This window comes from Anolis sagrei, chromosome 3 (genome assembly GCF_037176765.1).
Source record: "Anolis sagrei isolate rAnoSag1 chromosome 3, rAnoSag1.mat, whole genome shotgun sequence".
Classification (NCBI taxonomy): Eukaryota; Metazoa; Chordata; class Lepidosauria; order Squamata; family Dactyloidae; genus Anolis; species Anolis sagrei.
In genome coordinates, this window is record NC_090023.1 from 83,336,175 (window position 1) to 83,408,263 (window position 72,089).

Here is a 72,089-nt window from a genome sequence, read left to right on the forward strand (position 1 = left end):
TCTGGCAAAAATGGAAACAAAATGAATTATGTATATTCTTTCAGCCTAACGTTATTTCTGAAAACTATATAGCAGGTAGGCTTTTATGGTTTGTACAGTATCTCACATCATTATAATTCCTGGTGCTGGTTTCTTTTTCTGTGTTATTTTAATGCAAATGAATTGTTTATTTTCTTTGTTTAATCCAATATTGCTTCTTCTATTTTTTAAAAGTTTCTTGCTTCATTCCAAATTGGAAAAAGCAAACAAGATTCCTTGTAAGTCAAGTCTTCCTCACACTCCATTTGTAGCAATGATACTTTAAAAAGTAAATTCGTTTTTCCGAATAAAGTGTACTTTTAATCTATCAAGCACAATGTTTTTATGCCCAGCAAAGTGGTATAAAAGACAATCTATGTTCCTATAGTAACAAAGTGTAAAGAGTTGTAATGATGATTTTCCCCCATTTTAACTAGAAATTTCAGTTTCCTTTTCCTGGAAAAAAGTGTAAAATACATGGTTTTGAAATTTCTGGAAATATTACATTTCTATTTCATTTACAATGAAATCTACAGCAGATTCCCTGTAGACCCTATTTTTTCAAGTTCTAAGGTCAAGGTGGAAACTATTGAAAACAACAACAACAACATTTTTTATTTGTAACTTGCCTCTCCTCATGGTTTAATGAATGGTACAATACAGCCCAAACATATATACCAAATTACATAATACAAACGTGATACAAATAGAATGCAATTTGTAAATTAACAGTTCAAAATTCACTGGGCAGACCTGCTGAAAGAAATAGATTTTTGCTTGTGTCATTTTGACAGGTCATTCCATAGTCTCAGGGTGGCTGATGAAAAGGTCCCTTGGGTGATGGTTCCCAGGTTCTGGGTGGTTGTAGTCGGCTTGAAAATGTTTTTGAAGTATATTTTTATTATGACTATAACAATAAAAATGGACTAGTAATCATCATGCGAATTGAACAATAGAAATCACCTTTAGTAGTTTCTTCCCTCCCCTTTATTTTAGATACTAGGACTTGGAACATTGGGAAAAAAGCAATAACTTGCTAGTCCATTATATCAGTTTACCTGAGAAGCGGTGATTCATTTTGTTGCATCATTGTTTCTAGACTGAGTATCAATGTGAGAATGTCGCTGTAGAATTTTTTTTTGAGATAGCTTAGAGAACATTTATCTTATGAAGCTTTTTTGAAATAAATTTGGTTATTTAATTTCATAAATATACTAAGTGAGCTGATTTGCACTTATTCTTGCCTCTCTCAGATGGAAGAATACATTTTCTGAAATAGAGAAAATTATTCTTGTCCTTTATAAGCATTGCATGGACACAGCCCAATTTTATCATCAGTTGAAAAAAAATTGTTGCTGGCACAAGAAGTGTTCACAGTTGCTTTCTACAAGTAGCAGCTAGTATGGGTGGTAGTGGGAACAGAGAGAGAATGAGATAACCAGTCAGCAAGTGCCCCGTTGTAAACTTAAGAGGATTCTTGAGCGACCTTTCTCATACTCTATATATTCATATATAACTCTAGAAAATTTAGTCAAAAAATCTACCCCCAAAACTGGGCCAATGTAAGTACTGTATCATAATTCCTATAAGAAAAGGAGCCACCTTCCTCTCAAAATACAGTGACAAAAGGCTAGACCTTATTCTCTCCCAGAACATAAAAAACACTGACTCCTCTATTCTCACTGTTGCCACTTCTGACCTTTTTGAATGCCTAGACAGGGAAATGGCAGTGGCAGCCAGAATTAGCTAACCCCACTGAAACTTTTCCGTCTCCATGGTATGACCTCTGGTTTATCCACAGGCAGGCCCGTAGCCAGGATTTTGTTTCGGGGGGGGGGGGGGGGGCTGAGTCTGAGTGAAAGAGGGTCTACCCTAGTAAACCTTTTGTATCGTTACCCCAAAACCCCCATGCATATGGGATATATTGAGTATAGTGATCAGATCATGATATGAATAAACATAGTAGTTTAAATAATGCACCAGTAAGGCCTTCTCGCGGACCACCATCAGAATTTCGGGGGGGGGGGGGCTGAAGCCCCCAAGCCCCTCCCCCGGCTACATACCTGTCCACAGGTGACATCAAAATCCATTATTTCCCCCCCCCCCCAAAAAAATTCCCCAATTTACACATGAATACATACAGTAATTCTTTGTCTTCAAGAACTTGTCTGAAATCCAGCACCGAGGTATTTGGAAGCTCTTGGCAGAAACATGTTTCAGGTGATCCTTATGCCTATGGAGTCTTATACATCCTTCACCTTTTAATCCCTTTTAGATAGTTATAATTATATATTTATATAGTTAGCTACATATAAATGTAGTAAATAAATAAATAAATAATAGTTCTTCAGTGTATTGTTTCCCTTGACTTTTTATGTGTATTTTATCATGTAATGTACTCCCTTGCCAGTTGTAGAGCATCCTCCCTCTTATTTTAAATTTGATTTCTCAGGTCTTGAAGAAGAGGTTTCTTGTTCTTTTTTTCTTGTCATCTTCAACTTTTCATTGATTATACAGTAGTTCTTGTTGTCTCTGCACACAGGACTCTGAAAAGTTGTATTCTGGGTTCTGACAAAATTCCTGTCACTTTTAACTTTTGCTTCTAGTCTGTCCTTAACTGCTAGAAAATGCTCTTTCATCATGTCTTGAGACTTCTCTTTCTTTTTGGCTGCAGATTGTGTTTTTTTAGATTCCTCCCTGACAGTGTCCCTGGCTTCAGTCCAGAGGTTTTCTGGCTCCCAGACAATTAGGCTTAATAATGAACATCTATTGTTAACTTTATTGTCAAATTCTATAAGATGTTCTTTGGGAATCTATTCTGGCACATGGTTGGTTTAGTGCTCTGTCACGGTGCTTCTCATAATGTCCTCTGATGTACCCCAGTATCCTTTTTGTCCTGGGAGCAGCATCATAGAGTTGGAAGACATCACGTGGGCCATCCAGTCCAACCCCCTGCCAAGAAGAAGGAAAATTGCATTCAAAGCATCTCCGACAGATCACCTGCCACTTATTTCATTTTAGATTGCTTCATAATGGGTTTTGTGCTAAAAGTAATTAAATATGGATTTACTGTGTCTCCTTCTGTGCAATACTAACAAATGTTATCAAGAGCGCCATTGCCATCTTTTAGAGATCCTTCACCAGTATCACCCCTTACTACTACTGCTGCCTAACAATTATTTGGCACGGTTAGACTGGTTCTGCAGCACAACTCTGACACAGAAAACTCTGTCACCAATACTGTGACTGTCAGTGTAGCATCTTGTCTCACAATAACAAGGAACCTCACCACTATGGGAAAATGGTGATGTGGTTGGCCACCAGAATTGTAAACATGTTCATCCTGAAAGTGTGGTGGCTTCAATGTTGTGAAATCTTGGAGGTAGAAAATCTGAAACTTTACTTTCAACACACATATGAAACAGATTAATTTTCCATAATTTGTGGAATCTTCATATTCTTTGCAATTTCCTTTCTCATCAAAATAACCTGTTTATTTCAGGTGCACTCAGCATTATTGTGTGGGAAGTGTGTACCTAGCCTTGGGTTACATTCACAGTAGCTGAGCAGTCCTATCAGAGATTCTACACACACAAACGCACACACACACAATGGAAACTACAATGTAAAGGTGCACAATTAATGGGGGTTATGTAGCACTGTAACATGACCTATAACAGATCCTTATAATGTACACATCCTTCTTTGTTATGTAGGTTTCATGGCTTAGCTAGTAATAGAGGAACCAGTTCTCAGTTAACAAAAATACACCCAATAAAACCATGTCCATGATATTTTTAAAATGTTGAGTTAAGCCCTTTCAATTAGTGATTTAAAGCAGCTGTTTTTTCTCTCTTCAAAGCAGACAGAGTTAAAACCTGCTAGCTTCCTTGAGTTAAACCATTTCTAGCTGGAACAGCATCAAAAGTCTCCAATGCACTCAGTAATAACTCTTAATTCTCATCACCAGGAGAAAGAGAACAAGATGCTAAGGTCATCCAGCAACACAGGTAATAAATCTCACAAAATTGGAACATGCCTCTACCAGTTTACTGAATAAGCCAACAAAACAGTTTATTATAGAAACTCCCATTTGGGGCTGAATTATGAGCACACAATTGATGACTATAAATGAAATATATTGCATGCAATTTATAAAAGGAAATTGAGAGTCCATGGTAACTTTTCTATATAAAAAAGGCCTCTCCAGTCAGTGAAAAGTGGAAATGTAAATAATTAAGAAGAAAATATACCTATTCCAAGTATACTCATTAATAAAGTGAAATACCCTTGAAATGTATTTGCAAATATTTCCATATATTATGAAAAGATGTCAGGGAAGAACACACACTTTCTGATGAGAATCAAATATATTGATTCAAAATTACCTCCATGTGTACTTGAATGGCACAAGGTTGATATCAGAAACTTCTTTTTTTTCATAACAGTTCAAAAGAACGTCTGTCTATATGACTGGTTTTGGTGGCTATAATTCATTAAGATATCATGCTAGTCAACATTTTTCTTTCTTTCCAGGTTGCAGTGTTGCGATAATGTTAAAATTCCAAACTTTTACATTTTTGGGATGTGAAAATGAGTTTACTAAAATCAAGGGGTAAGAGGGCCAGTCATAATTCCTAAGGAAATTGTAATTGATGTATTTGACAAAGTTTGGTGTATTTGGAGTTTTTTTTGCTATTTCGTGGGTTACTGTGCCCATTTTCAAGCTGAAAATCCAAATCCGGGATTTCTAGAAGCAAAAAAGGAGGTTTGTTATAACAAGGATTTGAAGGAGATTTCTAGGCAGGTTAGCATTTTTTTTTCTGGGAAACATGAAAACTCATTCAATTAAAACTCAGGGTGCATCTATAGAGTCAAATAATACAGTGTCAATTCACATTAGCTTTCATGCTTCTCGACTACACATACAGTCTGAGATTTAAGTGGTAAGCCGCTTAAAGAGGCTGAACCCTGGATTTTAAAAAAATGGGGAAAGATCCCAATCCTGCTCCAGGATTTATATCTTCACTCGTATTGGGGTAGTGGGAACAGTCATCCTGAGTCCTATGCTCCCTGGGTTAAGGCAGTCAAAGGGTGAGATGGCAGCCTTTCTTGCCCTACGCACCCCTATTTTTCCCCTATACAAGTTTGTAAAATGCCTACTGCATGGTAGCAGCCTTTTTTCTGGTTCTAAACTCAAGCCAAAGGAACCCAGGGAGAGCTGGAGAGAGTGCAGGTGGGTGGAGCCTGACTTTGGTATGGTTGGCTATCTGGCCAGCCATACCAAAGACAACTACCAAGACAACTCAAGACCCCCATGTGTGGCCTCAGTGTGACAGAACTGGCATTTTCCATGCTAGATCTGAGCTGCATTATGTCCCTGTGTAGAAGGACCCGATGTCTCCTTTAGCAGAGTTCACAACTGGAAAGTGCCACATCTGCTGGACTTCTCTGCATGTCTGTCTTTTTAGCAAACTTCATAGCTAAAACCTCATGTTGCCATTGTGAGATAGGCCCTCTCAAAGCTGGAGAAGGGGAAAAGTAGGCAAGCAGAGGTCCCAATGACACCTGGACAGTGCCGGCTATGGCTGTTTACACTAGTGAGGAATAAAAAGTAGTTGTAGTGATGTACAATTGTGAGACGAGACTTTGTTTTGCAGAATTTTGAGCAAATATAATGTCTGATTCATGTGTTGGCACTAAATCCATTCACAACAAAACATGGATTCCTTCTTAGGCTTGTAGGAAAAGAAACACGCCTTGTAGGAAAAGAAACAAGAAACAAGAATAATTTGCTCCAGATTATGGCCAAAATTTTAAAGGAACTGTTCAAAATGTTGACCCTGTTTTGGGGATAGTGTTCAGTACCTTGGACAGCTCCTCCCAATGGAAGCACTCAAGCACTACTTAGCTTGGTCTCTTCCTACAAACCAGAGAAATGTTGGTTTTCTTCTAGGGTTTGTTTTTCTGTCTCGCTCATGGATCACATGACTGAGTGTCAACTTTTGTCACATTCAGACATTAGGTTTATTTAGCCACCATGATTGGAAGTGAGAGCAACTGGAAAGCAAGAATGGATTCTTATTGAAACATGTCTTTCCATGACTTCTGGAGACACTCAATTAAAGTGTAAATCAAGAAAGTAGATGTGAAACAGAGTTACCATTTTGATCAAAGACCTGGTTAAATGAAAATAACATTGTTATTCCTTTTCATAAGGATAAACTGGTACTAAATATTGTACAATTGTGATGGTTCAATTTCACTGCTGTCTGAAAGAAAAACATATCAAAAACTGTCTCCTGCATCAGTGGTGTATGTGTATTGGGTGCTTTCATTTGTTGCCCATTTTACAACACAGAAAAAAGCAAAAGCTCGCAAATAATAAATAACAAGAGAAAGAAATACTGAATATGTTATGTTCCTGGTTAGGGAATATCCTGCACCACCTCTTGCTCTTCATACTCTGATTACTTGGATTTCTGCTTAAAATATATCTTTTCTCTACACATGCAGATTCAAATCAATGAAATAGTGGGTACACACTAAACATTCTTTATCTGAAATGTTTGGGAACACAAGTGTTGTGCATTTAGGATCCCCCCCCCCTAATTTTGGAATACTTGCTTATGCTTAATAAGTTACTTCAAAGATGGGAAACAAGGCTAAGCATACCCATTTGTTTATCCTTTCACCCACCCCTAGACATGTTGTCTGATGGTAACTGTATATCATATTTTAGTACAATTGTACATTTATTATGTTTACTGTCTAATTTTTGATAATGTGTTATTATTTTTGATGTAGATGTGGATTTGCTTTTGGGATTTGGGAAGTTGGTTATTTTTTGTCTTTTTTCAGCTTCTTACAGCACTGAATGTTTGCCAATATCTGTTGCAAACTGCTGCATGTCCATTTGGGGAGATATAAATAAAGTTAATATTAGTAGTAGTAATATTAGTATACATTGCACCACGAGAAAGCAAAAATGTAACTTGTTTAGGTCTCCTTATGGAAAATTTGGGACTATTTTGCAATTCTTCTTCAGACTCTGGCAATGCACTTTAGCGCTGTTAGACTGTTGATATCATCATCACATTATTTTATATAACGTCACTTATCATTTTATACTTTCAATTGCACTTTAATGATTTAGATCCTTTTGATGTAAATGTGCATAATGAGGTTTGTGTGTCTCTATCTAGCCTTTGGTTGTCATTTAAGGGTTGCTGTGAATTTTCCCGGCTGTAAGGCCATGTTCCAGAAGCATTCTCTCCCGATGTTTCGCCCACATCTATGGCAGGCATCCTCAGAGGTGTGAGGTCTCTTGTAAACAAGGCAAGTGGGGTTTATATATCTGTGGAATATCCAGGGTGGGAGAAATAGATACAGAAACCTCACTTGCCTAGTTTCCAACAGACCTCGCAACCTCTGAGGATGCCTGCCATAGATGTGGGTGAAACATCAGGAGAGAATGCTCCTGGAAAACGGCCATACAGACTGGAAAACTCACAACAACCCAGTGATTCCAGCCATGAAAGCATTGGACAACAAGTTGTCCTTTAAGTTTATATATTAAGTTTATACTGATGCTATTTATTGGTTGTTTTGATTTGTTTTGTTGATCACTTTCGGCATGGAATGTTTGCTGGTTTTCTTCTGGAAACTGCCTTGAGTCCCCATTGGGAAGATAGGGTGGGTTATAAATAAATTATTGTTATTGCTACTGCTACTGCTGTTCTTCTTCTTCTTCTTCTTCTTCTTCTTCTTCTTCTTCTTATTATTATTATTATTATTATTATTATTATTCCGGAGAAGGGACACTGCTTGGGTGTAATGTAATACAGGCATGGACAAAGTCCAGTCCTCCAGGTGTTTTGGACTAGAACTCCCACAATTCCTAACAGCCTGCTGGCTGGGTTGCTATGAGTTTTCCAGTCTGTATAGCCATGTTCCAGAAGCATTCTCTCCTGATGTTTTGCTCACATCTATAGTAGCCAATCTCAGAAGTTGAGGGGTCTAGACAAGTGGGGTTTATACACCTGTGGAATGTCCAGGGCAGAAGAAAGAACTCTTGTCTGCTTGAGGCAAGTGTGAATGTTGCAATTGGCCACCTTGATTAGCATTTAGTAGCTTTGCCTGGCTGATTGCTGCCTGGAGGAATTCTTTGTTTGGTGATGTTAGCTGGTCCTGATTGATTCTTGTCTGGAATCCCCTGGTTTTTTTTAGTGTTCTTTATTTACTGTTCTGATTTTAGAGTTTCTTAATACAGTAGAGTTTCGCTTATCCAACCTTCACTCATCCAAGGTTCCGTATTATTCAACGCAGTTTGCCTTCCGCCTGGATCCACAGCTGTTTCAATACATTACGATGTTTTGGTGCTAAATTCATAAATACAGTGATGTTTACATAACATTACCGTGTACTGAACTGCTTTTTCTGCCAATTTGTTGTAAAACATGATGTTTTGGTGCTTAATTTGTAAAACCATAACGTAATTTGATGTTTAATAGGCTTTCCCTTAATCCCTCCTTATTATTCAACATTTTCGCTTATCCAATATTCTGCTGGCCTGCTTATGTTGAATAAGCAAGACTCTACTGTACTGGTTGCCAGATTCTGTCCATTTTCATGGTTTCCTTCTTTCTGTTGAAATTGTCCACATGCACACACACACACACTAGCCATCCCCTGCCAGGCATTGCTGTGGCCCAGTTTGGTGATCTGGAAAATAAAGTAACGAGAAAGTGTTGGTTTCTAATATGTGTAATTTCTTTATGCTTGTGGGTAAACAGTATTTATTCTTGTTTCTTTGTCAGTGTTGATGTAGAGATTGTCTGGTTTGCCTACTCTGGAACATGCAACATATAATTGTCCTTCTTTAGGGGTCCCTGTCAAATCTATGATACTATATCTGTCATATACAAATATGTGTGTGTGTGTGTGAATTGTATCTATCTATCTATCTATATCTATGGCTGGATGGCTCTTTGTCAAGAGGGCTTTATGTTTTCTTGCCCTGGTGAAGGGAGTTGGGCTGGATGGCCTTAAGGCAGCATTTCTCAACCTGGGGGGTGGGATCCTTGCAGAGGTCATAAAGGGGTGCCAGAGAGGTTACCAAAACCATCAGAAAACACAGTATTTTCTGTTGGTCATGGGGATTCTGTGTGGAGAGACTGGTTCAATTCTGTCGCTGGTGCAGTTCAGAATGCTCTTTGATTGTAGGTGAACTATAAATCCCAGCAGCTACGACTCTCAAATGTCAAGGTCTATTTTCTCCAAACTCCATCTGTGTTCATATTTGGGCATATGGAGTATTCGTGCCAAGTTTGGTCCAGATCCATCATTGTTTGAGTCCACAGTGCTCTCTGGATGTAGGTAAACTATAACACCCAAACTCAAGGTCAATGCCCACCAAACCAACAACTACAACTCTCAAATGAGAAAATCATTTTTTTTGTCAATTCGTCCAGTGGTGTTTGAGTTTTGTTAATCCCACAAACGAACATTACATTGTTGTTTATATAGATGAGAAAGGGGTTCGTTTCCCGCCTGCCCACCCCATCCAACCGAGGGAAAGGCTGCAAAGGAAGCCTTGGAAGAAGCGCCAACTCCGCGCCGACACGGAAGGCAGCGTTGGGCGGAAGCGCCTTGGTGTGGCGGGGAGCCGGAGGGGGCGCTTCCTTCCTTCTTTCCGGCCGCTTGAACTTGGCGTGGGTCTCCCTCCCGTTCAGCCCTTCGCGGAAAGCGCGCGACGTGGGACGGTCGGGCGGAAGAAGCGGGAGGGCATTTGGAAAGGGACGGCGACAACACGCCCTCCTCTCCCGAGAAGGAGGGGAGGGGGGGGAGAGGGTGGAGTCCTGGTGGGGGGGGCTTTCTTCTTCTCCTTCTTCCCTCCTTCCCTCCCTCCCTCTCTTTCTCTCTCTTTCTCTCCTCCTCCCCGTCCCTTCCTTCCAGCCAGTCGGCAGCGTCTGCGCCTTTGAACTCCTGCGCGCTATAAATAGCCCCGAGGGCGGGCGTGCGGGCGTGCGGGCGAGGCGGCTTTCCCGCTCTTTGCCGGCCATGGCGTGCCTGGACCGCTGCCGCTGCTGCACGGACCACCGGCGCCAGGGCAGCATCCTCTACAACATCCTCAAGAGCCAGGAGCACCGCCAGCACCAGAAGGAAGAGGGGGAGGGCGAGGGGGAGGCGGCGGGCCAAGGCGGGGAGGCGCTGGCGGGCCCCCCTCCGCTGCCGGCCCCTCCGCTGCCGCTCCCCGCGAGGCCAGGGGCCGGGGCGGCGGGCTGCTCGTGCGGGGCCGGGCGGCGCGTGGCCCTGCGGAGCCCCCAGGCGGCCTGCAAGGCGGCCTCGGCGGTGCTGGTGAAGACGCTGCGCTTCGTCAAGAGCGTGCCCTGCTTCCAGGAGCTGCCGCTCGACGAGCAACTGGTCCTGGTGCGCAGCTGCTGGGCGCCGCTCCTCGCCCTCGGCCTGGCCCAGGACCGCGTCCACTTCGAGACCGTGGAGAGCGCCCGGCCCAGCATGCTCCAGCGCATCCTCACCACCCAGCCGCGCCCCCACCAACACCCCGGACAGCCCCAGGAGAAGCCCGGCCAAGCCCAGCCCCGCCACCACCGCCACCAGGGCGACGGCGACGACGAGGAGGAGGAAGAGCGGCTCCCGCCCCAGGACCCAGAGCCCCGCTGCCCCCAGCTGCCCTCGGCGGGGGAGATCCAAGCCATCCAAGGCTTCCTGGCCAAGTGCTGGAGCCTGGACATCAGCACCAAGGAGTACGCCTACCTCAAGGGCACCGTGCTCTTCAACCCGGGTCAGTGGGGCAGCCCTGGGGGCACGCTTTTGGGGAAGGGTCCAGGGTTCTCTCCCCCAACCTCTCCGCCTACTTCTTCCCCCTCTCTTTCCCCCCCTCCCTTTCTCCTTCCTCTCTCCCCTTCTCCCGTCCCCTCACTCACTCCCTCTCTCTCCCTCTCCCCTTCTTCTCTTCCTTACCTCTACTCCTCTCTCCCCTCCATTGCTCTTTCTCCCACTTCCCACCTTCCTCTCTTCTCCTTCTCCTCTTCTTCTCATCTTTCCCTCTACTCCTGTTCCCCCTCTCTCCTCTCCCTCGCTCTTTCTCCCTCTCCCCACCTTCCCCTTTTCTCCCTCTTCCCTTCTTCTCATCTTTACTTCTAGCCTTTTTTTTGCCTTCCTCCACTCTCTAACTCTTTTCCCTCTTCCCCCCTTCTTCTCATCTTTCCATCTATTCCTTTTCGTCCTTTCTCCCCTCCCTCTTTCTCCCTCTCCTCATTTCCCCCTCTCCTTCCTCTCCACTTCTTCTCATCTTTCCCTCTACTCCTTTTCTCCTTCCCTCCATCACTCTTTTTCCCTCTCTTCGCCTTCCCCTCATCTCCCTCTCCCCTTTTCTCCCTCTCTTCCCTCCCTTGCTCCTTTTCCCTCTCCAGTTTTCCGCTCTTCTCCCTCTCCTTCTCCTCTTTCCCTCTACTCCTTTTCTCCCTCTCTCCCCTCCATTGCTCTTTCTCCCTCTCCCCGTCTTCCTCTCTTCTCTCTTATCCCTCTCCCCTTCTCATATTTCCTTCTATTTCTCTATTGGGTTGCTGTGAGTTTTCTGGGCTGTATGGCCATGTTCCAGAAGCATTCTCTCCTGACATTTCACCCGCATCTACGGCAGGCATCCTCAGAGGTTGCATTGTTTGTTGGAAACGAGGCAAGTGGGGTTTATATATCTGTGGAATAATGTCCAGGGCGGGAGAAAGAACTCTTGTCTGTTGGAGGCAACTGTGCATGCTGCAAGTGATCACCTTGATTAGCATTGCAAAGCATGTGGACAATTTTAACAGAAAGAAGGAAAGCATGAAGATGAACAAGATCTGGTTACCAGCATTTTAAAAAATCCTTTAAAATCACAACAGTAAATAAAGAGGAACACTCAAAAACAGGAGAATTCCAGACAAGAAACAACCAGGGCCAGCTAATCACCTCCCAACAAATGATTCCCCAGGCCAAAAGCAGCCAATCCTTGATGCTGCAAGGCTTTTCAGTGCTAATCAAGGTGATTAATTGCAGCATTCACACCTGCTTCAAAAAGACACAAGTTCTCCCATCCTGGACATTATTCCACAGGTGTATGAACCCCACATGTCTTGTTCCCAACAAATCTCACAACCTCTGAGGATGCTTGCCATAGATGTGAGCGAAATATCAGGAGAGAATGCTTCTGGAACATGGCCATACCGCTCAGAAAACTCACAACAACCCAGTGATTCCAGCCATGAAAGCCTTGAACAACACATTTTCCCTCTACTCCTTTTCTCTGTCTCTCCCCTCCCTTGCTCTTTCTCCCTTTCTACTTCTTCCCCTCTCCCTCCCTTTCCTCCCCCCCCCCCCATCTGACCATTTTCTTTTGCTCCTTAGGCAGCTCCTGGGCAAGTCCTGCTATTCCTGCAGCTTGACCCTGCTTTATCTGCCATGGCTCAGTGCCACGGAATCAATGCTCGATGCTAATTGATTTACCTAAGGCAATACTGCTCGGTCAAGTGGAGAACAGTAGGAAGACTTTGTTACAGGTGGATTGATTCAATTAAAAGTCTCCCCTGGTTCTGAGTTTGCAAGAGTGGAGTTGAGCTGGAGTCCTTGGAGGTTTCTTATCCAGTGTATCATATGGTAGAATGAATGCAGTTTGACACTGCTTTAGCTACCATGGCTCGATTCAATGGGGTCCTGGGATTTGTAGTTTGCTGAGACAGCAGCATTCTTTGGAAGAGATGGTTTGTAAAACTACAACTCCCAGAATTCCATAGGATTGATTACGTGATTTTATCAAGTGTTTTTAAGGTTTGATATGTTCTTAATTATTGTTTTAATATATGCATTTATTTTATTATATATGTATATTTTACATGGCATTAAATTGGAGCCTATATATGTAAGACACGTTGAGTCCCTTACAGGGTTGAGAAAGGCAGAGTGTAAATAAGGTAAATAAATAAATGGAGCCATGACTGTTAAAGTGCTGTCAAATTGCATTAATTCTACAATGTCCATGAGCCCTTGGTTACCTGCCTGTCAGTGGGGTGTTGGTTGAGGGTATGGGACCATCTTTCAGATTGTGGAATGTACTTGAATATACATGATGAGATGTCTTGGAGATGGGAGCCAAGTCTAAACAGGAATGTCATTTATGCTTCATGTACACACCTTATATATAACCCAAAGGTCATTCTGTAAACACCATTTGCATCATGGTTGTGCATGAGGCATAGTTTGAATGATCAGAAGGAAAAGTTGTCACTATCTCAACCACCCAGGTGGACAGTTTTGGATTTTGGGGGTATTTTGGTATTCTGAATAAGGGATGCTATCTATAGTGGGGGGAGCTTTGTTGGGAAGTAATTGTCCTGACAAGTGGAATAGCATGAACAATTCTGGCTCTGAGGAAAAGAAGCCAATTTTCTAATTTCAAAACCATCTTCACCCTGGTTTATAGAGAGCAGAAACAAGAGTTCATCAGAAATCATTCAAGGAAATCCTTCTTTTTGTTTAATTGTTAATGGAGTCCAAGGAAGCACTCTGGCATTGTAAGATTTGGTACCCTTACAGCATGCAGGAGTCAACCTGCAGACTTGGAAAAAGGATAGAGAAATGTATTGTCGAAGGCTTTTATGGCCAGAATCACTGAGTTGTTGTGAGTTTTCCGGGCTGTATGGCCATGTTCCAGAAGCGTTCTCTCCTGACATTTCACCCACATCTATGGCAGACATCCTCAGAGGTTGTGAGGTTTCTGAGGAAGCCTGCCATAGATGCAGGTGAAATGTCAGGAGAGAATGCTTCTGGAACATGGCTATAGAGTCTGGAAAACTCACAACAACCCAATAGAGAAATGGTTAAAACTTTCTCTCTCTTTTGTCCAGGAAAATGAGTAACTGCAAAAATTCAATGGCATATTGCGAGAGAATAAAATAGCTTTTGTGAAATTAGAATGTTAGAATAATGCACACCCAGGGCTTTCGTTGTGAAGTTCAGATTTGTCTTGCTTTGGCTGAAGACCAGCTAGGTTTTACATTAAGAAAAATGGTGTCAAAGTAAGGTCACCGTACAAGTCACATTCAGATTTATGGTGTATTGTTCCCGAGGTAAGGCAGACTGAGATGCAAAACAAAATCATTTGAACATACTTCCAGGTTTTCATCTGAAATGACAAGGTTATCAAATATATCAAAGCTTTTTTAAATGTTTGTTTGTTCCTCTTTAGAAGTTTATTTGATGAATAGAGTTTATTTGATGACAAAACTATTTATAACACTGATCATATATTGGGTGTGGTGCCTAAGGCTACTATATTTCAGTCTGTTTTCAGTAAGATTCTCATTAGTGATAGTGTTATGGCACTGAATATGAGTAGACCTCACTCCCCTCAAATGTGTCTGATTTTGGCAAATTATTAAAACATTCAGTATTAGAATTTACAAACTGCATTCTAAAATATTTATTTTTACCAGTAAAGTTAAATCAGAAGAACCTGTAGAAAGCTGTCTAAGGAAGCATAATGTGTCACACAGCATTTGAGGATCTCAGATATGGTACTGAAATTTTGAATCAGATGTTGTAAAAATTTGGGAAAAAAACAATTCTAGTAATTATTCCTCAATATTATAGTATTGTTTTTGTGGAAAATGTGAGAGCTCTATGTTAATTTGAAATTCTTTTGGATTGTACTGTTGGGGGATATTAGAAATCTAGCTGCCCACGATGCACATTTTTATTTTAATCACTGACTACAAACAAAATTATTATCAAAAACTGAATTGTAGTGTATTATCTATGGTGTTTATGAGTTTTGCTAAAATAATGTTAATTGGTGTACGTGTTGTAATGGTTATTAGAGGGTCAAAATCTTCGGTCCTCTAGACAGTTTGGACTTTAACTCCCAGAATCCCTGAAGTACTTCTGAGGCTGGATCTACATTACCATATACTGCAGCTTGAACTTCATTACATGGGTCTTCACTGACCATATAATGCAGTTCAAATTGCATTATATGGTAGTGTATATCCAGTCTGAGAGCCCCAAACACTTGGATAACCAAATTTTGAGAACTGCACGCATCACATTCACAATAATGGGATTTCAATCCCTTAAATCAATGTTTTGAGAGGTACTAGAAGTTTAGAAAAGCCTGTTTCACTCTTACTTATTGTTCATGATTTCCCAGAATGTGGAAATAACGTGGGAAGTGTATTTCAGCTGCTAATCTGAGTGATAAAACAGTGTTACAAAGATAGAACTTGGTTTTGATGATGTTCTTTTCTCCCACACTCTTCTAGATCTACCAGGGCTGCACTGTGTACAGTACATCCAGGGACTGCAGCAAGAAGCACAGCAAGCTCTAAATGAACATGTCAGACTGATTCACAGAGGAGATCAGGCCAGATTTGCTAAACTCAATGTAGCTTTGTCCATGCTCAGATCCATCAATGCCAATGTTATTGCAGAACTGTTCTTTAGACCTATCATTGGAACCGTAAATATGGATGACATGCTGTTGGAGATGCTTTGTGCGAAATTATGAAGTTCAGTGTCAATATATATATATATATATATATATATACACACATATTATAACAGACCAATCCAACAATGAAACATCGTACAACAAAATAGTGTAAAGTATTGTAAAATAAACTAACTTATTGTTTTTACGTAACTAGTATTTTTGTATTCAATAATAAACTATTCTTTGACTGCATCTTAATTTTTTTAAAATAGAAACACTTAAGTTGTATGGTTTGCAACACTCGTGTATTTTAAATGAGAGAAAAGAGTGAAAACATGTTCATCTTATTGTGTTCAGAACTTGCTTTTTGAGTAAAAGTCCATAGGATTTCAGCATTCCTTTAGTGTCCAAAGTATAAGAGACTTTCAATAATGTGGTTTTTTTTATAATTACCTAAGTTGATCTCCATATTGTATGTTCAGATATAAGTCCTTACATTATCTGTTCTTATATGCTCATCCAAGGCATTCTTAAAATATATTGTTGGCATTTATTGATAAAGCATTTTAGTATTGCAATTTGTTACCCATAAGATTTAGCATAATATATTTAAATTGAAAACAAATCCTGTAAAGCATAGTACAAATTGTTAGTAAATACAAGCAATTAATTTCTTTTACTTTTGATAGTTGTTCAGTGAGGGTACATTTTTGTCTCAAGTTGTTGACAAAAAATCCATAAATTCAATGGCACTAATCTAGACATTGCAGATGGATTAAAATTTGGCTTTACATGTACCAGGTTGCCTGCCTAAATGTTCGATCTAATTTTAGTTTTCTGTTAGTCAACTATCTTCTTATTATTGAATTTATATACACAGAGTGGTTACCTTATGCTTACTTTTTACCAGAAACAATGAAAATAACAAATGGGTAATGCATAAAAAAACCCACCAGATTTTGAAATCCAGTCTTGAACTGGGAGTATTTTTTCCACTCCCCAAGCTATATTTGAAGTGCACAACAGAGCAAAACAACCTTAAACTATATTATGTTTACCAAGAAATCAAGGGATTAGAGAGCTAAGAATGCTCTAATACTGTTATAGTGGGGCAGCCTGTTTTGTTCTTGTGAAGGACAAAGGCCATTCTTAAGAATTGAGCAGTTGAGAATCAGCTTTATTCACAGTCATCTAAAGAACACAAAGGATATAAAAATGCAAAGCTTTAAAGGGAACATACTTTCCATTTTTACAAGCACATATGTGACATAGGACCTCATCACATTAAAGAAATTCCCCATCTTACCACGCTTTACTGCTGCAGCCATCGTGGAGCCTGCCGGTTCTCATCACATGACGCACATCTATTTCCAGTGGGGCTCCATGCTGGCTGTGCAATTGAAATGTGGTAAGAGGGGGAAACCTGAACACAGGAGACTACCTGTGTTCAGGTTGAGAATCATGGGGACAATGTGGGAGTTTTGGAACCTTTGTTTACATTGGGTTTGGTCCCCATGTAAGCCGTCCCAAGTACCTTCGGGGGGATATAAGAATAAAGTTATTATATTATAAAGCTATGCTTTCTGGTGTGTGATGGGCAAGTAGATGGTGCAACCACTGCAGGGTGCCAGACAACAGATTTGCCTTAGTGCCCCACAATTTGCCCCACTGTCCTACTGGTCCCCCCACTGTTCTACACATCAAGGACCTCAATACAATGAGGTCCTAAGTGATGTTCTGTGTAACTGATTTCAATGAAGAATTTTTCAAGGTGTATAGGAAATGATAAACAGGTGAGTATATGCATTATGAAAATATTATATATAAATAAATATGTGATGAAACACATATTTATTTATATTTATATTTATTTATATTTATATTTCTGAAGACAAATTAGGACTGTACAAAGTTTGACTCAACCAACATTCATCACTATAGACACAGCATTGCAACTGCAAGTCTCATAAACCTGTTTTTTTTGCCTGTTAGAGATTGCAAAAGCAAACACATGAACCCGGTTTGATAGCTGACAAGTTCTGCGGGCATTGTTTGGAAAATTGCAAGCACATATCAAATGCAAAAATAATAATATTTATATTGATGTGCTAATTTGTAATGCTGGTTTACACAACTGAAATTCTAGGTACATCCAAAAATACAGATATAAAACATATAATTATAAAATAATTGGCTGTGCAATTGAACAGTGGTTTGTATTGTGAAATAATTGGAATTTCACAATCAGTACACACTGGCAACATAAAAGTAGCTGCCCTATGAACAAATTAGGTACATTCATGTGATGCTGTACCCTATGTCTTAAATGAGCAAATGAAAGGAACTACAATGTATTTGGTACATATAGAAACCAAGTTTTACTGGAAACCAAGCTTCATCACAAACCATGTGGTACACTGGCATTCTTTCATGAAAACTGAAAAATAATTTGTATTTGAGTTCCTTTTACAGCATTGGGATATTTGTTCTAAAAATTAGCTGGAAAACACAAATCAGAAGTGCCTTGACTAGAATTACAAGTGTTTAGATAAATATCACTCTTGGGAGCAATCTACCAAACAGTGTTAATGCATATGAGCATCAGGGGGTTTTCCCTGGAGCCCTGCACAATTGCCACAAAAATAAAAGAGAATTGTCCAATAGTATTTTATGTTGTATTTTTGCGGCATCCTCCAATAGCTGTGGCAAAATCCTCAATGGCATATTACATTGCTGTTAATTAGACACAATTCCCCAAGAGTCAGTAGAATCAGTAATATATCCCACAAGACTTGGTAATACATAGAAAATAATAACTAACACATTTCTATTCATAGTGTCTTTTTATCATTGATGGAAGCTGCAAGTTCTGTAATGTGCAACTTTACATAATATGGTAAGTATCAATAACCACAAAATAATGTACAAAAATAAATGCCTTGTGCAGATACATTGTTTTTATACTTAGACACCCCACTAAATTCCAGTTTGCATACTGTCAGGAAAAATGCTTATATGCCTACATTAAACCTTTAGACTATTCACAAACTCATCTGGGTGGAGTTGAATTTGCACTTCAAGAAAGTTAAAAATTTTTGTTGAGTGCAGCTATCACTGGGTTGAGTCTGTCCCAAAACTTATGAGAAAAGATGGGGATAGCCATACTTAGCCCTTGAGATATGTTTAGACTATGACTCAGTCTCTCATACTTCCCTATGTTGGTTGGGTCTAGTGGGAACCTGCCTCCAACAGCATCTAGTATTTTCTATTTGATGGTTGTAGTACTATAATTATACGGTTAAATTATGTTCCTAACATCAAGGGCGCACAACTATAGAATAAAACAACAATGAAATATAAAATACCCTGTAAACTCAGCTCTTACAGTTTGTACAAATACTTACAGCTTTTAGCAAAAGCTCATTTAAAATCAATTCTACAACCAATGTTTGATTAATGGAATTCATGGGGCAGTTATGAAGTTGGTTAGGGCAGGAGTGTGGGCACTGGAAGGCATCTTGCCATCCTTCCTTTTTGGTATCCCTGCATTTGGTCAGGACTATTCACATCTTTCCCTATTTGTGTATTGTTCAGTCCTCGCAATTGACTAGCCTATCCACAGCTCACTTGATACTTTGATAATACATACATAACTCGTAGATTTGTGTAGTACATTAAAACAAAGGCAATTATTTTGTGTGTAAGGATGGGAGTACTTCATCTACTGGCTATTCTTGGTATTACGTTTTATATTAAACGTTTCCCAAGAAACCTCATGCGTGAAGTGATTGTATCCCGCAGACTACTCAGAACAGCAGGCAATTATTATAGAAATATATTTGCTACAGAAAAATCTACATGGTACATTACACCTTATATTTCTTTTTCTTTCTTTTTTTGAACAATTTTATTGAGATTTTTCAAAATACAAATAAAATACTTAGGGTGTTACTAAGAGAAATCAAAATAAGGCTTGAGGGGGAAGGTGGGGGAGAGATAAAAAACAAATAGAGAGCGAGAAATGAAAGAAAAGAAAGAGAGAAAAACAAAAACACCTTATATTTCAATGAAGATTCATAAGCAAGAAAAAAGTTTAAGTCGTCAAAAGCACATAGGGAATATCAATAAACTAGATCATGTTATGCAAAACTATTCCTTGGATATATTTATGTTGGGGCCTGCATAATATGAGATAGTTACAAAATCCTATCTCATATTAGAAGTTAAGCAGGGTCACTCATGTTCATACCAAATTGCTCTTAAGCAAACTTATGGTAAAGAATGCATATGCCCCAACATTTCTCTGATTCAAACCTGGACATATGGGATCCAGAAATATCAGATATGAGGTATTGTAGGCTGTTTCTCAGGGAAAGAACTGGCAAAATGACCTCTTGAGTATTCCTGGCCCAAGAAAACCTCATGAAATTCATAGTGTACCTCACCATCAGTTGACCGAAAGATACGCACACACACATTCATTATAAGAGAAACAAATCTATTATATTTTGTTCTGAACACATGAAAATAGCATTATACAGATGAAGATACAAAAAGAAAAGAAACTAATTTATCCAGGGCTAGTGAGTGTCTTGTTCATTAAAAATAGTTTACACACTGATCCTTTTGACCTGAGCTTGGAAAAAAATTCCAAAATTCCAGAATTCCCCAGTCTACATGGCCTGTGGCAAGGTCATTGATCATGCTTTCTGGAAGTTGTAGCTCAAAAAGCAGATTTCCTAGACATTTCTTCTGACCATTATATGTAGGATTTTGATGATAAGGCTTTATTTATAAGGATTGTGAGGCTGTACTCACACTAAAAACAGAGGTGTAAACTCCATATTGCTTTCCTTTTCTCACATCCTTCCGGACCTGAATGGGGAAAGGCAAGGCATTTACAGAAAGAAGTACATGACAACATTTTCTGACTCCTATTGAAACCTTTACACTTTCAAAGGTTTCAGACCGAGTGGATGTCATTTTTTACCATGAAGTACAATCCCTTTTCACAGGTGGCAGTGAAGGTTTGTAAGGAGAAACTGTTCCAGAATGCAAGATTGCTGCTGGCTCTTGTCTCCTTGTTTTTGAGTATTGCTTTATTCCAAAGAGCAAAAAGCAGGGTTCAGTATATCAAACGGCATCTATATACCCCATCATGCTCTATTTGTCTTCTGTGCCTGAGAGCTCATCAACATTAGCAAAAAAAGTCAAACACACCTCAGATCTGGGGCCACTTCAACACATGGTGCATCACTGTTTTTATAGTGAAAATGCTTATTTCAGGCTTTAAGAAAGCCTCCTTTTTTGCTTTGAAGCTTTAGGAAAATTGGGTTTTTATAAATACGTCCATCAGGATTGGCTTGGAATCAGGAGAGGGGAATGGAATGATTGAGGACAGAACAGAAAATGCCAGCAGGCAAGTTTCATCCCTCTGTTGAAGGGGCAACTAGATCCGCTCATTAGCTGCAAATGATAGCGCATCCCCAAGTCTCATGCTCCAGGTGGTTGGGTAAGACATTCCTCTGCCCACCAATGACACTTAAGAAGGGCCAGCTTGTCTGTTCATCCCTCTGGAGTGACCTCATTGATCAATTGCTGAATTGTGAATACATACTTTCAACCCCCCCCCCCCCCCAATCCTTTTACCCCAGCCTGCTGTACTTCTAAGTCCTGGAGAATGATATAGAGCAGGGGTTCCCAAACTTTTTCAACTACGGAGCCCTTTTTGAAGCAAAAGTTTCTTGTAGAGCCCCAATACATGTTTAGTGTTTAATTCTATCTGTCTATATTCTATGAGGCATTTTACAGATGGAAATTTATATGGAAATTTAAAAAGAACTGGAGATAATATTATTCATTATTTGGATCTACAAAATGATATAACAAGATATTTGAAAAATGTTACAATGTTACATGTACACCTGAAGTTAATGTGAACAATGTGCCTGCTTCTTCCAGCAGAGTTTGTCAGTTTAGCGGAGATTCTCTGAAATCTCCCTCAGTATTGTTCTCTTGGTTAATGAAGATCTAGCTCAGTTTCCTTCCAAACCTCCTCTCTCTCATTTTCGCCCTCTTTGCCTTTCAAACACATTCACTACCTGACTGAGTCACTTGGCTTACCAGCTCCTTGTCCCAGCTCCACTCTTGTGATCTCTGCTGGAAGTTTCTAAGCTTGGAATGCTCGTGCCAACCAATTCACTCCAAGGGATTGACCCAGGGTGGCCACCCATTGGATGCACCACACATCTGGCAACCTGTGTCACGGAGATGGGAAAAGGAAAAGGGGAGAGAAGAAGGAAGAGGAGGCGGTGGGAAGCATGATGGTACCACCATCACACATCCTTGGAGCAGCAGGAGGAGGGAAGCAGCATGGCACCACCTGACACACATGGAGCACCTCACTATCACTTGAGGAGTCCCAAGGGCTCTGTGGACAACATTTTGGGAACTCCTGCTATAGACATTGTACTTGGAAATAAGGGCATATGAATTTATGGCAATAGGCTTTCTTAAGTGTTAGTCTTTCCATTCAAATGGCACTCTACATGATCTGTGAAACCGCTAATGGATAATGTATTTTTAAAGGAGAACACAGCCCTATGTCTGTTTGCTTATATGGTCCTCACATCACAATCATGCTGCTTAGACAATTTTTATTATCTCTTTAAGCAAGGATGAAAATTTTGTGGCCCATGTGTCACATGTCCCCAAGCCATTATTGCACTTCCAAAATGTCCCCGTGGCCCCACCTCAAAACTGTCATCAGTCCATATCTGGAGTGGGGGCACAGGGGGAGGTTGTTGCCATCTTATTTTACTTTACATCATTTTAGCATCTCATCCCATTTTAGTCTTTTTTTTCAAATAAAAGTGAAAAGATGTTACCTGTAATTATAGTAAATAGAGAAAAAAATGCCAATTTCTGCCAATTAATAAATACTTTTGCTTAGTAGTTGGGCTGAGATATACTCCAAATCCTTGTCGCTGGTCTGTCCTTCTGCTATAGGAAAGGATAAATGAATGTCCTGAACCCCAAATTGGTTGGCACCAACATCTTTCACTTACGAAATGAGCACATTGCCAACATTACTCTCTTCTGGCTTATTCCCATTTTCCATTTTTGGTCTTGATTTATCTCCAATTAAAAGGATTAGATCAATTCTTGGACAATGAATCCATTAACATCTGTTGCCTTTTATAGTTTCTGAATTCAAACTCAAAATGGGTCATGAATAGATGGAGATCTTACACAGAAGTTCAGTTTGTCTGCCATCACCAAGCTCTGATCAATGGATGGAGTTACATGAAGTTCTGACAAACCAACAAAACAAACTTATTGACAGACCAGAGTGGCTAGGGTTCTACTGCCAGGCCTGTATAAAAGTTTATAAGTCAATCTGACTATGAATTATATTTCTGTTCTGCTGCTTCCTTCCCCCAAGTGATCAATTCCTTTTTCTTGCTACACCTTTTACCTCCCACTCGGATTTGCAGATGTTGAGTGCTTAAACTAAATTTAAGCACTATGCTTTTGATTTTCAGATGCTGGATGCAACTAACAGGGGGCTGTGGGCATACGCAAACCTGACTTTTGAAAATGTAAATTCATTTGGATAGTTGTATGTACATGTGCAAGGTGTGCACTGCATGCCAGCCCCTCAGAACTATATAGACATAACCTGAAAAGGAAAAAAAGAAAGAAACATTTTGGCCAAGGGGGTTATAATTCTAGTCAATAATTGGTTCATACATGGATCAGGATCCAGACATTGAGCAGCCACCTTGCTGATCTATGACATTGCAGATCCAGATTTGTACCTCATATACCAGCTGGTTTCTCAACTGCCTAGGAGTGTGGAAAGCTATTTCCCACTGCTGAATGAGGCTGACTCCAAGCCACAACCCCAGTTCCTTTACTGGGACCTCCTATATAACCCATGCCTGGTGTAAACTGGTTACTCACACCTAGATCCAATGCCCGCATCACCGCTCCCACAAAGATGTGACAAAATACAAGGAACAAGAGATATTTCTATCAGAGGGAGGGAGGGTTGGTGGGATGAAATCTTGGAATTGGTGAATTGACAGAGTTTGTTCGGATCCCAAGTGCATATACTGGATTGGATACTACACTTGGGCCGCTGGCCATGTGGAGAAGGCCTGCTAGCCAATGAGCACTGGCCAGTCCCCAGACCACTGAAATTTCTCCCTGGTACCCATGTACCAGCTGAATGGTGGAAGCAACCACTTTATCACCAAGAGCTCCTGCCATTCTGTGCGCCTGCATGGGCATGCAATGTTGACAACTAAGGTAAGTTGGGCATTGTATATATGAAAGTATCAAATGATGGACTAGGCAGTAACTCTTGAACATTTAATCACATTTTTTATTTAGAATAATAAAAGCAATCTTCCACTTTTGGCACTGTCTGTTGTCGCCAATATATTGCAAATAATATCCTGGCTACTGATACCATGTATTGAACACTTTTCTCATATTCTTGTGAAATTTGTTTGTGAATGAGACCTAATAGAAAGGTTTCAGGCTCTAATTGTTTTTGTTGCAACTCAGGAAAGATTCACCTTGCTCAAGACACCACCACACCTCAAGGCTGTAGGTTTTGTAGTTTATTGAGAAAAAGAAAAATCAAAACAGAGAAATAAAGTTGCAAAAGTTCAATAGGCAAAACAGAGTCTTAAATGCAAAGGCAAAGTTCCCAAGATCCAAAGGCAAATAACATGAAGCATAATCCGTTAGCATTGGTTAAACAAGAGTCCATGGCAGCAAGACCAGGTCTCCAAAAATCAGGATCAAAACCAAAGTCCCAAAAGCTTTCCCCAAAAGCCAAGGCATTTCCACAGAAGTTAACAGGGTAGAAACAACATTGCACTGACAAAGAATGCCCTTTGATCAGATCATTAAATATTAGGGCTGGGCGGTTTCGTTTCGTTAATTCGTAATTCGTTAATAATTCGTTAATTTTTTCAATTACAAAAAGATAACGAACCATTCTGGAGCAATTATTAAAAAAAACGAATTTTCAAAAACGTTTTGTAAATGCTTCGTATTTCGATATTGTATTTGTTTCGTTATTGTTTTGAGGTCGTTTCGCTATTATTTCCGCATGTCTGGGCCAGTTTTATGGTTTAATTAGTGAAAAAAAATTATAATATCACACCAACAGTCAACAACAGAGGGAGAGGGAAGCTTCAGAAGGTTTTGGAGGTTTTTTAGCGTATTTCGCGGTCGCGTCCGCCATTAACGAATCGATTCGTTAATTTTTTACCATTTACGAAATTTCGTAAATATCGAACTTTTTAAAAGGAAAATTTTGTAATTATTTTAAATATCGAAACAAAAAAAAACCCCAAATACAAATCGATTTTAGAAACAAATTTTTCCGTTGTTACCCAGGCCTATTAAATATGTTTTCCCAACATGAAAGCATTATGTTGACCTCTAGCTTCACGTTTGTTGGCGCTTCTGCGAACTCTTAATTGCAAATGGTCCTGTCTAATCAAATCTCCACTATCTTCAAGGCCAGATAGCTCACTATCCTGGCCCTGCTGGGCCTGGTCACCCTGGGAACCAAAAGGCCCTGAACTCTCAGAAGGAGCCTGCACCTGCAGCTGTGAAGTTTCACTATCTTTATCTAAAGCCACATTCCTTTCTCTGGGGAACAGAAATGCCATCTCTTCTTCAGAATCAACACTATCTGCCTCAATAACCAGAATATGTTCAGAAATCTGTAACCCATCATCCTCATTGTCCTGAGGAAACTCAGGCTCAGAAAGCTCAGGCTCAGACTGAGCCACAGCATTTTTGTTGTTTAATGTATTTTCTATTATTTTGTGTATTTTGTCCAATATTTTTTTTATTTTGTGGGCATATTAGTTACAACATATGATAAAGGAGCCAACTACTGCATTGCATTTCCAACAAATATTCCTTCTTTTCAGTTGGATTTTAGCTAGTTGTTCTGGTGTCATATACCAATAATACATTACCTTATAAAAATTCTCATAGAGACCATAGTGGTGGGTGAATTTTAACCTACTACTTGGAAAATCTAAAAATAATAACAACTGGCTTCTTAAATTTAAAAAAGTACATTGAACTGAAAAAAGATTCAAGTTGAACAACAATCGATGGAAAGAATCTTCCAACATTATTGAGAACACAAAGTGGAATTGCCCACAAACATTAAATTACCTGTCTTCTTTTCTATTCTTAATTTTTTGTAAATAGAACAATGTACTAAAAATAAATAAAAAGAATATTTTAAAAGAATAATAAAAGCATAGGATAACCTATTTGATGAAAGAATCCATAGACAATACTGGACATTATTTCCATTGCCACTTGATTAAACAGGTATAACTCTTTATGAACACATTTTATTCTTCTGAGGTTAACAAAAGAAAAGACAGAATAAGCAACTTAACAAGTCAGGCAGTTTTTCAGGTCTATATGACTTATCTGGGATACAGGAAGGTTAATCAACTGCCTGACCTATTTCTGCTGAGCTCTAGTTGTTCAGATTCCAGAATTCTCTGTAAATCTTCATGGTGTGAAAAAACGGAGCAAGATGAGCTTTATCAATTACTTGAATTTGACAAAATGTTGAAAGAGTTTAAAGAACATCAGAGAAAACTTGGGGTGCATCTACACTGTAGAATTAGTGGGGCTTGACACCCCTTTAATTGCTATGACTCAATGCTATGGAATTATGAAACTTATAATTTTATAAGGTCATTAGCCTGATTTGCCAAAAAGTACTGGTGCCTCACCAAACTACAAATTTTAGGAGTCCCTAGTACTGAGCTAATGCAGTTTATGGACTTTGTTACATGTGCCACTACAATTGGCCATGGCAGTATAGCTGCGTTCCTGCAGCACCCACCCAGAGGACTTTGGGTAACTGTCGCCCCATGTCCTGCACCATTCCGGATTCCTCCCTAGATCATCACATGGAGGAAAACATGTTTAAACCGACTCGAACCACCCTTCCTTATGAAAAGACAGGGAGCCTTCTGTTTCTTTATTTATTATTTATTTCAAGTATTTGTATCCTGTCCTTTTCAACCCGCGAGGGGGGACTCAGGGTGGCTTATAACTGGAAGTCATTAGATGCTAATAACAAACAATCGCAATACAGACAATTAACATAAATAAAACAACAAGATTATAAAATACATTAAAATATTGGCCATTAAAATATTAAAACACACCCAGGCTTAAGTCTGCAAATCCAAATCCTGTTGTTTGCCACTGGCGATTTTTCAGTGGTGATAATAAATAATATAATAACTTTATTTTTATACCCCACCACCATCTCCACTAGGGGATTTGGGGCAGCTTACAAAGGGACAAACCTGAAGATTACAGATAAAACAAACACATTAAAATAAAATCAACAACAGCAATCAAATAAAAACAAATCACAATCACAAATCAACATGATAAAAACAATATCATGGCTGAAACAAAAATCGAAGCTGGGTTCGGGGACTCATAATAAGTGCAATAGTTCCTAAATAGAGCTGAGGGAAAGTGCAAAAATTTAAAAGGGCCAGGCTAGAAGGGTAATACCCTTAGCAGTAAGGTGTTGAGATAACCAGAAAGAGGGACAAACTAAAGTGCAGGAGCTTAGATCAGGTTGGGCCAATTGTCTGGTGAACTACCAAATCAAATTAGGTTTGTTTTCCCAGTTCTGCCATGGAGTCATCCTGGAAGTAGTTTTCCAGAGTGTGATGTGAAAAAAAAACCCCTTCTGCCCCCAAAATCAAGAGTGAAGAGGTCCAAAGTGATGTCAAATTTCATTCCTTTTACAGTGTAGATGAATACATAGTTATTGATATGTCTAAATTTTTTTTAGTTACTTATTCCAGACATTTATTCATCTCCTTTTGAATCACCAGGGCTGCTGAGGCAAAGCATAATTGATAAAAAAACACTAAGAACTAAAATTGTAGTATATTGAAACAATGCCTCTTTATCCAAGAAAATGAGAAATGTTGATGCAAAAGAGAAAAATAAGAATGCCTAGTGGAGAATAACCCTGAAAGGTTAGGCAAAAATGTGTGAAATTACTAGTTATGGTTAATTCTCTAACTGTTCTTTCTTAATGAACAACATGTTTATTGTGCTTTATATTATACACAATTTTCTACATGATTAGTGCTTTACAATATACACAAGTAAACTTCATTTCACAGTATGTTCACACAATTAATAGATGACAAAACATATAAAAAGGATAAAAATCATATCACACAAAAACAAGACATGAGTAACATTAATATAATAATAAATAGCTGTGACTTTGCACAGAGAAATTGGCCATAAAGATCTAGCCATGTTTTTATTAATTTGTTAGAGTAGGTACATTTTACTCTTTCTTTCTGTAAGTTCAGGGTGATATCACTTTGTATTCTTCTCATCTTCCTAAAAGCTCACCTATCTCTTGTTGCTCCCCTCAACCTCATCCCAGTGACATGGCCATATAGAGGCCAGAGAAGAGTAGGGGCAGCAGCCAAGAAACATTTGGCTACAGCCAAATGGCAGATTCACAATCACAATGTTATCTCTGGGACCTCCATGGCCATGTTTGGGGAGCAGGAAGGGTGAAGTGAGTTCTGAATAGTTGAAGGTCACTGTGTTGATTTCCTCCTTCATCATCAAAAGACACACAGCAATGCTCTACAGCAGACATGGGCAAATTTTCTAACTTGGGGGTCGCATGGAGGGCCAGAGTGGGGTGGGGTGGGCAGGCCAGGAAGAGACGATTCTCCCCAAGCCCCCTCCCTGCCCTTTCCTCCCCTTCCTCTTCTCTTTTGGAAGCAGAAGGTGAAGGAAAGACGAGAAACATTTGGATCCCAAAAGGGTTGGCCTTGGCCAGGATGAGATGGTGGATGAGAGAGGAAAAAGTGTATCCATTAGACCCTGCATTGCCTACTCCCGATATAGAATCCTAGAACCCAGAGTTAGAAGAGATCCCCAAGGGCCATCCAGTCCAACTCCCTGCCATGCAAGAAGGCACAGCCTCTGCAGAAAAGCTTCCAGAGAAGGAGACTCCCATCACATTCTGAGGCAGCCTATGCCACTCTCCAGCAGTCTCTTATTCCTAATCTTTTCAGTAGAATCTCTTTCCCTGCCATTTGAAATCATTACTCCCTTGTACCCTGGTCTCTAGAGCAGCTGAAAGTCAGTTTTTCCCCTCCTCCTCAATGGGATGCCCTTTTAAACCTTGAAACATGGTTGTCACGTTCCCTCTCTAGCTTCTCTTCTCCCAGCTAAACATCCCCCAGGAGGAAAGGAGGAAAGAAAAAGAGAAAGAAGGAAAGAAGGGAGTGAGGGAGGGAGGAAGAGAAGGATGGGTGGGATGGAGGGAAGGAGGGAGGAAAGAGGGAAGAAAGGAAGGACAAAATGGTGGAAGGGAAGGAAGAAGGGAGGGAACCGGACGCAGCATATAAATATAAAGGTACTATTAGTTTGTGGCAGTCACAAAGACAATGTTTTTGGAGTATAACTACTACTTTCAAAGTAAGTACTGCACAATTAAACAGGAAATAACACTTTCAAACCAGGAACAGATTTCCCCCCAAATTTTGTTACATAGTGTAATAGATAATACACATTGTCCCAAAATGTTATTTATAATGCTCAAAGGCAATTTCTTAAAAATACACAGTTTCCACACCAATATTAGAAAGCTGAATGCATTTTGACCTTGAGGTAGTCCTTCAGTAGCAGGTTAAAATCAATGCAGTCTTTCTCAGTTTTGCTTCATATGTTGTTTCCCTGCACATGGGACAAAGATCTATCCATTAATTCTCATATACTGTTATAAAAATATAATGCTAATAAAATAATAAAAAGCACAATGCTAACAAACTAAATAGAGCTCCATACCCAACACACAAGACTATAGGAAGAGTGTTATTCTGCATGCTATTTATCAGAAGAAAATGGATCGGGCAACCTTAGACCCAAAAGTTGTCATAGTCAAACTTAAAACTATTTTTTTAATTTAAGGTTTTTATTGTAAACACAGGTAAAATAATATCAATATCAGTCACTATTTCAAAATAGAAACACAATGTTGTTCTCTTAACCTTGTTAACATTGCTAATTCCACATTTATCTCCCACCTGTGTCTATTGATATTTCTCCCCTCCCCTCCCCACCCTCTGGGAACAGTACTTTCCTTCATTCAAATATTATTTTAGTTGAACTATCCCCTTGAGAGAGTATAATTCAGTTCTTTGTATTTGTCTTTCTTTCTTTCTTTTATTTACTGCATTTATATCCCGTTCTTCTCACCCCGAAGGGGACTCAGGGCAGATTGATTCTACCTATCAGTCTTCCCCATGTCAGATCCCAGTTCTTCTTGATTTGGCCTGATGTGTATTCGGTTCTCCTTTCAAGGATGTACAAGGATTATATCCAGGATTAAAACCTTCTATTTATAACTAGTGGCAAGTACTCCTAAATGATCAAATAGAAAGAACTAGATACCATTAATTTTCTGATTGAGTTATCTTAATGAAAAATGTGTTTATTTGTGTCCTACAGTTTACAGAATTGTTTTGACAACCAGTACATTTCCACATATACATTCTTTTCACATAGAAGCTTTATTAATTGATCTGAGTGAGGGTTTCTAAGTTAATTCGTTTCAAAGCTTTTTTAAATAGCCTGATACCTTTCTAGCATCAGTTCAAGTGAAAATTAGTATTCAATGAGGAATTCTCAACAAGAACAGCTTATCTCTTTTGTTTGCTGCATGCTCAAAGTAGACACTTTACATCAAAAGTTAAATACTATAATTATTGCAAGACCTTTAACTTCAGAAAGAGCTCAAGTTTTTATTTCAAGCATGCTTGCAATGGAGAGGGTGAGGAAGAGAGAGATTAAATAGCTGACATTTGTCTTTTCACAAGTATTGCAACTAGTATCTGTCCTCTTGATACTGATTCTCTTGTTTTCTGCAGAATCAAATCTCCAGGATGAAAACCTTTAATTTTGTGAAATGCACCATGATGTCATTGCTATTTTATTTAATACCCTCCAAATAATAACCCAAGGAGAGCTGAAGAAATGTAGGTGCTGCTTGTTTTCCAGGATGTCTTGCAGAGTCCTTTCTCGGAGATTTCTGTAGAGCTTAAGGCTTGCTATTAATAGTGGACCTTTTGCAGTCTTCACACTGCAAATGGAAAATAATCTACCATACTTTAAAGTTGCATTTAAGACATTTCGTGTTATATTGATTTTTTGTCCATGTCAGGGAGTGGCTTGAGAAACTGCAAGTCACTTCTGGTGTGAGAGAATTGACCGTCTGCAAGGATATTGCCCAGCGGATGCCTGGATGTTTTGATGTTTTAACATCCTTGTGGGAGGCTTCTCTCATGTCCCCACACGGGGAGCTGAAGCTGACAGAGGGAGCTCAACCCGATCCCCCGATTCGAACTGCTGACCTATCAGCCAGCAGTCCAGCCAGCACAAGAATTTAACCAATTGTGCCACCAGGATCCTGTTATGTTGATGAAAGAAGTGAAGACAGAAATCAAGTGAAATTGGTTTCAGTAAATGATCTAGCGTTACAACTATTTTAAGAAGGGAGGACATATCTCTCTGTTCGCTGAGCTGCTGAACTTGTTAACTGAAAGGTCATAGGTTTGAATCCGGGGAGTGGCGTGAGCTTCTGCCATCAGCCCTAGCTTCTGCCAACCTAGCAGTTCAAAAACATGCAAATGTTAGTAGATCAATAAGTACCGCTCTGGCTGGAAGGTAATGGCGCTCTATGCAGTGATGCTGGTCACATAACCTTCGAGGTGTCTACAGACAAAGCCGGCTCTTCAGCTTAGAAATGGAGGTGAGCACCAACCCCCAGAGTCGGACACAATTTTTGAATTTAAGATGGACTCAATATAGAGCTTTGATTTTCTGACATAGTCCAGAACATTAATTGATGTGGATTTTGAAACAAAATTAATTTTGCACTGTTAGTTTAATGATTGTAGTAGTCTCCAATTCTTCACTGCTATTATACAGACGTAAGTGCTACTCAGACCCCTTCTGCATTGCCATATAATGCAGTTTGAACTGCACTATATTGTCAGTGTAGACTCATAGAATGCAGATTGTATTACATTAAACTGGATTATATGAGTCCACACTGCCATATAATCCAGTTCAATTCAGTTAATCTGCATTCTGAATCTGCATTATATGGTAGTGTAGATGGGTTTTCAATTCATTTGAACTTTTCCCACAAATATGAAAACCTTAAGAAAAAACAATATTCCTTCCTATCTATCCCATATTGCTATGAAGCACAGTTTAGTAATAAAAGGACTTAGTTGTTTGAACCACATATTCCTCAACATATCTGTTTGAATTGCCTATACAAACTTTATGGAACACACTATCTCCTGATGATCACCCCACCCTTTTGATGCATATTAATTTTATGGTCCAGTGCACCAGCTGCTATTTCATCAGCATGTTTACAGCTGTTTCATGTATATCACTCCAGGGTGGTAACAACTAGAGCCACAAACACTTATTTAGAGCATATAATGTTTCCTCTGAATTTTCTTTTAAACTATATTAAAATCCCATTCTAAACCCACATGCAGGTCGTCTTTATAGCAGTACAATATTTCTTTTTTAGACTTAAAAATGTCAATATTATAACTTGGGAATTAATATTGATTTATACAATAAAACTTTTTTCTTACAAAATGGAGTTGAAAGTTTATGTTTCAAGAAGGATTAATAGAAGTAATTTCAGCAAAGAAAACGTTATAGAAAGCTATAAAATAATTTTGTGCATACTTTTCTGCCTTTCTTCTTCAGAAATTTCTTGTCTTTTCACAGAACTCTCATGGTAGAACGTAACAGCTTAGATTTGAGAAGACAGGTTTAGGTTAGCAGTTATACAAACCTAGAGGGGCCTATTTTGGCTTATCTAATATATTGGACTAAAACACTGTGTTCTGTTAGTCTTCAGGAATGGTACTTCAGGACATCAAAAATCATGTCAACAGCTCATTCTCTTGAAAGATGGCTTGGTAGCAGAAAGAATGAAGTATGTGGGTGTTCCTCTGGATTTCATGGCTGAAGAATTTCCATTTCCATTTGTGCACCTCATTTACTTTAGACATGCCTATTTAAAATTGTCTGGTGCTCAGTAATGCGGACACAATAAAAATGAGGTGCTAAGGAGGAGAGGGCAAGTTTATTTTCTTCTGCCCTGGATATTAGGACACAGAGCAATGGATTCAAATTGCAGAAGAAAAGATTCCACCTAAACATTAGGAAGAACTTCTTGATGGTAAGAACTGTTTGACAGTGGAATATGCTGCCTTGGAGTATAATGAAGTATTGTACTCTGGAGGTTTTTGAGCAGAGGCTGGATGGCCATTTGTCAGGAGTGCTTCAACTGGATGTTCCTGCATGGCAGCAGGTTGGACTAGATAACCCTTGTGGCCTCTTCCAATGCTATGATCCTATGAATCTATGATTCTATGTTGCCATACTGTCAAAATCAGCATGAATGTCAAAGGAGCTCATCACACTTACTTTTTGTAGCATCCTAGGATGCCAAAGGGACAGTCCAGTGATGGATGGGCACACTGCCCATCACACAATGTCATTGCATTTTCTGTTGAAGCCCTGAACCAAATGGAATGGAAGTGTCATGGGAGGCTTCGCTCCTAACACAGGAAGGCTCCTGTGTTGTGTTGGCTCTAAAGAAGCTCTTTCAGAAGGGATTGTCCGGATGAGTTCAGTTGAATCTTTCTTTCTTGGTTATGTCATGTTGGTTCTGGTGGCCTATTCCAAAACAGCGACATCTGCTTGTTTTACTCATAGCTCCTTCTGCAAAGCACCAGGACCTTGAAAGATGCATTGAATCCTGATAGCTCTCCATAAACATAAACATACCCTATCCCTTTATTAGCTATTGGTCATAGTGGAACTTTCTATAACAGAAAGATGAACATGTCAACTTGAACGACTGCAGTTATTGTTTGCCCCTACACATATGGCATTCATAATGTAACAGTGTAATTGCACTTCTTTGCTGGATCATACCTTGACAAACCACAGAAAACCATTATCCCCACTTCTTCATTTTAGCTAACCAGTTTAGATAAAAGAGATAAAATTGTAACTGTGCAAGACTCTGCATATCTAGATGTGACACCTTTTCAACCAAGCACTTCCCATGAAGTTGATGGGAGGATTAGTGCATGATTTGTTAGAGTGTGCAAATTAAAATAGAGTGTCCTTGAACAGTGGAAACTGATCAGTGGTATAAAACCCTACTCCCACCTTTAAAAATGGAGTGAAAGGGTCTCTTTTCAGGTTGCTTTATCTATGTATGGCTAGCTGCAAGGGAACCATGAATCTCTTTCCATTGTAAATGCAACCTGTTGCCATAGAGGATAAGGCAGTGCAGCAAATGGAAACGTCTGGCACTGTAAGGGGAAAAAACCCAAAGTCACATGCAACTCCTGGAATGATTCCATCAGCGCTGCCTCCGGAAAATCCTGCAAATTTCCTGGGAAGACAAGCGGACAAACGTCAGCGTGCTGGAAGAAGCAAAGACCACCAGCATTGAAGCGATGGTCCTCTGCCATCAACTCCGCTGGGCCGGCCACGTTGTCCGCATGCCTGACCACCACCTCCCAAAGCAGTTGCTCTACTCTGAACTTAAGAACGGAAAACGGAATGTTGGTGGACAGGAAAAGAGATTTAAAGATGGCCTCAAAGCCAACCTTAAAATCTCTGGCATAGACACTGGGAACTGGGAAGCCCTGGCCCTTGGGCGCTCCAGCTGGAGGTCAGTTGTGACCAGCAGTGCTACAGAATTCGAGGAGGCACGACTGGAGGGCGAAAGAGAGAAACATGCCAGGAGGAAGGCACGTCAAGCCAACCCCGACCGGGACCGCCTTCCACCTGGAAACCAATGCCCTCACTGTGGGAGAAGATGCGGGTTAAGAATAGGGCTCCACAGCCACCTACGAACCCACAAGGAAACGCATAATGGAAGACCATCTTACTCGTCCAACGAGGGATCGCCTAAGTAAGTAAGTAAAAGTAAGGGGAAAAAACCCAAAGTAACCAGATAGCTGTCATGTACAATTTATTATAAAAGTAGGAAAACAAACCGGGCTCTAGGTACAACCACGAGACACTCCACTGCTTCCTTCTTTCCAGGATGAAGATAAACCATTGGTGAACACTTTGATTTAAATGGAAGTATTGTAGCCACTGGCAATATTGATAGCTTTGGTCCTGGTGGGAGGTATTGCCAATATGAGGGCGAAAACTGTGGCATTTTGATTCTATGTAGAGGTCAATGAAAGAAAGGTGCATAATGCTCAAGGTCCACATAAGCCTGGACTAGTATGCTAAGCACGTTTTATTTAATTGGAGAAAGCATGTTTGCTGTTATCAAAAAGCATGAAAGAAATTAGTTACGCCTTATTAAACATATCAGCTCATGCAGAAGCATTACTCTCCAGAGGGATTCTCAATACTGCTTTGATGTCAGGTATTAAACCAATAAGAGTGTGGCACCTGCTCTAGCAACTGAAGCAGACACAAAGGAGCTTAATTTTTTACTTTTTCTTTCTTGGTGTGGTATTTCATTAACACCTCATCAAAGCCTCAATAGAATATACAATGTATCTTTTCTACTTTGCAATTATTAAATAACTATCTCTGTTTTTAAAGTAATGAGGATTTTAAGGGGAATATGCTAGCACTGGAATTATAAATGTTTTCATAATTTTAATCATTATCTGGTGTATGGAATGACAGGATCCCACTTTGAAAACATTCAAGTACAACTGAGTAGTTTGGAAAACTTTGAGTATCATCATCTTGTTATACAATAGGACAAACATGTACATTTTTAGTCTGCATGAATACAAACAGGATGGATTAGATAGGCATACAGGAAAGGCACTATGTGTCCAAGCTGGAAACAAGTAGGTTAAAAGTGGAGAAAGGGATGGGGCCATATATACTGATATTTGCCACATCGCCAACAGAAAAGGCAGATGTGATTCTTCCCACCCCCATTATCCATATCTGTTGTAAAGAGAATTATCTTCACCATAATTCATAATTCCCCATTCAAGGTGCAGGTTATCACCTATAAAGCACTGAATGGTTTGGGACCCGCCTACCTTCGTGACTACATCTCCTACTCTCCTACCATAAACCTGGACGATCTCTTAGATCCTCTGGGGAGGCCCTCCTTTTGCCTCTTCCTCCATCACAGGCATGACTTGTGGGAATGAGGGAGAGAGCCTTCTCCGCTGTGCCCCCCCCCCGGGCTTTGGAACTCGCTACCTGGTGAGATTAGGCAAGCCCAGAAAAGAAAAATGGGTTCCCCTGACACTGTGGAGACCAAAATACACTGATTGTGGCAATATGAAAACAACCAAATTAACTAAATATATAAAATACACATACACATATCAAAAAAACAGGACTGCCACATTCACATTAAGTAGAAACAACTGGTCTTCTCTTGAAATATAAAACACAGTCTTCAAGTGAGTAAATGTCCTGTTCTTTATTTCATATGAGTAGACTCCAGTAGTCACATGAATTGACTCCAACCTACGACTGGTTTCGACTCGCAAGAGCCTTCGTCAAGTGGTTGGGTTCAAATTATCACAAAAAGCTCAACTTTTGAGGTGAGCACTTCACCTAGTGTCCTCTGGAGGGGTGGATCAGCTAGTCTTTGTCGAGCAATATACCCTGCAAGAAGTTTTATTCTGTGGCAAGTATAGCAGGGGCACCCCAGAAGATCTTAGCCTCCTTGGAATGTTATCATAACAAATATAAGAGTTCCAAATATGAATGATTTCAAACGTTTCATTCTCTGCATTGCTAGAAATGTAAAAGACTGGAGGAAGATTCAAAGGGAGGGATTCTTATTTGGGGGCTTGGTCTCCCTAGTCCAGTGGTTCTCAACCTGGGGTCCCCAGATGTTTTTGGCCTTCAACTCCCAGAAATCCTAACAGCTGGTAAACTGGCTGGGATTTCTGGGAGTTGTAGGCCAAAAACATCTGGGACTCCAGGTTGAGAACCACTGCCCTAGTCACACCTGTATACACAGTACAATCTTTTGCATGAGTGTGTAAATGTGTAAATGTAAAGGGGGAAATCCTTTTTACCTCTTTCCTACTCTGCCAGTTATGAAGCTAGCCACCACTTTCCTATCTGTGCTGTTATAGATTTCAGTATATTCCCTCCACTAAATTATTTCTTTAGGAGAAATCCAGATTGTGCATGAAGGGAACAACACTACTGACAGATCTATGGCATCTATCTTTCAGAGTCTAGGGACTTGCAACACTCCTGAACTCTCTCCCTTGTTTTGACTCTTCAGATGAAGTTCCTGTGGCAGTGAGAGGCCATATTTTTGCTGAGGCTTTGAAAAATGCATCTGCTCTCTGTGAACTCATTAAAGGAGGGCTTTAAAAAAATTCCCTTGGTGATATCTTGAGACTCACTGACTCTTCACTGTGCCCCTGAAGTCACTGCTTTGGAGCCACCTACAGGAAAGAGCACCTGTACTCAATAGTGAAGGGCACTTTCAATGGGTTTCTTACTGTGCTGTTCAGCCAAGTTCTTACTGCTGCTGCTGGTAGCTTGTGCTGAATTGGCTGGGCAGCTCATGGTATGAAAAACCAGCTACATAGTATTTTTATTGGCTAAAGCTGGACAATTAAGGTGAACGAGTTCTATGTGTTAATCTTTAGTGTGGGCAGCATGCTGAGAACTCCAAGTGGAAGGCACTTTGATGAGGTAAAAGTACATTCTCAAATTCTTCCACTTAGATACAATATTCTTTGCTTCACTGTTTTTATTGTGCAGAAGCACATCTAACAATGGAAATGAATTCATGAGCTTCATTGTTGCAATGAAAAAGCTGTAGGTTCCAGAAATCTTTAATATGTTGCATCTATTGTGAGATATCAGAAGTTGATTTTAAATATTTTTTCTCCTTACTTCACTGTGACATTTACTATGTCTCCTATATTCCATAAATTTATGAAATTGCATCTAATCCCAACATTCCCACTTTAGTTATAACCCTTGTACCAAAATCCATTTTTCCTCTAAACAGCTACTATACATGTTACATCTCTATGTTGGTGTGATGGCATGCCCGAGCCTATGGGAAAACTATAATGCCTGGCTTTTCTTGGGGGCTATCTGTGTACCTTCTATTAAGATTAAGACCCTTAGCAGACAGAGACACTTTAGGCAAGGTGAAAAGATAACCAAAATGAGTTTACTGGGAAAAGGTGAATAAAGGGTTAACTCCACCTTCTATTAAGATTAAGACCCTTAGCAGACAGAGACACTTTAGGCAAGGTGAAAAGATAACCAAAATGAGTTTACTGGGAAAAGGTGAATAAAGGGTTAACTCCACCTAGGACTATCATAAGGTAACTTAAAACAATACATTACAAAAGGAGCCTTTGCTGGCTGCAGTCATCTCTCTGCAGTCTTCTGCCTCCGATGCAAAGCGATAGTTATAAACTGTCTTAACCTTGTATTGTCGAAGGCTTTCATGGCTGGAATCACTAGGTTCTTGTGGGTTTTTTCGGGCTATAGAGCCATGTTCTAGAGGCATTTCTCCTGACGTCAGGAGAAATGCCTCTAGAACATGGCTCTATAGCCCGAAAAAACCCACAAGAACCTAGTGTCTTAACCTTCTTTCTTGTGAAGCATAAGCTAGTCATAAGCTTCTGTTGTCCTTTGGACTGCTGGTATAAAAATACTGCTGAATGCAGGTGCTAAGAATGCCTGTTTTTGGATTTCTTGGGCCTAGAATACCAGACAATGCCCTAAGCCTCTAGTGATTGTAGAAAAAGGAGGAGTCCAGCAAGAGAGCTCTATACAGGGAAATAGAATAGACCAACTAAGACTGGCCTCTGGGGGGATTTTAAGTTCCACCCAAAACTAATACGAAGGAAAGTATCTATACTATTGAGAAACCCTATAAACAGGGGGAACTAAAGCAGAGGAGAGGAAAAGGCAGAGCCAAGACTTCACAGTTGGCAACTTTTACAGTTCCTAAGGCCGGCTCGTTGGTCTAGGGGTATGATTCTCGCTTCGGGTGCGAGAGGTCCCGGGTTCAAATCCCGGACGAGCCCAGTTTTTTCCTTGGAGACTAGGACGCGGAACAATGGCTTCAAACTACAAGAGAGGAGATTCCATCTGAACATTAGGAAGAACTTCCTGACTGTGAGAGCCGTTCAGCAGTGGAACTCTCTGCCCCGGAGTGTGGTGGAGGCTCCTTCTTTGGAAGCTTTTAAGCAGAGGCTGGATGGCCATTTGTCAGGGGTGATTTGAATGCAATATTCCTGCTTCTTGGCAGGGGGTTGGACTGGATGGCCCATGAGGTCTCTTCCAACTCTTTGATTCTATGATTCTATGATTCTAAGTTTTGGCTAGCACTTGGTTCAGTCGCTCCTTCACCAGTTCTGCTATTTCGTGCTTCCCCTTTCTTGGCCAGTTTACTCAATGCTAAAGGATAACCAGACAATTAAATATTGTATGTGGGTATCTATGTGTGACAGAATTGATAATATATTCCTGTATTTCTTTATTTCCCCCCCCCCCCCGAACTGTTTTGAGATTTGAAATCCATACTGTTCACTGTCCTTTTGACCTTTGCTAACTTTCCAATTCATTTATGAAGCTACTCAGGTGCGTTTTGATAGAGGTGGGGAAGAAAGAACAGCTAATTACGGAACTGTCACTAATTCTGAATGTCACAGCCAGCTCTTGCCATGCTGGGGAGTTTCTCCTTCTTCAACATTTTAGTTCACCTGGCTACTCAAAACTGACAAGACTCTGCACTCTAAGTTTGTCTCCTCATCCTTGGAAATGAACACAGCAAGAAAGGCTGGTGCTGAAATAAGCTTAAGAAACATTTCATGGGTCTTCTTTCTTTCTTTTTTTAAAAATGTAGTGTACAGATTTGTTGTAAATTTTCCTCACTGAGGTGCAGTTGGCATTCAAAGTGGTGAAAGTAAATTTAGTTGAAAAGTGAAATGTAGAATACTGCAACCACCATACACACCAAGGTTGTACTTTAAATTGCTGCAACGTGTCTGCAAATAATTCATCACCAATATGGATGAGTAGACAGTGTGTGATCAGAATATATATTGTATCCCTGCAAAGACAATCCTTGAAAAGTGCTGCTGATAAACACATCCAGATTAAAAGCAATAACCAAGGGAATCAAAATAGAATATATCCTATATATGTACTTGTGGGCTTTTTTTTTTTTGATATTTCATAATCTCATACATTTGCTGACCTCATGGATAATACAAATAGCAGTGTTCCACCCCATCAATATTCTGTACATGGTCTCTTAAAGATTGTTCCTTGTTCTAAGGAATAGTTGTGACAGATTCTGAATTGTATTATTATAGAGAAATAATGAAGAAAGAGCAAAAGACTTCTTAAAATCATCTCTCTGGCAGCCATCTCTCCAAACAGAGGAATATAAGCATACATAATTAGAAGTATAATTTAATTTTATGGGACTTACTTCAGTATTGAAAAGAAAAACAAGGGGAATAAAAATAATCTGTAAATTATTGGGGAAACATCTCTAAGAAGTTTACCTAAAGTATTTATGGCACAATAAAGCTGGTTTCTTTTTTTCTGATAATAGTTTTTATTATTATACCTTTAAAAATAAAATAAAATAGAAACATATAATATTGTACACATACACATACAAAAGATAAAAATAAAAAGGGGTGTGGGGTTATGGAGCTCTGGTTAGTAGTAGATTAGAGTTATATACATATCTGCTGTATCACCGAAGAAGATGGTTTGGGGAGATAAAAGAAATATATATATATATATATAGAGAGAGAGAGAGAGAGAGAGAGTTTTTACAAAAATATCTTCCACACAGGTATTATTATACACATCATTCAACTTTTCTAAAGTTTCAGATGTCCTCTATAGGAACATTCTTTTTGTCATTCAATGACAAAACTTGTTGTCATATCTTCTCATATCTATCTAGTACTCTTTCAATATTCTTTTCCAATTGTTTGGATATATTATTCTAGTTTTAATTGTTTCCCTATATCCATGGAAATCAATTCCCTTTGTTAGTAAATTAGTATTATATACATGAAAATGTACTATAATATGTTGTTTTTAACTCTTTGGAAAAGTTATTATTTGTATATCTGTATTTCCTTCTAAAATAGCTAAATAACAAGACTTACAGTGTCTCCTTAATTTCTGTGAAAACTTTCCAGAATGTTTTGCGCTGTAGCTTTCATATGAATAAACTTTTTCAGGCAATTCTACTAAATTTTATTTATGCTTTCTGATATTGGTTTGATATTCTTGGTTTAAAAGAGTCTGAACTCTATTATATTAATATAGTTAGTTATATGCAGATAATTATACAAGAAGGAACCTTGTGACATCTTCCAGACTGACATATTTTATTATGATGTAATCTACAGGTCCAGTATCCCTCTTCTAGAAAGTTGAAAATGTTCCAAAATCCAGAATTATCCAAATGGATGACTGAGAGTGTGATACCTCCACTTTCTGATGGTCCAATATACACAGACTTTGTTTTATGCACAAAATCTCTCAAATGTTGCATATAAAATTAAGCTATAAAACAAAAGTAAATGAATTTAGTGTTTAGACTTGGATTTGATCTTCAAGATATCTCATGTATATGCAATATTTCAAAATCCATAAAGAAACAATCAAAACCAAAACGTTTCTAGTCTCAAGCACTTTGGAGAAGGGATAGACATTATTATTATTATTATTATTATTATTATTATTATTATTATTATTATTTTACTGACACAAAAACAGAGTATGTCACAGCAAATGAGAATTATTATTATTATTATTATTATTATTATTATTATTATTATTATTACACACGTCTCCTCACAGGTTGAGCAGGTCACAACATTGCCAAAACACACAATAAAAACACATAATAATTTAAAAACACTCTGTAGAATACACATATTAAAGCATATTTCCATAAAATAATATTAAAATACAAAAGCAAAAGTTAGACATAGAATGGAAGTTTAAAATTCATCATTAGAGCTGTCTGGGTAGGCCTGCCAGAAGAGACAGGTCTTCACTTGTGTCTTAAATTCCGACAGCTGATTTAGCTGTTGGAACTCTACTAGCAGGTCATTCCACAGTCATGGGGTGGCCGATGTAAAGGTCCTCTGGTAGTGGTTGCCAGTCGGCTTCTGGCAGGCTGGAGCAGAGCTACCCCCTAAGATGACCTCAGTGTTTGAGGCAGACTATACAGGAGAAGGCGATCCTGTAGGTATTCTGTAGTACTTTAAAGGTCAATCCAACTCCTTATACTTTGCCTGGAAATTAATTGGCAATGAGTGGAGTGGCTTTGGGATAGGGGTGATATGCATAAGAGGCATACTGAGCATTTCATTGGATATATGAAGAGTTACCTGAGATTTATGTATATGTTTTTGGTGATCGGGAATTCTTCACCTGACCAATAATGTGCCTATATTGCATCTAATAAGATGCAGCATGTTCACAGGAATATATTCTTTAATAACTTTAAAGTGCCTCAAAATCCAATTTCCTTTACTAGAACAAATATGGCTATGTTTTTAGAAAATGATACAATTAGTAGATTTTATGCATACCTTACTCAATAGTTCTATCTGAAGCAGATCTCAAGATAAAACTTGTGAATCAGCCTATAATGTTAATGAAAAGAAGACAATACCAGGTCAGATTATCAACAGAATCAATGTGCAGTTAAGGGCCACTTAACATATGGCAACCCCATTTTGTGTGTGTGTATATATATATATATATATATATATATATATGTATGTATGTATATGTATATACACACACACACACACCTGCACAGCACTGTGTGTGTAGCTGACATAAGTGCCCCCTCCCTTGCACAGTGCTTTATATTTTCAAGACAATGCACCCATTTTTGTTGTAAATGAATTTGTTGGAAACAGAAGCATTCACAGCTTTCCAACCAAGGTTTTTTATTGTAAGACAAATGCTTGTGCCAGCATTGTTTATATTCCCCTTTTGTTTTGTTGCTACTCCAAGACTTTCTGTATGGAGAAAAAAAATCCCTACCTGTCATGTGTACAGTAGTTTTGGATACCTCTATGACTACTCCATTTTAGATCATTACAAACTCGGAAGTGTTGTCCCAGCTGTGAAATTTTTGTTTCTCTGTATCGGAGCTGCCAGTATGAAGGCAAAGCAGGTATGAAGAAGCCTGGTCTTTATTTGGACAAGGGAACCAAGCAGATACTTAACTGGACCCCTATTCATGTTTCCTGTTACTTAGTAATTTACTAAAAGTTAAAATACTCACATCTGGTGAGTACAGATGTGTCAAAACACATCAGTTGCCTCATCTGGCAAACTGTCACAGTGCCATAGCAAGTAATGACCTCTGATGGCTTATACTTCATAGGGAACTCCAGGTTTAGACCTCTAATGGTTTCCAATGGAACTTACTTTGCATACTACATTTGTATAGCTATGTGTATGACATTAGTTTCTCTGCTACATGTCCTAAGCAAGGCTCAGGCAGCTCTGTTACAGTAAATCGTAACAGGATCAAGTATGTGTGTGTGTTAAAGAAAACTTTATGCTGTTAATCATTATGTGCAGCTGCTAATGTAGGCAATACAGAATAGCAATACAGAATAAAGCTTCTTTGTCCTCATCCAAATGAGAGAGCAGTAGAAATGTAGGTTAACTAGTAAGTTTGGACCACACCCGGTGGATTATAACTGTATGGTTTTTAGAATACAGTTCAACTTTTGCTCTGAGGCGCCTTTGCTCAGGCATTTTGCTCAACCATTTCTACTGCTCTCTCATTTGGATGAGGACAAAGAAGCTTTATTCTGTATTGCTTACAAAGACTATGTACGTTTGTTGCACTGTTTGTAACATTGCAAGTTTATGTTTTAACTCTGCTGCTAAGAGTAAAGTTTTTCTGTTCTTTTTCCTCTTGTCTGGGTGCAATGTTACTGTGTCTTCTGTATTGGACTTGACTGAAATATGCTTAGCGCAACAAGCACCTCCTAAATTTTGGAGTCAACTATATTCCCATTTTCAAAATTTCTTACATCATCCATAATGTTTTTTCTTCTTCAGGAGATCCTGTTTGATTTGTAACACAAAATTCTGTACCAGACACAGATCTCTAAATCCCTCTTTTTTATGGGTTCATGATTCTTCTTCCATCTCTGATTTTCCCCAAATGGAATCAATATTGAACATATGCATTCTTTATTTGATTTTTTTATTTGAATAAGCTATATATTTTAAGGTTTAGTTGTACAGGTTTTCTTTTCTCTAACCCTTCACTTCCCATTTTAATGTATTAATCTTTTGTGCTTAGAATGCACAGTGCCACAGAAAATAATTTGTAATTTGTCAGATGCTGGGAGAAATTTGAAAAGGATTTTTTTCTCACATTGCAATAATACACTAAATTAAAAATACAATCTTTACAAAAGGAAGGCTCAGTAAGTTCAGTAACACTTCTTGTTGTGTGCCTCCAAATCGTTTATGACTTAAGGCAGGACTGAAGATTGACAGGTTAGAGGTTTGAATCCAGGGAGAGCGCGGAAGAGCTCCCTCTGTGAGCTCTGGCTCCCCATGTGGGGATATGAGAGAAGCCTCCCATAAGGATATTAAAACATGAAAACACCCAGGCATCCCCTGGGTAATGTCTTTGCAGATGGCCAATTCTCTCACACAAGAATAACAACAACAACAACAACAACAACAACATTTTATTTATATTATGCCCTTCTCACCCTGAAGGGGACTCAGGGCAGATCACAGTACACATACACGGCAAACATCCAAGGCCGTTTTGTATAGACAATACAGAGACAGACAGAAAAGAAGGAGGTGTGTTGTTTTGACTCAATGCCCAGCTTTTTTTTTGTTGCCATGGAAGGTTGGGTTTGAATCCAGCCACAAGGGGTGCTGTCGCTTGGTCCTCTATGACAAAGAGCCATCAGGACTTCCTCTTTCCCTTTGGTCGCCCAGCATTTTCTGTTCTTCTTTCTTTATGGCATCGTAAAACACCTCCCCCACTTTTAGAGGTACATAATTTCTCTAATCACAGCAACAGCTGTTTTCAAACTGCTTAGGTCAACAGTAAGCTGGGCTGACAGTTGGCAGCCCATGCTGACCCGGGGCTTCAAATTTGCAATCTTTTGGTTGATAGCTCTTATAATTGCTTGCGATTTACCAGCTGTGCTAAACCCCCAGTGATTTACAGTTTCTCAACTTGCTCCTGACTCACACAAAAATGAATTAAGGCAAATCTGCAATGAGGTTTCTTTTGCAAGATTTGACCAGAGAGGAATTGCCTTTCTCTTGTGAGTGAAAAAGTCTCCCAGTGGATTTTCATGGCTAAGTGGGAATTCGAGCCATGGTTTCCAAAGTGGTAAACTCTCAAATCACAATACCACACTGGCCTTCTCAGTGGGGCTATTTCTCTAGGACAATCAGGTTTCCTCTTCAGTTATTCCAAATATCTATATTGGCTACTTTGTTAGTATTTCCAGTCCTCTTGCATGAGTGAGGTTGTAATAAGGAATTGTAAGAGAGATTCAGCTTCTGTATCTCAAGCCTCATCTACGCTGCCATATAATGCTGTTTGAACTGCATATATGGTCAGTGTAGACTCATATAGTGCAGATTGAACTGCACTGGACTACTATATAATCCAGTTCAACCTGCATTATACTGCCAGTCTATCTGGGGCCTTAGTCTGGCTTGTTTCTGGGATGGAAATGTCATTCTCCTTGTACCTTGACTGGCAGGTTGAACAGACTTGCTTTGCTCAGTATGACGATTGGCAATGAAGGTAGGCTGGGTGGCATATGGCTACAAAATATGGAACAGTTATGGATCCATAACTTCAGTTACAAATTCATAACTGCAATAAAGAATATCTGCCTATAACTTTCTTAACACATTGTATTACATTTATCTCCTAGAGCTAGAAGTATTATACTCATAGATAAACACCCCCCCCCCCCAAAAATCCTATTTGTATTCTACAATTCTGTGGTGGGTTTTTTTAGCAGGTCTGATAAATGGATTTTACATGTATAAGAATGCATTACATAATAATATATTTATTATTAAACATGGTGCATGCATGCACAAACATGTGCAGAATAATGTCTTTACTAATTTTAAAACTTTCAGATTTTCCTAAATTCTGCATAAAGTCCCTGGCTTGTTTGTACTTAAAATAGTAGTTTTGCATGTTTTTCCTTATCTTTTTGCCCAACCACAGGACTAAACTCTGACATGGCCCAGCCACATGAGTCCCAGTACACATCAGTGAAATGTTGGAGTGTTTGCTATACTTGGATATTTTATTAAAAAATAAATTATTCAGGCATTGATGTATGTTCAACAATCTTAAAAATCCATCTTTGGACTAATGCTCAACATAAAATATTTAAGAATTGGGGTTGAAACACTGAACAGGACCACTCTGCCTATGATCAGGAACACTGAGGGAGTGAAGGAGATATTAAATTGTATGTTCTGTTAATAAAATAATGTCTAAGGATGATAAGATATATTAACTCATGTGGTTTTTACCTCTTCAGCTATCATTCACTGATGCAATGTACAGCCTGTAGATGGCACTCTTCACTCACTTCTCTTAACACCAACCATGACATTCACATGCTATTTTGCTGAAATTATTATCATTATTATTTTTGATTCCCTTGGGAGATATTTACTTGGCACATCTTGGATAGCAACGGGTGAGGCAAAATTGCCTTCAGTATGAAGTAAAAGAAAAACGGACAAGAGCTGTTTTAAACAACAACGTAGAACATGTTGTTGTGATTGTATTCTTACAAGGCAGACAGAAGTAAAGCTTGCTAGGTCAACTACACCTTTAGCCCTTGTGTGGAAGTGGGAATTCTGGTAGATACACCTTTTCTTAAGTCTGCAAGAGAGCTATGTTTGCCATCATTGGCTTTTCATATGACAGCAGTCACACGTGCGCGCGCACACACACACACACACACACACTGCTTACTGGCAAATGACTTTGTAATGTAACCACACCAGTTCTATTGCTCCCTTATTGTTGTGGGATGGAATGGAGTGGTAAATGAGAACACTATTTTTGAGTTTACTACATTTAAGTCTTGCAAAGCTATGCCAGAGAGCTTAGAAATGTATTCTTTTACTAAAATTGCTTTTAAATTTTAACTGAAGGCTGTATAAATTAAGGAGTAAATTAAAAATACAGAAAATCACAAGCAAATGTGTCCTACTTTAAACAGAAGTTTCCGTTTCATCAGGACTTAAATGGCAATGCAAAGCTAGTGAACCTGACACAGATTTCTCTTCCAGTGTCATCAAATCCAATCCCTTGTGAGTAAATAAAGCAAGAGACAGAGAAAGAAGTTTATCTTGAATGAAAATAGGGTCACAAAAATGAGATATCAATATTATGCTGACAAATACAGCTAAATTGGATTGGTATAAGTCTGAAGTTTGTGGTTTTGAACTAGTCTTTCTAGATACTTTAGGTATGGTACTCCTCCTTTTTATATTTAACCTACACGAATTGAACAGGTAGCATTATTAGCCATGAAAGAATTCCAAAGTTCATATTATGGCAACATCTTTGTTTAGCCTAATAAAAATAATGCCACAATATGGGTAGTTAAACCCAATTTCAACCCATCTGATATTGGAAGTACATTGTCTATGTAGAATTTTATCCACTGATAGACTGGTTGTACTTAGATTTTTGCTAAGTTACATTTAGAGTACTATTTATTTGGCTGCTTAGATCAATCTCCCCCTTAAAGGCTAGTGAGTTTCTAGGCATGCTCGTTGCTTGCTCAGGTCTCAGAAAAAATGAGGGCACAGTGTCTGAAACATGATAACTTGCACGCAAGAGAACTATTTGTGATTTTTTTTTATAGTTGGAAATACCTTACATTTCCATTTTCTGCATATTTGGGGCTGTATCTACACTACACTGCCATATATTGCAGTTTGGTCAGTGTAGACACATATAATGCAGTTTAACTGCATTATATGGGTCTATATTGACCTATATAGCAGTGTAGATCCAGTCTGAGATTTACTTTGTAATATCATAGCACTTTGCTGAAAGTAAGACCCACTGAAAATAATTTGATTTACTTCAGAGTGAAGCTTTATAGAATCACTTTATCCTTCTTGGAATACTGGTTATTTCCTTTTACCGAACTATATATTTTCTCATTCCATTTTCTTGATGTCTGAGGTTTGGTTCCAGAATCCTACATGGATACCAAAATCTGTGGATGCGTAATAATAATAATAATAATAATAATAATAATAATAATAATTGTTTATTATATCCCGCTTTCTCTCTCCATACAGAGACTCAAAACAGCTCACAATTAAAAGCATTACAATACAACTTAAAATATATACATATAAAAATATTTAAACAGTATTAAAAACAATTCAGGTTAAAACCATAAAAGCACACAAAACCACAGCACTCCCTGACCAGATCTCAAATACCTTCATCTTTATTGGCCTGTTTGAATAAAAAGGTTTAACCTCCCACCAGAAGAGAGTGGGCCATTCTGGCTTCCCTATGAAGAAGGGAGTTCCAGAGTCGAGGGGCAGCCACCAAGAAGAAAGGCCTGCTCTCTCGTTTCCACCAACCGAGCTTGAGATGGAGGTGGGACTGAGAGAAGGGCCTCTCCTGGAAATCTCAGGGCCCAGGCAGGTTCATATAAGGGGATGCAGTCAGCCAAATAGCCTGGACCTGAATCATCTCTGTATAGTCAGTGCTCAAGTGTCCTTATAGACAGTGAGATAGGAAAAAGGTGCTCCTTGTGACAAACTGAAGGTTGTTTTTTGGATTTTTACCAATACCATATTTACTCAAGTCAAATGCTTTTCTGGATGAATTATACCACCAAAAATGAGGTTCACATTACATTCAGTGGTGCGTTAGAATCACCCATGTAATCCCACCCGCTCCCTTCTCTCTTGTTCATTCTTCTTTAGCACTGCCTTGAGGGAAATGGGAACCTTGTAGCTCCAACTTTCTCTACTGTTGGGTTAGTCACTCACTCAGTGGCTGCCCCATCTCACCCAGCTCACCCTCTGGCCTCAACCTGGCAGTCTGAGAGCTTGGCCTAATGAAGATGCTGTCCACTGTCCACACTTCCTCCTCCTCTCCCATAGGATTTGTCACTCACTCAGCAGCCATTCCAGCTCACCTCCTCATATTGATTCAGCATCCCAAGACCTTGGCCTAATGGAGGGGCACAGCTTCCCCTTACCTGTTGGCTATGGCTGCCTGCCTGATACATTCTTGCCTGTACTGTTGGGCTGTCATCCGGGATGTACACAACAAAGGGTGAGTGAAAGCATGGGGAGTTGTGCATCTTCCAACTGACCTACTCATGAGACCTTCAAAACCTCCTTGGGTTTGAAGGCCTTGTGAATGAAGCCAGTTGGGAACTGTGTGAGGCTGGCAAAGGTGCATGACTTCCTGTTCACATATAAGCCTAAGAAACATTCAACAGCAAACCCAGTTTTTTGTAATGTGCACATTACATTCAGGGGAGCATTATAATTGAGTAAATGTGGTACTTTAAAGTTGTGAATGGTTGAAGCTATGGGTGCAGAGGGCTGACTATATTTATATTTTTCTCCAGAAACAAAATATAGAAATAAAAAAGCAAAGCAAACACAGGAACAAAAAAAAAAGGTTATCTTCCAACCCTACTAGTTAAGATAATTACAAGGAAGTTTCTAATTTGCTTGCTTTTCTTTCACTGCTTTCCCTTTTTATTGCCTTATGATTTCCCTGCTCTGTGCTTTGCTTAACCCCTCAGTAGCTCTGTACACATATATCTACAGCCTGGGGAGATGAGATGATCACTGTTTTTTTTTTTAAATACTGACAGCTTCCTCTGCAACAGACTTGGTAGTCTTTAAATAGCATTCACTCAGGGGCATACTGGCTATACTTGGCTTCATTAAAAGCCAAATGTAAAGGTATATGGTGCTCCCAGATGTGCCACTCTTGATATTGTTTAAAAAACTACCCACATTAAGTTCTGGAATGATAAAGATAAAGTACATTTTTTCAACATATATTTTTTTAATCTCAATCTTCTATAAAAAATTAGATGGGGGAATTCAAAATGATATTAAATGAAAAAATTAAAGAAAGAACAAAGAAGTAAGGGATGAGGAATATCTAGATGTGTTTGGACTGCAGCTCTTATCCCCCAATGTTGGGTTATGCTGGTTGAAGGGAGCTGCAGTCTAATAAAACTTGGATGGGAACACCTCCCATCTTGTAAAATAAAACTTTCTTGTTCAAGGGGAATGCTGACTAATTATGGCAAAGATAAGAATGAAATACAATTAATTGCCCCCTATACTAAATGAAAAATGATAAAGGAACAACACCTGCAAGGAGGAAATAATTCTATTACAATCGCTGACCATCTTTATTGAATGCGACTAACTTGTGCCATTGGAAGAAGACTTGCTAGAAGAAGGGCTTGTTTTTAATTTTAACTCTTTACAGTAGGTGCATCGTTTTTGTGCATCTACATGGTAGAATAAATGCAGTTTGATATCACTTGCCATGACTCCATGCTATGGAATCATGGGAGCTGTACTTTCTCAAAGTCTTTACTGTTCTCTGACAAATAGTGCTGGCATCTCATCAAACCATAGCTCTCAAAGTGCTATCAAACTGCATTATTTCTGCACTGTAGATATACCCTGAAATTAGGACAGTAATGCCTATCTTACTAGTTTTTTAACAGGCAAATGTCCTTGCCTAAGAAACAATGGCAAATTCAAGGTGCATACACACATTCAGATATGCGAGTTTAATGAAGTAGTTTCTGGGAATTACTTCTTTAACAGAAAATTTGATTCCACTAAAGTAACATTCTAAAAAATAGGAACACAATTTTTGTACCATGAAAAAGAAGAGTAGTTGAACATGTTTCAGCAAACTTTTTATCTAAGACATATAAAATGCATATGTGTAGCTAACAAAATCACAATATGTGCATATAAACAAAAACCTTTTGAACCTTCTAGACACAGAGACTTCTTGAAAGCTTCCCTCAAAATGCACATGGAATGAATTTTTCTTTCACTCGTCTCCACTTCTGCTTGCAATTTTGGTGGCCAAGACCCATGCTTCTTTAACTTTCTGAAGTAAGAAGAGTAGCTAGTGAGGTAGGCATAGCTGCTTTCCTCTGTTCTCTCTATTTTGTTGTTCATTCATGCTCAGTAAGAGATTCTGATGAGATCTGCTGTTTACCTTGCCTGTTGTAAGCAGACATGCATACATCTACTTTGTAAGATTCGTATATGCATAGCTCCAGTAGGATCATATAATCTAACTTCTTTTTCCATTTCCTGCAGATTTGCTATTGCAATCCAACAATGAAGGGGAAGAAAATACTTATAATACTAACTTATAAGTTACCAATATGTCTATATTACATACATGGCATGGCATATGCAATCACTTTTTGATTTTCTAATTCCAATGATTATTTTTATTCCAGTATTCCCCTTTATAAACCTTATTTTCTTTTAAGCATTTCAGTAACAAAGTAAATTGTAAAATTCTTAAATACTGTCTAATCGTAAGCATCCAATCACTTTAAAATAGAATTTGGGTTTATACAGGCTTGTGCACAAACATAAGCCTTGATATGGCTGTGCATGTTATTGGAAGAGGTGATTTTCAGTGTTCAGGATGTATCTCTGTAATAAAAACTAGAGCTATAATCCAGCACAAAATTGGGTGTGTGTAAGCTTATTGATTTCAATAAACTTAAGTGTGCCTAAACCTTGTCTCCAATACTGTCTGTAAAGATACAATTTTATATTAAATGAGCAATTATACTGATACCTGCATTTCACAGGAATGCTTGGACCCACCCAGCATAATATATAAATGTGCAGATGTACACATCCATTTTGGGATTTACAGCAAGTTATGCATGGTCAGCACTATTATGTAATTTGGATGGAAACAACCAGGGCTGTGCAAAACTTTGTTTATAACTCATTTGTCACATCAACTTTGTAAGATTTGTACATGCGAAGCAATATTAAGAAACACAAGGAGCACCCACACAAAAAACTTAAGATTAAAACACGGACCTATGACTTTTGGATGAGTTATGTCTCATAAATGGCTCCAGGTCTCCGTTGCATTGCTTCTCCCACAAAAGGGCTGGGTTTGAGTTTCCCAAAGGGCCCTGAGGAGGATGGTGAGGCCGGGAGTCCAAGGAGAAGCTCTGCTTGTCCCCCAAAGGGGGGCAATGAGAGGAAGGGAGGGAGGGAGGCCTGGCTAGATGGCTGGGCAAGGAAGAAGCCCTTCCGGCACATGGCTGGCCCAGAGAGACACAGGCAGAGACCACACTCACATTGAGGCTTTTGTTAGGGAATTCTTTCACAATAGCAGAGCATCCAAAAAAGAAAAGAAAAGAAAGAAAGATACTTAACTTAACTGAACAGTCAGCTCGCAAGCAGAAAGGTGAAGTGTTGTGTAGCTGCAAAAGAATGTTGAGCACAGTTCAATCTTTAAAGTTACCAAAAATGTTTATTTACAAGTAAGAACTACATCCCTTGATATGAAAGAATAGGGCCTAAGCTTCTCTCTAACTCCATAACTTCTAAAGTTCAAATAAGACAAAAAAAATCTCCAAATACTACATCTCTTTTAACACAGAGTAGGGAGAGGTCAAAATGCAAAGATGAGAAAAAGCAAAAGTCTTAAACAAAGGCATGCAACTTAAAGAGTATCCATTGTACATCACCAATCAAGATGAGATCAGAAAGAGAGGGGGGAGGGGGGGGGGAGGGAGAGAACAAATAGATACATTCCAATTGACATTCAGGAGCCAGGGAGAAGGGGTTCCCTCATCCTATTCCAAAGCTAACTGCTCTTCTAGCAGCTCTAACGCAGGCCGCTTCAGTACTCTGAAGCAAACAGAATTATGGGAAATATAGTTTAGGGTGGAGCCTTCTAAATTCTTTAGTGCTGCTGACCTGGAGGCAATGCAGCACATGCGTTTGTAGTAAGTTTCATCATCATAGCTCTAAAAATGAGGGAGAAAGGAGTCCCAGAAACTTCCCCACTTATTCAATTACTTAACAAAAAAGTAATGAATTTTTTTTATATTGTTATAGTTACGACATGGACACTAACAATATTTCAGAAACACTTTAGAAATGATTCACTTCCCCCTCCCAATTTTGTAATGAGTATTGAAACTTTTTTTCATTGATTGCACAGGTCTACAAACCATGAGTGAATGCCAGAGGAGTGTACATTACATTTGAGAGGATGGAACTTCTAAAACCACACAGGCTTGTCATAACTCAACAGACAACTTGAAGACATGTACATATATACAAACAAAGGAAATAAAAAGCTGTCCTAACCACACACCTCAGATAGAGAATATCATGGATTCAGTAGATCCTGTTAACAGGACATGCAGTAACTCCAGTCCTTTTCCCATATTTTTTCATTAATATGTACATATTAGCTGAAATATATTCTAGATTTCTTACCATATGAAGCCACAATTTATATAGGTGGTACCTTCTACTAAGTCAGATCATTGGTTCATCCAGATCAGCACCTCTCATGGGGACCTTTCACTCTACATCAGTGGTTCAGTGAGACCAGTGGTTCTCAGCCTGTGGGTCCCCAGATGTTTTGGCCTTCAACTCCCAGAAATCCTAACAGCTGGTAAACTAGCTGGGATTTCTGGGAGTTGTAGGCCAAAACATCTGGGGACCCACAGGTTGAGAAATACATGAAGCAACAATATGGTTCCACATTAACTGCTGTGACAACATCCTAGTGTTTCTGGTGCTACAGGAGCTCTCTGGTAGAGAATTCTAAGTGTCCTTCTCTAAACTCCAAAATCCAAGATGCCACAAAATGTTGACATGGGAGTTAACACAGAACCTCCGTGCTGTAATTGTGCATTGCAAAAGGCCTTAGATTTTGAGGCAGATATTTTATGGATATCCAAGGCTGAATCTGTGGTCCTCTGCCACTCAGATAACTGAATGATATCCACTTTCTCTCTCTCTGTGTGTATCTGCCTTCAAATTGGCTTGTGGTGACCTGATTATGACATGCAAGTGTGGAGAAGAGCAAACCACTGACCACCTGCTGCAATGCAACCTGAGCCCTGCTACATGCACAATGGAGGACCTCCTTGCGGCAACACCAGAGGCACTCCAAGTGGCCAGATACTGGTCAAAGGACATTTAATCAACTACCAAGTCTGCAAACTTTGTATTTTGTCTGTTTGTTTGTTTGTTTGCTTAAAAATGTAATACAACTGTCTGGTTACTCCTGACACCATAAATAAATAACCTGATTACTTTCATAAGGTTTTTTAAAGACATTTCATAGGGTTTTCTTAGACAAGTAATTCTCAAAGTTAGTTTTGCTGGTTCCTTCCTCTGAAATGTAGCTTACAGCATTCAATAATCATTGGCAGTTCCCATCCAAGGACTAACCAGCATTCACCCTGCTTATCTTCCATGATCAGACATGATGTGGTACCTTTAGGGCATTTATTGGAGCAGTATTGCTATCTGTAGTCTTATGCCCGTATAAAAAGAATTTTTCTCATTGCGTCACATGCCTGTTTTCTGAAACAAACCATGTCTTATTTATACAAGGCATTATATTAGCAAGTGACAGAAGCCACCAAGCTGACAACAGATTTCACTGGCCCAAGTGACCTTTTCTGTCTCACTGCTTGGCATCTGGTTGAGATAAGAGGATCTATAATTACCATAATTATTCATGTTCCCATGACTGTCTCTCTGTTCTGGTCAAAATGTCCTTTGGTATATGACAAAGATTTATAGAAATTCAGCCAGTTCCTACAGAAGATGTCAGGACTGAAGGCTGTGTTCATTGATTTCATGTGGCTGAATATATTCTCCTTGGTGACCAAAGACATGAAATGCTGAAAAAAATGTTATATTAGAAAAGTATACTAGAACCTTTGTTAAAAGACAAGAAAAACTCCTAACAGAGAACAATAATGCCAATAGAAAACCAGATAGCCCCAGAATTCATGCTCTGGAACTCCATTTCTCTACAAACAACACTGGGATCATTCTGGTGCCTTGCAAAGACATTTTATGCTTTGTAAGGTATAAATAATTAAGAAGATGGCAGTGATGGTGATTATGACTATACCCCCATATCATAGTAAAGGGGAGATTCCCACAAAAGTTCAATTAAATTCCTTTGCAATTTATGGAATTACCTGGAAAAAACCCCCATCTCTTTTAGTTAATCAAGTGATATGCATTTAATGATGTTTGTTTCTTTTAATATGAGACTTCATAGCCCTCGAGACATTCACCTGTTAGATTGTTAAGATTTGTTCAAACTCCCTTACTGTGTGCAAGCCAATAATGTCAAGGTCAGCAGTCTCTAAAGATAATGACAAACTGTAATTACAATTTAGTAAACTAGGACTATTAGCACAGAGCAAAATGGCACAACTCCCTTTGATTCCTCTCTGAGGGACACACAAATTTTACAGCCTAGAAATACAAATGTTGAGTAGGAGGACTCCTCATAAACAAAATATATGCTCTCATTAAAATTTTAACTACTTCTGCAAGTCTATAAATTAAGTGGCACCAACTTAAAAAAAAACACATGTCAATTCAGATTAATATCACTGACTGGCATTTTAGCTTAGGGGGACATTTGAAGATGATTGTGAAACAATTAAAATCAATGTGCCTAACATACAAAGACATGACTTATTATTGCCCTTCACACACAATCTGGAAATGCTAACCTGACCCTTGAGAATTTACCCTAGCTGTTAAAACTTTCCTATCATTTCTTCTGCTGGCAATGCCATATTAATTTTTATGGTATTTAGATGAAGATCTCAGGTAATACTGGGAGAGTAGCATTTAAATTGATGTGGCCCTGTCAGTAGCATACAGACTTGCTTTACCTGAAATAGCTACATCTCAGTATTTTTCTAAAGCTTCCTGAAATGTTTACAGTATATGTCAGGCATGAACTTCTTCTGAATATTTAAAATGTTATATTCAGTTTTTAGCAGTAAAATATTTCACCAATGGACTAGGTAGCATGATTTAATACTCTCCTTGTGCAAAGAATAAAGCAACAGAATTCTCAGCTTTTATGAGGAAAAGGACAGCTGTCTGTTTGGTTGAGATTAAAAATATCGCATACAGGATCTAGGAATGGGAGTAAATAGATGAAGATGTAGCTTAATCAAGATGAAGAAAACTAGAAGCTAAGGGAGAACTAGGGCCGTAGCCAGGGGAGCGTTAAAAGTTCAACCCCACCCTGAAGTGAATCAGAAACCTGGTTTACTCATAAATGGGTTAACCAGTTAAAATTAATGAGTAAACTAGGTTTCGGGGGGGGGGGGGTGAACCCTTTCAGGGGGAGGTTGAACCCTTTACCCCCTGACTCCCCCCCCCCCCCGGCTATGACCCTGGGGAGAAGAGATGTTCTAGGAAGTGGAGAAATGAAGCTTATTGACTCCAAAAGCTACTGGAAAAAAATGACCAGAATAATTTAGTTTGAATTAACAAGCAATGAAATGAGATACAGGTGACTGGCAAGCAGAAACAGGACTGCTAGAGCGTTGTTGTGTCTAAAAAAACGGAAGAATTTTTGTAACATTTAGGAGTGACAGAAAAGCAAGAAATCTGCCAGCTGTGGCATCACTTGTCACTCTGGCTCTTTGATTTAATAACTGTAGAAAGTATGGTTTGAACTAACTGACAAATGCTTTTAGCTACTGGATTGTTGTCATAATTATATTCTTTTCCTTCAGCATAATAATTACTCCATTTGCTGCTTCACAAAACTGACACAGTGCCTTAATTTTGTAAAGCATATCTATATAATACATTTTTTATGAAATTATCCTGAAAATCAGTGGATAGTTTAAGAGATAACATTCATTGCCAAGGATAGTTTACTTGATCACTATCTGAAATCTTCTCTGATGATTTATTTATGCATCATATTTCTTATAAAGGAAAAATTACTTTTTATTTTGGAAATGTTGATCAAAGATTCCTAGAGCTATAATTCAAAAAGTTTTTTTTTCAAGCTCTGGTTTTTGAACATCACTTTAGATGTTGCTTTCAAAGCAGCGTACAACAGTGCTGGATGAAACATCTTAAAACATATCAGCTAAAAAACTCATATCAAAACAGAACTAATGGAAGATTATTCCAAAACTCTGTGTGATAACTTAAATACAGGATGGAATTTAATTCAGATTTTCACTGGATGAGCTTTTATTATACAGACCATCTCAGGAGCAATATTGCATCCTTCCTATTGGGAATCAGGAATTTTCTGTATAGAATGATTGTGTTAGAGTTATAGGAATGACTGCTTGACATGACACAACAAACATTGGAGTATCACAGTTCATAATGGTACCCCAAAGGGCTCCATGTAACATAATGTAATGTCCTTTATGACACTATCACATAATCCTTTGTCTTTGTATCTACTCATAATTACTGTCTTTACTTGATTTTAATGCTCAAAAGACCAAGTTACCATCCCAAAATTGGAGTGCACATTAGATTCACATAATATGGTATTTTTTTGGATTTCAGAGTTTTGAAAAACTGAAGTGCAAATTAGATTCAATGGCACATTAAACTTGAGTAAATATGAGTAGTAGAAAGGAATAGGTTTTCGTCGTGTCAGGAGCAACTTGAGAAACTGCAAGTCGCTTCTGGTGTGAAAGAATTGGCCGTCTGCAAGGACATTGCCCAAGGGACGCCCGGATGATTTGATGTTTTTATCATCCTTGTAGGAAGCTTCTCTCATGTCCCTGCATGAGGAGCTGGAGCTGATAGAGGGAGCTCATCCGCCTCTCCCCGGATTCGAACCTGCAACCTGACGATCTTCAGTCCTGCCAGCACAGGGGTTTAACCCACTGCACCACTGGGGGCTCCGAAAGGAATAGTGATAGATATAGACAAGAGATGGATCAGGCTACAATTTTTTAAATGTGGAGGAACAAATGAATTGAGTCATTAAGAGTGTAACTTATTTGAGAAAATGCTCTGATTTGATGGGTTATGTGTCCACTGTCCAGCTTTCAACATTGTTCCCATTGACAATGCCATAACCTCTCTTCTAAAACAATTGTCTAAATAGCCCTACATGTACAGTGGGGCAAGCATAATGTGAACCTTTTAATTTCTTTCACGTTCCAACCTATTACTCATTTATATAATCTTTGGACACCTTAAATAATTCCTCTTAATCTTTTACATTACCACCCTTGGCACTTAAAGAGGGTTTCATATCTGCTCTTTGTAATCTTTTCTCTAAATTGTGCATATGAAGTTCTTTAATATTACTCTGAGGTCATATCCAATAAACCTTTTATCATTTAACACTCTTCTTCCTTACTAAAAAATCTTTCCACAAATTAATGTATATCCCCCTTTGACAAGTGTATTCTCAAGCATACTAATATTGGAGAGTGAGGAAACTGAAAAATCCCTGAGAATCTTTAACTATTAAAACAATGCCCAGTTTCCTGTTCAGTAATACAGTGCTTTCATCTACTACAAAATAACCACAGTTATATGAAATGTGTCTTAGTCCCATTACCACCAACAGTATTAAATCAGCATTGCACTTAAAATATTTCCTGGTCACTGTATAGCAAACTGTCTGGTTATAAACACTGAAATTTTATGTGTTTTACAATGAGCAAGACAATTCAATTAATTTAAAAAATTGAATAAGATAAGAGACAGTTTTCCTGTGTCAAATATTTTAAAGTTTAAATGTGCAAATTTGAAAAAAAGAACAACAAAAAAGAACATTTAAACATAAGCAGTATATAATCTACATAGACATATATGTTGTAGACTAATGCTTTTTAACATTTGTACAGTTCGTTCAGGATGATGCTATTTCCTCCCACTCCTACCCAGTTGTGTTGAATTCCCATCCATTGAGTAGAAGACAATCAAATATAATTATATCTTTTTCCTAATGAAATATTTTTTCCATTATTCCTTCTAGTGTAATAGTAATAGCAAAAAAACCCTCTGCCAAATAAAGATTGAATTGTGAAACCTTCTGTGAATACTTTTCCTTCTTCCTTCCTTTTTTTTTTTTTTTTTACAAAAACACAGGTTTATTGCTTGCAGGCCTGAAAGGATGTCTGATACAGAATCTCCACTCTAAAAGACTCATACATAATAATACAACACAGCGCAAGACATTTTATCCCCTTTAACAGTCATTCAAAATTCCTGCTCACTCTCCTGATTGGCTGAAAAGTGGTCAAGTTAGAATTTGGGAATGCTGGGGACTTCCACTAATGTCAGAGAAGGATGGATGGAGTCTCCCTTGTACAGGGAGGGAGGATACCTGTCATTTGTCCATTTGAAACTGGAGTCCTTCAGAGAGTCCACCCAGGCCATGGGATTATAGGTGAGGTCTGGTGTACACAAAAGAGTCAATCTCTGAGACAATTAGGAGACTATGCAAACATGAACAATTCAATGCAAAGTATACAGATTAATATAGATTTCATCAAGATGCTGTTTCTGTTTGGCATCTCCTGCCATCTGGATCCCGTCAGATTGTCCCTTTGGTGTTCTTAAATTAAGTCTTTCCTGTTTGTTCTATTTACCTGGGTGAGTTCACCTCATAACAGAACAATGGAATAGTTTCATGAGCACAAACATATTATATTTTAAGACTTTTCTAGATGTGCTGGACTGTGTCTGCACATATCCATTTTAGTGCATTCTAGTCCTTTTGAATATACAGCATACATGTTAGAATCCCCTTTTGTTCATAACTATCTGTACATCATAAATCATGAATAAACCAAAAGGGAAACTCGGGGTGCATAGTTTTGAAATCTAAGATGAAACTCCTTTGTGGAGGGATTTGGGATCAATCTATTGTTTAGGTACATTTCCCTTCTACCTTTACCAGGGCTTTGGGTTAAACAGATAACATTACATAACAAAATTTGAAAAAAAATGTTTCTGGTTTGAAAGTGCTATTTCCTGTTTAATTGTGCAGTATTTACTTTGAAAGTAGTTGTTATACTCCAGAAACTTCATTTTTTTTGGCTGAGAGTAGTGCTATTAATTTCTTAATGAAATCATGCCATTTTAAACTTTTAAATGTACAGACCACAAAAAGATTTTGCAGTTTAATAAACTTTCTCCATGTTTTTATGATAGAACCAATTAGGAAATGACATTTATAACACAGGAACAAAAATTGTGTTGCATAGCGTAAATGATTAATCCTTTTTGGAATGTCTGGGCTCTGGGCGGCTGTGGGGAAGACAACCCTTTTTGAAAGGCTGGGATGGAAAGGTTTCACAATTTCAGAAATTGTTTAGAATTAATTGAAATATATATTTAATAAAAACTAGGTAGTTAATTCACATTTTTTGGAGTGTAGGGATGCCAATTTTTGACAACATTGGCAGTAAAATTAAAATCAGAATAAAACCCATGAAATCTTCCCATGAAAGTCATGGGAAGATATTGAGCTTGTAGTTTTGTCAACTTGTACTTCTGATAAGGGAAAAATTGTGTGTGTAGCAGTTTTTCAACAAACAAAACGATCAGGTGTGCGCAGCAGTTTTGCAGGAAAAAAATTACCTAACTAGTGGGAAAGGAGGAGAAGAGAAGAGAACCAAACAAGTAAATATTGCCTTGTCAGAAACAAGTCGCTTGTGTGTCATCTTTATATGAGTAGCCACTGTTTTGCTAGATTTTCAAGTAAATAAATAGCAAAGCCACTAAGCTTTCAACTTGCAACTCTGCCCAGATTTCTCTTAGGCAATATTTGATAGCGGAAAGTCAGGTTCAGTGCTCTCTGCCCATAACCTTTTTAGCTACACTTAATCTTGAGATTTCTGTAAATCTCTGAGATGCCTGCCAATGAGAAAAGGACACCATAAGGTCATCTAATAAAATCTTTTTCTTCATTTGTAGTAATTACCATCCTGGCTAGAATTATCTTTTTTTGGCCAGAGACTATTAACATGGATTGGGTGGCAAAAAAAAAAAACTAAAAAAAAAACTAACATTAAGTGCAAGGTAGTAGTTTAAATGTCAAAAAGAGGAAATGTGAAAGGGAGCACCGTCTGTTCTCTGTAGGCAATCTTAAATTTTAAATCTTTGCAGAACAATTAGCATTTTGGTCTATACAAAATTAGGAATGTGGAATATTCTAGATCCAATACAAATATTCTTTTTATTCTCATCTATACAACCGAATAATACAGGCTCAATATTGTTGGGTCCAATATTATTCTAAGTCCACTCCCCTCCACAGTTTATTTTGAACTTTAGTATAGGAATTTACCATCAAGAATTCAACATCAGTGATTTTCAAAGCATGGGAGGTGGGGAGGCAGGTGTGTTTACTCTCTAGAGAAGTGGGGACAGATGTATTTCCTCTTCAGGGAAATGGAGACAGGTGCAAGTTCCTCCTTGAACATTAGAGCATGTCTTTCTTAATTGGGGAAATAAATTGCTCCTCCTAATCAATGTAATACAAGAAGCTTAATGTGCTGCATGTTGTGCTGATTGTCTGCCCTAAAGATAAAGAAAAAACTCTTCCATTTTAAGCACGCCCTCCCCCACACACAGGGTTTCTCCCTCAGGGAGCTTAAGAATGCTGCTGTCAACTTGTGCCTCCTCTATATATCATATTGTGACTTCCTTAAAACAAGAATAAATCACAATAAGGAGTGTTTTCACCCTATTTACATGACTATCTGAGCTCACATTGACTGTGATATTCACATTGCCAATAGCCCCCATGACTCATATGAACCACAGATTTTTGCCCTCCAGCTGTGTTACTTGTGATACAGCCACCACCATCATTAGCTTGATGGGACTTTCCTGACTAATCAAAAACTATCTGGGTGCTATGATGCATTTTATCACATCTATATCTATACACTGATCATTTTATTCATCAACTCAAGATTTTATCCATGGAAAGGATATCCCATATAATCCTGACAATAAACTTGAGCTGGTTTAGACTGAAAAGGAATGATGATCTATGATCACACAGGAATGTTACAGTTAAATAGACATTCAGTTCCATGGATCTCAACAAAGTAGCTCTTTTGTTATTTTTAGGAACATTCAGGCAGGATGAGTTGTCGAAGGCAGAATCTTTGCTTCCTTGTGACTTGGATCCATGGCTGTCTTAAATAGTGTATGAATGACACATAAGAAATACCAATGCCTTTGGAAAGTCATTGAAGCATGGAAAAATTGATTAAGGCTGCTCAATTAGACAAATTGCCAAACTAATGTGGGATTTAAAAGATAAAGCAACTGATTTTTTTTAAAGATTGGAAACTGTTTATGAAGTTTCTTAGGAATACGAAATCAAACTATTTAATATAATGGTAATGGTTACAGTAATTTTAGTAGAATTATTTAGTTGAGCCAAGTTGTTGAAAAATTATTCTTTATTTTTCTTTCTGCATTTTTGGATGTGGAGAGTCAATGTCTTTTTTGTTTCAGTAAATTAGTGTTTAGTGTTTTAGTGAGTTAATATTTAGTGGTTCAATTAAGTTTTTTAGTACTGTGTTTTAGTTTTAACCCTCTCTCTTACACACACATTTTTTTCCCGATCTTATTTTCCTTTCTTTTTTTCTTGCTTTTAACCCCCCCCCCCCCCCCGAATGTTTACTACTGGTTGTAAATTAGACTGTGTTAAAATTAATTAATAAATAATTCAAAAAGAGGTTAAAACTCATTTGTGTTGTTTTGTTGACCTTCTTTTGTTTGGTTTGGTTACAAATAGAGGATACAAATATATCATCCTTTATATTATATTCTCCTATATCCTTCTACTTACTAGTTCTCTATAATTAAGCATAATATCTCCTTTGATACACATTAATTTTTATGGCAATGAAACCATTTTAGATATACATTTCTTTTAATGATTTCTCTGCGGAATCTAGGGACTTCTTCAGTGATAAGTATGTTAACCTCAGGCAAATGTATTGTTGAAAAGTTCAGCCTAATGCAACCAGAAATACTACACCTGAAACAAATAGAAAAAGGAACATTATTAAGGTAGATAAAACAATAAAATGCATGTCTTGTTCATTTCAAATACAATACACAGAAATCTTTAGGGTATATCAGAACACTATTAATATGAATATATTCTTCACCACTATTATATTTGATGATAGAACATCTAAAGTATAAAATCTAATGGCTTAAATCTAACTGCTATTCCCAACCAGGGCAGATTATTGAAGGAATTGGTTTTATAGAACTGCTGGGGCTAATTAATTGAAAAGAGGGCAAAGTATTTCACAAAAAATTAGTTTTTCAAGGAATAAAATAATAATTAATGGGAACTATAAAAAGATTGCCATAGTCATAGCAACATCTTCCTGTTTTGGAAAACAAATGATTGCACAAAGTGGAACAGATGATTGTTGAAGATGGAACAGTCTCAAATCATTCCCAAGAAATTAATGCAAGTAGATAGCACACAATTGTGGATATTGTCTCCACAGCGATACCCCTATAATGGCTATCAAAAGGCAACTGTGCTGATCTCTATGTAAACACACACGCAACTGAGTTTAGAAAGGATAGTTCTTGGAATTTAAACTCTCAGGATGCTTCAGGTGAGTTTCTTTGCCAGCACAGATCAAAACAATACAAAACATTGTTGCTGGGAAAATCCATTTACTTCCTGCCTACTGTAAGGAATGCAACAAATCTGCAAGAGGAGAGAATTATCTGAGAAGTGGCCATCTTCAAGGCACTCTAGTGTTGCTTGGCTGTACATGTTCTGATCTCCATCTGTGGGTGAGATAGATTTCAGTGACTCCAGTCATGGTTTTGGCTGGTAAAGGAAGCCAGAGGGGGTTTGGCAGAGTGGGTGAAGGTGGTGGTTAATGCCTCCCTTCGGGAAGGCAATATTCCAGCCAGCTTAAAGCAAGCTGTTATAAAACCGCTGTTGAAAAAACCATCACTGGACCCCCCTCGATGGACTGTCACCTTGTCGTGGTGAGGGGGCTTGCGTGTTCCGATGAACCTGTAGGCACAACAACTGGAGTCGTGCACTCCCAGGAGTGGCTGCGGGGGAGGTCCCAGACCAAGCACAGTCCGAAGACCCAAAGACCTCAACGGCGGAGCAGGCGGAGGATAACATGGCACATGTTACAACGGCTGCGAAGGCGGAAGAAGGCTGCAACAGACTGAGAAGCCACGGTCATTGTGTTAAACTACATCACCAGTGGAACCTCACTCTGTGAAGTCTGTGTGTTGATCAGTTGTGCACTGACCTCCACACATTAAAAAAATCCACGCACAGGCGTCTTCCACAGAAAATAAAAACCAACCAACCAAAGTCCCATGGCGATCAGCGAGTGGCGACGGGGGCAGGACTGTGAAATCTGGAAGCCCCTAGTCACAGACTGGCACATGGGCGGTGGGTACGGACTCAGTCGTTCTACCTCAAGGTCCGAGGCAGTTGAGTAGTTCGGCAGCTGTATCCACGACTGAGCAGCCCTATTGAGGACCCACTCTGCTCACCCCACATGGGGAGGGGGCTAGAAAAGGTGCCCCAAACATAGTCTGCCTCACTCATCCCTGACTGGAGTGCCGCGTCCAGTGGGGTCACCACCCTGCGGCCAAAAAAGAAAAATGAACTTCGGTACGTGGAACGTACGGACTCTGATGGACAACAGTGGCAGTGAACGCCCCGAACGCAGAACTGCCATCATCGCAAGGGAGCTGGGACGCTTCAACATCGACATAGCAGCCCTTCAGGAGACCCGGAGAGCAGGAGAGGGACAGCTGAAAGAAGAAAAAGGAGGCTACACCTTCTTCTGGAAGGGACTGCCCAAAGAAGACCAAAGAATGCACGGAGTTGGCTTCGCTATAAGAAATGATCTGATGAAACATCTGTCCGAAGCACCCACTGGTATCAACGAACGTCTCTCCACCCTCCGAGTTGATCTTGCCAAAAACCAACGGGCAACCATCATAAGTGCCTATGCACCAACACTAGACGCTGATGAAGACATCAAGGAGAAATTCTACTGTCAGCTGGACACCGTCCTATCGGGGATACCTAAGGAGGACAAAATCATTCTCCTGGGGGACTTCAATGCAAGAGTCGGGCGAGACTTCGACCTGTGGCCAGGCACCATAGGAAAAGACGGGGTTGGAAACAGCAACTCAAATGGCATCCTGCTTCTCACCAAATGTGCGGAGCACAACCTTGTCATCACCAATACGCTCTTCCGCCAGAAAAACAAGTTCAAGACATCATGGAAGCACCCCCAGTCAAAGCATTGGCACCTCTTAGACTATGTAATCACACGCGCCAGAGACCGCCGTGACGTGCTCCTCACAAGAGCCATGATAGGTGCTGACGACTGCTGGACTGACCACAGGCTAATTCGATCCTCGATGGCTATCAAGATCGCCCCCAAGCGCAGACTCCAAGGAAGGAAGACAAGGCGCAAAATGAACACCCAAGCCCTTCAGGAGCCCTCCAGACGAGCCCATCTCCAAACAGCACTCAAGGACCATCTACCCACAGAACACCCCGAAAATGTTGAGGAACATTGGAACAAACTGAAGACCTCCATCATCCAAGCCTGCGAAGAAACTATTGGATACCAAGCCAAGAAACATCAAGACTGGTTTGATGAAAATGACATCGAGATCCAACAGCTAATTGACAAGAAAAGGAAAGCCTTCCAAGCATGGCAGAGAGACATCAACTGTGCTGCTAAGAAAAAGATCTATGCTAGTGCAAAAGCTGAGGTCCAAAGAAGGACAAGAGAACTCAAGAACATCTGGTGGACAAAGAAGGCCGAAGAAATCCAACACCTGGCAGATACCCATAATGCTCAGGGATTCTTCAAAGCCACAAAGGTCATCTATGGACCAAGAAACCATGGCATACAGCCTCTACGCTCATCAGATGGAACCAAACTCCTGAAGGACCAAAACTCAATTGCACTACGTTGGAAAGAACACTACCAAAGCCTCCTGAACCGCAGCTCCAATGTGGCCGACGAGGTCCTCTCACAAATCCCACAACAACAAACCAGGGATGAGCTTGCAGCACTGCCTAGTTTGGAAGAAGTCAGCAATGCCATCAGCCAACAGAAGAATAACAAAGCCAGTGGACCAGATGGGATCCCTGCTGAAATCTTTAAAGAGGGAGGACCTGAGCTAACACACCAACTCCACCAGCTCATAGAAAAAGTGTGGGTGACCGAGAAAATCCCAGCAGATTTCAAGGACGCCACCATCATCACCCTCTTCAAAAAAGGGGAAAGAACAGACTGCGGAAACTATCGAGGTATCTCCCTTCTAACCTCCGCTGGGAAAATCCTCGCAAGAATCCTTGCAAACCGCCTTCTGCCCCTCTCAGAAGACACCCTCCCAGAATCCCAGAACGGCTTCCGCCCCTCCAGAGGAACCGTGGACATGATCTTCACTGCACGACAACTCCAAGAAAAATGCAGGGAACAAAACCAACCCCTGTACATGGCATTCATCGACCTTGCAAAGGCATTTGACACAGTGAATCGCAGCGCTCTCTGGACCATCCTCCACAAAATCGGGTGCCCTAACAAATTTGTGAACATCCTGCGGCTCCTCCATGATGACATGATGGCAACAGTTTTGGACAGCAGTGGCTCCCAAAGTGACCCATTTAAGGTGGAATCCGGTGTCAAACAGGGATGTGTTATCGCCCCAACTCTATTCTCCATCTTCATCGCTACGATACTTCACCTTGTTGATGGGAAGCTTCCCACCGGAGTGGAAATAATCTATCGGACAGATGGCAAGCTATTCAACCTCAGCAGACTGAAAGCCAAAACCAAGGTTACAACAACATCTGTTATAGAACTCCAGTATGCTGATGACAATGTCGTCTGTGTGCATTCAGAAGAAGACCTACAAGCCACTCTAAACACCTTCGCAGAAGCATACGAGAAGCTCGGCCTGTCACTGAACATTGAGAAAACCAAGGTGCTGTTCCAGCAGTCGCCAGCCAATCCCTCTCCAATGCCAGTAATACAGCTTAATGGTGTCACATTAGAAAATGTGGACCATTTCCGCTACCTTGGCAGCCACCTCTCCACCAAAGTCAACATCGACGCCAAAATACAACACCGCCTGAGCTCTGCAAGTGCAGCATTTTCCAGAATGAAGCAAAGAGTGTTTGAGGACCGGGACATCCGTAGGGAGACCAAGGTGCTTGTCTATAAAGCCATTGTCCTCCCAACCCTGCTATATGCCTGTGAGACGTGGACAGTCTACAGACGTCATATGCAACTCCTGGAACGATTCCATCAGCGCTGCCTCCGGAAAATCCTGCAAATCTCCTGGGAAGACAAGCGGACAAACGTCAGTGTGCTGGAAGAAGCAAGGACCACCAGCATTGAAGCGATGGTCCTCCAACATCAACTCCGCTGGGCCGGCCACGTTGTCCGGATGCCTGACCACCGTCTCCCAAAGCAGTTGCTCTACTCCGAACTTAAGAACGGAAAACGGAACGTTGGTGGACAGGAAAAGAGATTTAAAGATGGGCTGAAAGCCAACCTTAAAAACTCTGGCATAGACACCGAGAACTGGGAAGCCCTGGCCCTTGAGCGCTCCAGCTGGAGGACAGCTGTGACCAGCAGTGCTGCAGAATTCGAGGAGGCACGAGTGGAGGGTGAAAGAGAGAAACGTGCCAGGAGGAAGGCGCGTCAAGCCAACCCCGACCGGGAACGCCTTCCACCTGGAAACCAATGCCCTCACTGCGGAAGAAGATGCAGAGCAAGAATAGGGCTCCACAGCCACCTACGGACCCACAAGGAAATCCATAATGGAAGACCATCTTACTCGTCCAACGAGGGATCGCCTAAGTAAGTAAGTAAGTAAGGACCCCACTCAATTCGTCAACTTTTGGCCAGTTTCCAATCTCCCCTATTTGGGCAAAGTCCTGGAACGTGTGGTGGCCTCGCAACTCCAGGAATTCCTGGTTGACACAGATTATCTAGATCCGGCGCAGTCTGGTTTTAGGCTGGGACATGGTACTGAGACAGCCTTGGTCGCCTTAGTGGATGATCTTCGCCGGGAACTAGACAGGGGGAGTGTGTCCCTGTTGGTTCTGCTGGACCTCTCTTCGGCCTTCAATACCGTCGACCACGGTATCCTTCTGGGACGCCTCACAGGAATGGGTCTTGGGGGTACTGCTTTGCAGTGGCTCCGGTCCTTCCTTGAGGGTCGCTCCCAGAAGGTGTCACTAGGGGACTCCTGCTTGACTCCTCGGCCGTTGTACTGCGGAGTCCCACAGGGTTCAGTACTGTCCCCTATGTTGTTTAACATATACATGAAGCCGTTGGGAGAGATCATCCGGAGTTTCGGGGTGCAGTGTCATCTGTACGCAGATGATGTCCAACTTTGTTACTCCTTTCCACCTGTTACTAAGGAGGCTGTTGAAGTCCTGAACCGGTGCTTGGCCGCTGTGACGGACTGGATGAGGGACAACAGATTGAAACTAAATCCAGACAAGATAGAGGTACTCCTGGTCAGTCGAAAGGCCAAACAGGGTATAGGGTTACAGCCTGTGCTGGACAGGGTTACACTCCCCCTGAAGGCGCAGGTTCGCAGTCTGGGGGTTCTCCTTGATTCATCGTTGAGCCTGGAGCCCCAGGTTTCAGCAGTGGTCAGGGGAGCTTTCGCACAATTAAAACTTGTGCGCCAGCTGCGCCCGTACCTTGGGAAGTCTGACTTGGCCACGGTGGTCCACGCTTTGGTTACACCCCGTCTAGATTACTGCAACGCTCTCTACGTGGGGCTGCCTCTGAAGACTGCCCGGAAGCTGCAGCTAGTCCAACACTCGGCAGCCAGATTTCTAATGGGGGCTGGGTACAGGGAGCATACAACCCCTCTGTTACGCCAACTCCAATGGCTGCCGATTAGCTTCCGAGCACAATTCAAAGTGCTGGTTTTGACCTACAAAGCCCTAAACGACTCTGGCCCTGTTTACCTGTTCGAACGGATTCTCCCCTATGAACCATCGAGGTCTTTAAGATCTTCGGGGGGGGGGGGGGGGGCTGCTCTCGATCCCACCACTGTCACAATCGCGGTTGGTGGGGACGAGAGACAGGGCCTTCTCGATGGTGGCTCCCCGGCTTTGGAACTCCCTCCCACAGGAGATTAGAACTGCCCCCTCCCTCCTGACGTTCAGGAAGCTAACAAAGACTTGGCTATGGAATGTGGCCTTTGACAACTGAGTCAACTTTGGTTCATATGGAAGGAGAATGAATAACTGTGAATTATGACCAGGAATGCTTTGACAATGTGGCTATGTGATTGTGATGATGACGATGTTGTATTGTAATATGTTTTTAATTGTGTAATGATGATGCATTGTGTGGTTTGTATTTTTGTATATGAACACATGTTGTGAACCGGATCTGAGTCCCTCTTGTAGGTGAGAAGATTGGTATAGAAATTTTTTTAAATAATAATAAATAATAATACAATGTCCATTTACTTGATCTCAATCAGAGTGGGCAAAATGCAGCCTATGAGCTACATAATATGTCCCCCTGGGCACATATTGTATTAGTGGTGACCAATCTGTTTATTTTTCCCTTGACATAGTAATTTGGCTAATTTGTCCATTTTCATTATGTCTGTTATTCCCCTGTCCTTCAGTAAATACAAATTCTATAAATTTCCCCCATATTTTCCAAAAGTCCAATTGGTTCCATATTCCCTTTTTAATTTTTATGTCACAAGTCAGTTTGTCATTAATCGCTATGTTCCAAACCTCTCTATACCATTCTTCCAATTGGATTTCACTTTTATCTTTCCATTTTTAGCAACTATCAGTCTTGCTGTCATTAATAAATTTGAGGTTAGTTCCTTTGCTTCTTGTGAGGACAAAGGGTGGGACAAAGGAGCTAGGTGTGAATGTTTCAACTGACCACCTTGATTAGCATTTGATGGCCTGGCAGTGCCAGCCATCTAATCACCTCTCAACAAAAGATTGTCCCAGGCACTTCCAGGCCATCAAATGCTAATCAAGGTGGTCAGTTGAAACATTCACACCTAGCTCCAGCAGACAAGAGTCCTTTGTCCCACCCTGGTCATTCCACAGATATATAAACCTCCTTTTTCCTAGTCCCAACAGACCTCACAACCTCTGAGGATGCTTGCCATTGATGCAGGCGAAACATCAGGAGAGAATGCCTCTAGAACATGGCCATATAGCCTGAAAAAACTTACAACAACCCAGCTTCAGATGTATTCCACAAAAATGAAAATGCTTAGCATGTCTTGAAAATGATAATTTATTATAAGTAGATATTTTATTTTATACCTATTTTATATACATATATACCCAGAGTCACAGAAACATTTATCAGGTGAAAAGCAGTTGCAAGTAGAAAGCTTAAGAAGTCCTGATCTAGACATTATACTCCTATTGATGCAGCCTATAATTGCATTGGCTTTTGTTAGCCATTGCATCAAGCTGTTAACTCATATTCAGCTTTGGGTCTACTAAGAATCTCCTCTCCCTCACTATTGCTGAACTATTTGTTTGTGTTTTTTCAAATATATTGTTCAGTTATATCTGTCTCTATTTTTGGTTATTCACTGCTGAAACACTGAATTTCTGAATTCTTACTGGAAAAAATACAGAGCAGCAGAAAGGCAGGAAGGAAGAGTCATAAGGATATAAGTATGATTTGTATGTGTCCACTATGATCACACCACTGCTGTGAAATAGCATCTTTGTGCAATAAAGATATAAATTTATCTGCTGGTTAGTAAGAATGTGCAAAAATTAAGTTGTAAGAAAATTTGTTAAATCTGGATATCCAAAGCGATATCCGACAGATGGACAAACTTACTCAATACATTTTTGGAAGGCTCCCTCCCAAAGTCAGCTTTGTTTTCATGGCAAGTAAGCAAAACAAAACCAAAAAGGTTCCCCCTCCTCTGTAAATTAATGATCTCTAACCATTTGGAGAGGGAAAGGAGGGAGAAAGCATAGTTCCCTGGAAAGAAGCACAGAATTCTGAAAAATGTAGTTTGGGAAGACGAGAAGCCCTGTGCCAGAGAATTCAAACGCCCTGCCCTAAATTACATTTCTCAGAATGCATCAGCATCAGAAAGCCCTAATCAGGAATAAATTGGTTAATATTCTACTCTATGATGTTTATTCCTGGGTTATAAATGTCAGTTGCTAATTGGTTCTATCATAAAAAAACATGGGGAAAGTTTATTAAACTGCAAAAAAGTGGGTTATTGCGCTATAGCATAGTTCATAGTTTTTCAATGAGTATCTCATCATCAATTCTCAAGCAATTCAACATAATTTGTGCCACACAAAGTTTCTGGAGAACTACTTTCAAAGTAAGGGCTATACCATTAAACAGGAAATAACAATTTCAAACTAGGATCATATTTTCTTTATCATTAAAAATGTTGTTTATAAAAACTTTGGAAGTTCCCCAAAAATCCTTGGATAAGTGAAACATTCTGAAATATGGTGAGCTAACAATGGTGAGTGTGTTATACAATTGTAGCAAGTTTTATCCCTATAGCTGTATAAAATGAGGGAGAAAGCATTCCCTGAAGCCCTCCCTCCCTGGTGCACAATTACTATAACAAAATAACAAAATGTCATTACTCTCATTATAGTAATGAATTTTTCACTAACAATACTTTAGAAGCAATTTAGAAACAAAGCACCAGTGGCACTACCCCCATTTTGTAATGACTTCTGAAACATTTTTTTATTGATCGCACATGCCTACATGGTTACATTCCAGCTCCAAGTGGTTTCTTTCCAAATATGCATACATTCAAATTCTACTATGTACTTATTGAATTACATTCCTATGAAAATATCTGGACTGTTTAGAAGCATCAGTAACTAAGTGACAGTATGACTGTCACTTAAAAAGCATTAGGGACAGATCTCTCCAGTTGAAGATTTACAATTCATGTCACAAGCTGTATTGAAGGAAAGTCTTTCTGGCCTTATTTAGAGCTTCAGGTGCTCTTAGATTACCAGCTATTTGCAAACAGTATCAGCACAGAAGATAAGCTGAGTGGATAAAATGATCTCAAAAGATTTCCAAGTGTTCTAAATAAATGAATATTTTCCTTTTTCTGTGTATTCCCTTTTTATACATGCTACAAAACAGCAAAGTGCTCTAGGGTTTCATGCTTTCTGCATATTAAAGAGGCCTGGTGTATTACTTCAATTCATCTCATTCTAACATGGACCTCCGTGGCATACAAAAAGAGACCACATGCTAGCTACTGA

The 72,089-nt window shown here is 39.5% G+C and overlaps 1 protein-coding gene and 1 non-coding gene across 2 annotated transcripts; both read left to right on the plus strand.

The window, feature by feature from the left end:
* The first annotated feature begins 9,909 nt into the window (after positions 1-9,909).
* NR0B1 (nuclear receptor subfamily 0 group B member 1) lies at positions 9,910-17,075 on the plus strand. Its single transcript, XM_060770128.2, has 2 exons — positions 9,910-10,822; positions 15,333-17,075. Exons 1-2 carry the CDS (start codon positions 10,081-10,083, stop codon positions 15,575-15,577), a joined length of 987 nt encoding a protein of 328 aa, XP_060626111.2. The 5' UTR covers positions 9,910-10,080; the 3' UTR covers positions 15,578-17,075.
* Positions 17,076-38,631: 21,556 nt separating this feature from the next.
* Positions 38,632-38,703, plus strand: TRNAP-CGG (transfer RNA proline (anticodon CGG)). Its single transcript has one exon. It is a non-coding gene; the product is annotated as a tRNA-Pro (tRNA).
* The last annotated feature ends 33,386 nt before the right edge of the window (positions 38,704-72,089 follow it).

Excerpts from the sequence above, each read along its gene's own strand:
- NR0B1 (XM_060770128.2), top strand. The coding sequence starts at position 10,081 with ATGGCGTGCCTGGACCGCTGCCGCTGCTGCACGGACCACCGGCGCCAG. Across the intron at positions 10,823-15,332 it reads CACCGTGCTCTTCAACCCGG|ATCTACCAGGGCTGCACTGT; the intron begins GTCAGTGGGGCA and ends ACACTCTTCTAG.